We start from the raw sequence: 72,089 nt of genomic DNA, 5'->3' as shown, positions 1-72,089 counted from the left end.
AGCCTAGACAGGACCAGGTCCAACATCAAGTTCAGCAACATATTCCACAGAATGTACAGCCACAACCTGCTACCCAACAGACAGGACAGACAGTAGCGGTACCACATGTACAGCCCATTGCCGCGACACAGCAAGTTTCACAGCATATGTATCAGTATGCACAATCCGATTACCCCGATTATCAGCGTTACTCATGAAACAGCCTAGAGAGGGAGGTTGGCTTGCCTCTCATTGAAGTCCCGGTAGATCAAGAGGGTCCATATGTACATAGTCAAGTATTAGGAAAAGATAGAACGTTTTTAATTAACACGGGGGCAAGTCGCACAACGATAAGTCATGACGAGGTTCCAGGGGCACCCCTCTCGGGCTCACAGAATGTTTCCCTTGGATTTTCAGGACAGCCTATTGTTAATGAAGTATCGAAACCTGTTCCCCTAGCAGTTGGTCCATTGCCACGTACTACAGACTTATTACTCACGAAGTCATGTCCAGAAAACTTGTTAGGTATCAAGACACTGAAAGCTCTAGGAGCAGTAATATGTTGTTCTCCGGAAGGAGTTAGATTGTTTTTGCGTGACTTTAAAGGTCACTATGTATTACGAGATTTTGATGTCAGGTTAAAAAATGTACCAGATCATTTGTGGGCGAAAGGCCCAACTGATGTAGGTTGTATGCACATTACACCATACCGAGTCACACTCAAGCCAGGAGTTGTACTGCCCCGAATCCGACAATACAAGCTACCACCCGATGCTGTAGTGGCTTTACTGAAAATCATTGAAGAGCTTATTGCACAAGGAGTGGTTGTAGAAACCGACTCCAATTTATGTAATTCTCCTATCATTCCGATTCTAAAACGTACTGACCCGAATGCACCACCTGTTTATCGGTTGGTGATCGATTTGCGAGAATTGAATAAATGTATTATACCACAGTATCCTGTGGTCCCCGACATCTCATCATTATTGACTGCTATTGATTCAGAGGCGACGTTCTTCACTGTAATTGACCTTAAGAACGCCTTCTTCAGTGTCCCCATTGATCCGGAAAGCCAATATCTCTTCGGATTCTGTTTAAATGGCCGTAGCTTCAAATTTGCACGTGCACCTCAAGGATTCACAGAAAGCCCCAGCATCTACAGCCAAGCACTGAAAAGACAACTTGACAGTATTCACATGCCAGTTAACACTGCCCTACTTCAGTATGTCGATGATCTATTGATCACCGCCCGAACCGAACCTGAATGTGAACATGCATCACTGACAGTTTTACATTTTTTGGCTGACAAGGGACACAAGGTGTCCCCTTCAAAGTTACAATTCTGTGTTCAGCAAGTGGTGTACCTTGGGCACTTGCTGTCCAAGAGGGGGATGTTAAGAAGAAGGGGTCCCAGTAAGGAGGACGTATGAATAGAGAGAATTTAGACAAAGAAAATAGAAATAAGTGCATCTATAATGTTTTATTCACATTATAGGGAAAAGTTATCAAAACCAAATGTACAATACACAATTGTATTAGTGCCCCTGGAGGTAAGGGGGACGTGCAGTCGTGAGGGTAGTGTGGGGGGGAATTAGTGACAATAAAAACACGTATTATTCAGACATTATCATAGGTTCAATGTCAAATGGACAGCATATAGATACTGAATCAGCTTGAAAATTCAAAGTACACATGCCCCAAAGTCCATACTGTGCAAAATTTGGGGTAGGAGGAGGCTGTGTAGGAGCTGAGAAAGTCGACGTTTCGACCCTAAGGGGGCAGGAAGCATTAAAATCCTTGCAGGTGGGTCTTCATCAGGACGGGAAGAGGGTAGCAGGGCAGGCAACCTGATGTAATCAGTGTTGCTGGGTTATATTAATTAGTTGAGGTCGATATAGGCATTCAATCTTGAGAAAGTAAAATACATATCCCACATGGGTAATGAGAAACGAAACGATCCGGGTGCTGGGCTGGGGGGGACCACTCCAAGTATCGATTTGCAGGAAGTCAATCTCGTGTCCCCGTTGAAGGAAAGGATTAGTCAGAATCCGTAACCGGTCTATGGCGGTTTAGTCGGAGCGCAGCGTCTCCCTCGGCTGTCTCGAGGGGGAGACAGCTAACACCTGACCGCATTGATTTAATTGCACACTTACCGCAACCCAAGACACAAAAGGAAGTGCGGGCTTTCATTGGTCTCACCTCCTACTGCAGACAATGGATTCCCCAGTACGCATTTCTAGCTAAACCACTGATACAGTTAACAACACAGGAGGCAGCGACTTCGACTGTCCTCCCTTGGACTCAGGAACACACACAGGCTTTTGATGAATTAAAGAAAGCATTATGTCAAGCACCAGTTTTAGCAACGCCATGTTACAGCAAACCTTTTACACTTTTTGTGACAGAACGTGATGGCACAGCATTGTCTGTCCTCACGCAAGACCAAGCAGGTTCACATAAGCCATGTGCTTATTTTTCGAGTACATTAGACCCAGTAGCCCAGGCCCTGCCTGCGTGCTTGAAATCAGTTGCAGCGACAGCCTTAGCAATCCGACAAAGCGATTCTATAGTGTTAGGACATCCCCTGACAGTACAAGTTCCACATTATGTGGAAGTTCTTTTAAACCGAACACAGACTCAACACTTGACTATAGCACGATTGACAGGTTATGAATTGACATTGTTCCAGCCACACATAGAAATCAGACGCTGTAGTATACTCAATCCTGCCACATTGTTACCTTCGAACATTTCAGACTCAGCTCCACATGACTGTATAGAGATTATTAATGCAGTAACAAAGCCCCGACGAGACTTGACAGATGTCGCACTGACTAACCCAGACCTGACACTTTACGTAGATGGTTCATGTATGAGAACAAGCACAGGAGAATTAGGAGCCTGTATAACCATGAACCGGGCACCCACGTAGAGTCATCAGTAATCCCAAGTATAGGAGCCTGTATAACCATGAACCGGGCACCCACGTAGAGTCATCAGTAATCCCAAGTCAGGCTCCCCCGGTAGTATTTACCCTTAAGGAGATCACAGCAGGGATGGAGAGTTTAACTAAGAATAAAGCCCCGGGCCCAGATGGAATTCCCCCTGACCTTTTTCTTAGTAACATAGATCTGTGGGCCCCACTGATGACGAGGGTGCTAAATACTGCTGTTATCTGCGGTCTCCCTCCATCATGGTCTGAAGCGATCATTGTGCCAATCTTTAAAAAGGGCAATAAGGACGACCCCAAGTGTTATCGGCCTATTTCCCTGATTGACGTCTCGGCTAAACTTTTGGGAAGGGCACTCCTGAACAGACTGACTGAGTGGACCGAAGAGAATAACATCTTCTCGGACACTCAATATGGGTTCAGGTCAGGGAGGTCCACCAGTGATAAATGCCTGAACCTATATATGCTGACTGCCAAATACACTTTAGCCAGTAAGGAAACCATCTATATGGGATTCATGGACCTGGCAGCAGCATTCGACCACGTTAATAGAGGGAAGTTGTGGGACATGATGGCAGGGATGGGAGTTGAGAAAGGTCTAATCACCATACTAAGAGAGCTGCATAGTGACACCACGGCTAGAGTCAGATTTAGCAGGGAGGGAGGACTGACGGACTCCTTTCCATGTAAAAGTGGAGTCAGACAAGGCTGTATTCTTGCCCCTTTTTTGTTTTCCCTTTACATTAATAATTTGGAACAGTTTCTTTTGGGCTTAAAGGCAGATTCCCCAAGGGTTGGGACGCGGCATATCCCTGTCCTGCTTTACGCAGACGACGCGGTATTGCTGGCGCGTACACCCCGAAGCCTACAGATTCTGATAGATGGGTTCGTCAAGTTTATGAGCGATCTAGACTTATCTGTCAACCTAAGTAAATCTTATGTGCTCGTGGCAGGCAAAAAACCTCCCACAAAATTTACTTATACAATAGGCACACATTGCTTAGAGGAGGTTAAAACGTTCTCCTATCTCGGAGTAACCTTTGATGGCGCTCTTCAATTTAACTCCTTGGTGGAAGAGCGTTGTAATAAAATGATTGCCTCTAACGGGGCAATAGCCGGGTATGGCAGAAGGTTGGGCAGATGGAGTCCGGAACAGGTGATGAACCTGTACGGATCTATAACATGCGCCAAAGTAAGCTATGGGGCAGAAGTTTGGGGCTTCGTGAATACCTCTAGAATTGACCAGGAAGAGAACAAACATCTGAAATCTGTCCTGAGGGCACCACCCAGCACTGCTGGACTTATAGTTCATAGGGAGCTAGGGAGGCCATATCTGGTCGATTGGTTAAAACTTAGGCCAATTGTGGCGTGGATAAAAATCTGGGTAAATCCAGATGCTCATCTAAGCAGAAAAATCTTACTGGACTGCCTAGGTAGGACCCACTGCATGCGCATCCCATGGCTCAAATATGTGAGAAATACTCTTGATGAACTAGGGTTGGGAAACCTCTTCAAGAACCCGACCACCATTTCAGCACAGCACAAAAAACAAGTAGGGGAAATTTTTCTAGAGCGGAAAACCCAATGCCGTGCTGTGGCTGAAGGGGGAAAAAAGTCAGTAAGGGCTTATAATTTGGTGAAGAGCGTAGAGGGTATGGAGCCCTATTTGTATCTGGTACATAACACACAGGACAGATTTCTTATGTGCCGTTTCAGACTGAACCTACTTCCTTTTATGTTGGCTTCGCCAGCAGGTTTCACTATGTCAATCGAGCAGAAGGGACCCTGCGGCTGCGACAACCGGTCTCCGCAGGACTCCCTACATTTCACCTTGCTCTGCCCCTATTATTCAATGCCTAGACGTAGATTCCTAGTGGACATCTTAAAAAAAGCCCACATGGAACATGCCAGAGATGCCTTAATTTATTTGCAAAAAGCCTCTGACCCGCTAACCTTGTGTTGTGTTATGAATTTTATTAGGGTGGCGGTCAGACTAAGGAAGACGAGGGGCGAGGATTGATAGACCTGGGATTACCGGTTTTAAATTTAAATTTATGGCGTGTATGTTAATATTTCACTGTTATTTATGTACAAGGATCTTGTCCAATATTTAATGCTGTTTTATTTATGTATATGTATATGTGCTTTTATGGTGTTTTTTAATCACCGAATAAAGATTCTTGAATGAATGATACACTGTCTGCTCAAGCTGCAGAGCTCATTGCTCTGACCCGAGCCTGTATAGTAGCCAAGAACAGGAATGTTAACATATACACAGATTCACGTTACGCATTTGGAGTCGTACACGACTTCGGTGTACTCTGGCAGGAAAGAGGTTTCTTGACCTCTCACGGAGCCAAAATCCAGCATGGTCCCCTCATTCAAGAATTATTGGAAGCAATACATTTGCCATCAGCTATAGCTATCATGAAGTGCAAAGCACATACTAAAGTTACAGATACTATTTCCCAGGGTAACGACCTGGCCGATCGAACAGCGAAACACACAGCTCTGACTCATACACATGCAGCTGATATGACAAAGACAATAGTTCAGACACCGACACATTGCATGACAGTTAAGGATCCCGCACTAGATGTAATTGACATACAGACACATGCTACTCCAGACGAAATAAAGAAATGGACTGAACTAGGAGGGATCCAGACAGATCAGGGATGTATGACGAAGGGAAAAGCCACATGGTTTCTCCCCGACTCTATGGTTCAAGTTATGATTAACACTGCACACAGTCCAGCACACTTAGGAGAAAAAGCCATGTTAGACAGTTTACAGAATCTCTGGTACAATAAACATTTACGAGCAGCAGCAAAACAGAAAGTGCGTACTTGCATGATCTGTTGTCAGTTCAACCCAGGTAAAAGCATTCCTGTAGAGCAAGGTGGATTCAATCCTCCCGATCACCCTTTTGAAGTCCTCCAGATGGATTATATCCAGATGGAACGTTGTCGAGGATTCAAATACGTCCTCGTAGTTGTATGTGCACTTTCCCGTTGGACAGAAGCATATCCAGTCCCAGATTACACTGCTCCGACCACTGCCAAACAGTTGGTTCGTGAATTCTTCCCACGGTACGGTTTGCCTCGTGTCGTGTATTCAGATAACGGCCAGCCATTCTCGTTCGAGCTAATGAAGCAGGTATCACTCCTGCTAGGGTATCAGTGGAAGTTCCACTGCGTCCGACATCCCGAGGCAGCAGGTCTCGTGGAACGCCACAATCAGACACTGAAAACACGTCTTGCTAAGATTTGTGCAGAGAAAGGGGTAGACTGGATAGTCGCCCTGCCAGTCAGCGGCGTCACTAGGGGGGTGCGGGGGGTGCGGTCCGCACTGGGTGTCACCATCATACGGGGGTGACACCAATCTGGTTATGCACACAGTTAGTTCTAGAGCCTCGCCTCTGCTCTGCTTTAATTATATTCAGGATCAGGAGAAACAAATACTGCAGTGCACGCCAGCTCCACGCACGCACCACCTACCACCATAGTGGTGATGGTGCGATGCGCGGCGGCGGCGTCCCCAGTTTGTGGGTCCCAGGGCCGTCAATCTACTTGCAATACCAATGACTGCCCCAGGCCCGCCCCCGCGCTGTTCTCTGCTCTGACGTGCGCCACCACCACGAGCTTAAACAGAGATGGTCTCGGCAGGGAGGAGTGCTGCTGGGCGATTTGCAGAAGCAGAACTCCTACGGTAGGGGCCCAGCCACCTCCACAGTGGAGTCTGAAAAGGTAAGATATTTATTGAAATCCAATCAGGCTGCTCGTAGTACCCGGAAGACCACACACACTGCAGTTACCGTTCATGTAACATTACAGTGATTCACCTGGAGTCAGCTTGGATGCCCCTGGGAAGAGATGCAAGCACGAGGGCTGCTGTCGGAAAAAGGCACCCACTCACGAGTACCTCTGCATCACATGTGCTGATAGGTACTGAGAAAGGTCAGGGCAGTTGCACCACTGTGTCATGCACCTCGTTATTAAACTACCCACTGTAAAAACGGCATGAAACATATGCCTTTTAAATGTAAACACCGCATACCTAAGGGGTTTATGGCGTGAGTAACCACATGCATATATGGGTTTTCCAGCAAATTTCATTTTCAAGTCAGTTCCTTTACTTTTGCTTGACCTATTAAAACGAGCGTTGACAAAGTCAGCAAGTCTGATTAGAACTAGCTAACGTATGTAAACAGAGGCATGCATAAACAAACACAGACAATGTATGCGGTCTCCCAGTGGAGCATGCTTCTTTTTAGGTCACCTCACTGGACATTTTTTATGCTGTTTTTTTATAGCGCCAAACCGTCCCAAGGACATTAGTGCACTTAACAACAAAACCATACTACTTACACATTTTCTCATTTTTAAGCAGCGAAAGATTAAGTGATTTGCCCACAAAAACAGGCTGCTAAGCCTAGACAAGGATTCAACCCCTGCCCCATAGGTCAGCAGCTCAGTTCCACTAGGTATTCACCCCAACGCCATCATGTGGCAAGGCACTTGCAATGTAAACTGAGGAACAAAAAAAAGCAGCACTAGATGTTTAGGACAAAAAATCCAGGGCACAGACAAAAACACAATCAGAAAGTGACAGGTTACACAGAGGCACCGCACAAATAGTCTGTTGGCATTTGTGTTTACCTACCTGTGGTTGCATGCCTTAGCAGCAAAGCATTTCCCAAACTGTGGCTCAGGACCCACTAGAGGGTCTAGCTTACTTTTGCTGGGTCTTGAAAGTAAGTCCGAGCAATAAACAAAGATGCTTGTACATTCGGTATTTATCTAGTCACATTTCATATGCTTCAAAGATAGAGGACATGACCTGACATTTGACTTCTGACAAATTGCTGCTATTGTTTTTTTCAACGTGGAGGATTGGTATTTACAAACTTCTCTCACTTTGTGGTCACAGAAAGTAAAGTGAATTATATGACAATCTTGCCAGGCACAGGGAGTGCGAAAGGAAAGGCTGTCAGTTTTTGTAACCCACAACAAAATGTAGATACCTGTAAATTAAATGTACACATTCGCCAGTGAGAAAACCAAGCACAAAGCCCATTTAGTTCTGAAGAGTTATGGAAACACAGATTTGAATAGGGTTAAAACAAATCAGAACACTCAACTTATTGATGCACAAATGATTGATGGTCACAGAAACCGAAGCTCCACACATCATCATCTGTCACCAATACAGTTTTATCAGTAAAACTTAATGTTTGTGCAAATTTAGTGGCCATTTCAATGGACAAACTAAAATGACACCCAAAGAAAACAAACAATAAGAATGGGGTTTTGTGACATCTCACTGAGTGCAGTGGGCAAGTGTGGTTTGGTGACATAAGGCCACAACAAGGAAGCATTTTCTGAGATAAGTCGGTGTGCATTGGGACGTTCAACTTTAGAACATGACGGATGCCAAGCATATAATGCTGCATGTCTGCACGTGCCTCCACAATAAAGCAACATGTTATTGAGCAGACATTGCCTCTGGGAGTTTTTTGGTGCCCCAAGGTAAGACCTTCCTCCTGATGACCTAAACAACATGAAGAAAAAAACCTTCAGCAGTAGGCACAAAGTTATTTATATGGCACAATACATACATGTGGGCCCTCTTCCCACCCCTCGGTACTCTGTGGATCATGGGGTTATCCTCAGGTGATGCCACCAGGTGCAGTTAGGCGGTCCAAAACCCTAAGATCAGCAAGCCTAGCACCACCTCAGCGTCTTCAGAGGCAGCAGCTGTGGGATGCGGCTCCACCATATCCTGGGGGCAGCATGGGGACGCACCTGCTGCCCCCGTCGCCGTGTAGGCCCAAATCTGTAGGGCCTGCCCTGCGCCCTGCTCCGGGCCCATGAAGCCTCCAAGGCCTCCACGAGCTGTGCTCCTGGCCCTGTGCATACAGCAATAATCCGGGATCCAGGTCCCACGCAAGCCCCACACTTCTCTTCCAGTCCACCACGCTGCCGGCGACACTCAGGTTCCGCAGATTTGGCCCCCTCTGCTCCTGACCATGCTGAGAATCCACACAATTCCCCACCGTACCCCTGGTCTCACACAGGTGCAATTTCCTCCGGCCACAGTGCTCAAAGACAGCTTTTCTGTGTGGGCCTGTGACTTTGTGGGCACCAAACCCTCCACCAGTGGCGCGCCTGGCCACGCGTGAACTTCAGACCCTGCAGCAGCCGCACGTCGGGCCCTTGATGCCCTACACTCTACCAGCCGTGCTCCTGGGTGCATGTGGGCTCCGCACTGTATGTCAGCAGTGCTAATCGCCCTGCGTGGGCTTGAAGCCTTCAACCAGCCACTGTGCTCCTGTGTCCCTACAGCCACTGTGCTCCTGTGTCCCTACAGCCACTGTGGACTGTGCTCCTGTGTCCCTACAGCCACTTTGCTCCTGTGTCCCTACAGCCATTGTGGACTGTGCTCCTGTGTCCGTACAGCCACTGTGCTCCTGTGTCGCTACAGCCACTGTGCTCCTGTGTTGCTACAGCCACTGTGCTCCTGTGTCCCTACAGCCACTGTTTCCTGTGTCGCTACAGCCACTGTGCTCCTGTGTCCCTACAGCCACTGTACTCCTGTGTCCCTACAGCCACCGTGCTCCTGTGTCCCTACAGCCACCGTGCTCCTGTGTCCCTCCAGCCACCGTGCTCCTGTGTCCCTACAGCCAGCCGTGCTCCAGTGTCCCTACAGCCAGCCGTGCTCCAGTGTCCCTCCAGCCGCTGTGCTCCTGTGTCTCTACAGCCAGCTGTGCCCACTATCGGACTCGTAGCGGAGGAGGTCCATGCGGTAAGTCGTGAGGGGGTGACACCATGAGTTACCCGCACCGGGTGACACCAACCCTAGTGACGCCACTGCTGCCAGTTGCATTATTCTATATGAGGATGGTTGCACACTCTAGAACAGGGCTATCCCCGTACGAGGTGGTCTTTGGTAGGCCACCGAATATGTGGGGGACGCCTCTGCCCCGTAAAATAACCGATGTTGATTGTAATATGCTGACAGATTACCTTGCCTCCTTGATGTCTGCACTACAATCTTGTCGTTCACAGGTGGCTGCAGCCTTTCCCGACAACACCGAGGTGAAGCCACACCAGATTGTACCTGGGGATTACATTCTTATCCGGAACTTCGACAGGAGGAGTCCGCTGAAGCCCCGCTGGCAGGAGCCGAAGCTCGTCTTACTGACTACGAGGACGGCAGTGAAGCTGGAGGGCCGCAAGGGATGGGTCCACATGAGTCATGTTAAAAAACTTTACGGATCGCCGCCAGAGACTGACTCTTCCTCCCCCTCTAAGGACTGCCCAGATTCTAGTGACTCTAAACTTCCCCTGGCAGAGAAAACTCCTTCGCAGGAATATCGTTTAAAGCTGAGGTCTAGCAAGTCAGACAGTTTAATTGTTTAAGTCCTCCCCTAGGTGAATCGGTTAGACAGATTCTGACATGTACCCGTTAGACCCCAATAGAGAGAGAGACAGACAGAAACAGCTCAAGAAACGAGAATATTGTAAATCTCTTCGTAGTCACTGTATTGTGACATTATTGATTATGTTTTTTCTGAGTCTTACGATTATTGCTGCAAGTTTACTGTTACATATGTTTTTCCCTATCTCCATACATGCACATCTTTTTCCGAATAGCACTGACGAGCATACTTTCAGTGAACTACCCCCGCACGAGTTATCCTACAGGCTTGCGCTGCGCAACAATACTTTTATCAGCATGTTACACCATTCCCATCAGTCCAGTAATGCTACCAATTGTTGGATATGTGGCCGACTTCCTCCCTATCAGAAATACAAGGGAGTCTTGCCCCTCTTCCCGTATCCGTTCACACATAATGGTTCCTGTGGTGCCTGGTTTAGTTTAATAAATTCCTTAGACTCTAATTCAGTAATATACAAAGGCAATTGGGTATGGGGAAATCTGAACACAGTTCTGCATAAAGTATGTCATCCTGACAAGGAGGGTCTTCCACAAAGGACAGGGACCGATCTAGAAAATGAAGTATATGGATTAGGTAATTATACACTCAACCTCATGATTCTGAATGTGCAATCCGATACAGGTCCAGACTTACCCTCTATGTCCGTGTTACCAGTCAAAGGCGAATTATGTGTCAGAAAGAATGGTTCAGTACCCCTAGGTCATAGTAAATGTACTACTGTGATCGATTTCAGTGATAAAGGTCAGTCTACATTCAAAGCTACCCGTCATTCCTATTTCGTCTGTGGTCATACAGCCTATATACGGTTGCCACTAGATTGGGATGGGACATGTTATATTGCATTCCTTCTGCCACCTGTTTTTCTAGCTCCATCCGACTATCATAAGAACTCCCGACTAGTACCTAATAGACCCAAGAGAGAACTCCCGATTGTCGACTATACTGAAACGGCATGGGAACGATATACAGATTTCAATAAAGGTTTCTTTCCCTATTTAGGAGCTGTCTTCAACAGTAAATCAATACGCCACTTGACCAGAACCCTTGAAGCAGTGGTAAATGAAACTACTTCCGCCCTAGGCAACTTAACAGAGGAACAGTCTGCTATGAGACTTGTTGTCCTTCAAAATCGTCTTGTTCTTGACGTCATCCTGGCCGATAGGGGCGGAGCCTGTAGAGTCATCGGATCGAGTTGCTGTGTTTTCATTCCAGAAAACGCACTGTCAGTATATAAAGCAATAACGCGTCTCCATAAGATTGCAAGTCAGATACACCAGAATCCAGGAACCTGGACGTGGTCCGGTTGGTTCTGGAGCATGTTATCAGCCTGGGGTTGGAAAGTCCTATCCTTCCTCGGAATAGCCCTTCTCATAGTATTCAGTTGTTGCCTATGTATGCAATGTGGGCCAGCGATTTGCGGCTTGTGCGCCACATCATGTATTCCTCATCCAAGTCCACGTTCTAAATCCCGCCTGAAAAAGGAAGAGCAAATGATGTTATATGAACAAATAGATGGATTAATGAAAATTGATATATCATGAAGGGTCCGTAGGGGACAAGGAGGGAATGAGGTAATATACATTTTTGGTCAATTGTGTCCCCTAACGTGAACCCCACCGTCTCCATGTACGAGCTTAAAGTGCATGTAACTTCCCTCCTCGACCTGCTATGAAGACGCATATACATTTGCGTCAAACGTTAACATGTCCTCTTTCAGATCCACCATAAATGGATCGATAATTCAGTTACTTAGTATGCCGTGCCAACGTCTTTTCATGGTGCACTTCCACGTTTTCCTAGCCCTGCAGAGCTAGGCCCTGATTTCTGCCATCGAGCCCTTTCTGTTCTCTACCTGAAAGCTGCAACGTGGGATACATCCCTGACCTCTGTTCTACTCCCTGCGTGGCGAGCGGTGCCCGGCTCGGCCTGCTTGCCTGCCAAAGACAGTATTTTGCCTTCAAGTTATCAGTATAGCCGAGTTCAGCTCCTCGAAAACACATTCCAGTCTAGCAGAATAGATAAACATTTCCTGGCTGCAGAGCAAAGGGCTCGGCCTCTCTGTCTCCATGCAAGTAATTCATTGCTCCTGTTACCATGGTAGGCCCATGGCCCCTCGCATTACACGTAGACACGTAGTCACATATGCACGCATTAATAGTCAGTATAGAGTAGCCTCTGCCCAAGAGACCTTTCCTTCTAGATAGTATAGTTCCCCAAACACGAGATATCAGATATGATTTAGGAACGAGTCGATCTGACATGCCAGACTTCTGTCTCTTTCCTCTAGTGTTAAATGTCAAGTTCCCTGACCCCTCCAGCCTCACGTCAGTCACACGTCATGCTGCTGCGCGCGCATCCTTGCTACAGATTTCTGCTGACACTGCAAGATTCCGCTATGTTACCACCCACTTGTGACACTTTCATGTGACGTTTCTAGCACACACCTCTGTGTACGCCCTCGTGCACGCCTTTCTGTTACGCACATGTGTTCTTATCACGTTTCTCTCAGCTGTTACGCCTTCTGTATTCTTCACCATCATATGGATTTACTATAAATGATGTACGCTGTCAATAAAATATGTGCTATCCCTTCCTGATCCTTGATGGTGAAAGGAACATGATATCCCTGGTTCGAACCATTCCATTTTATGGAATAAAACCCCTTTTAAAACTCAGATATCACGGATTTTGCCTCTTTATTTCCGATTGAGTTATTTAATTGTACTTTACTGCATAGAAATTCCGACAGTAAATATCTATTTACCACAGGGGGTCTATCAGGGCAATCCAGTTTGATTCTCACGAGGAGATGTGCGTTTTCCAATGAGTGTGTATTGGAGAAGAGGTGGGGCAGCTATCCATCCATGGCCCCCACCGCCAAACACCCTTTTAAGCATAACAAGGCGACGGCTTAGCACTGCAGATGTGACTCATTGCAAGGGACGCAGTTCATGGGCTAAAAAGAGATGCTGTAAACACTTTTTGGGGGTTGGTGATCATATGTAACCAACATGGGAGGCTAAAGAGAAGGAGAGATTACCTGGGGGAGTCATACTTAAAAGTGGGGTGAGGGGGCTGTAGAAGACCTGTGAATATACAAAGGTACTGTTGTCTCGTCAGTGCGAGGCGGTGGGCCAGTTCTGGCATGTAGTACAGCTTCAGGGTTCAAAGGCTCCTCAAGAGACCTTCACAGGAGCTACATTTAAAAAAATGTCTGGACGCCAACGGAAAGGGCAAATAAATCAAATATAAAACTGCAGGAAAGGGAATATGGGCGCAGCTCGCTGAGGGGGTGGGGGTGCTGAGGAGAAAAAGAAAACGGCTGTAACTCTCCGATGATGGCAGGGAGGCAAGGACGTTCTGAATGGGACCCAGATCTCTCACCAAAAAATCAAATACCTAGTTGAAACATTCCATTTCCTGCCTAATGGACTTTGTGAGGGTAGTCCCAGTTAAGAACTACCGTTTATGCCAAGGAGTCCAGAGTGACATGTTGTACATTACGAGCATACACAGCTTTTGCTACCACGGTTAGGTCTCGCAGTGCTTTCACTCTGAGAGCCCTTTTCAGGCGTAGAATTCTAGGAAAACATGAGACAACAAAAACAAACAGAACATTTTGTCCACACATATGTGGCAAAGCACGCACACAATGGAAGGGGGGAGGAAGGGAAATTGAAAGCATGCCGCCATCCGCGCACGCACATTTTGTACACCCATACGCGGCAAGCGGCATTTTCCTTGATATGACAACGAAAGCTCCACAAGATGGCGTCGGACTGCCCACAGTCCGTACGGACACGCGTTTGCTGTCTGCTTTGAACAGATGGCGAGAGCAGCCATCTTTGTCCATGCAGACGCGTGCACGTAAGCCCACAGGGAGAATTGATTCCAAAAGGTCCTCCTCATGGCGAGAGATGTGCTGCTTTCGCAAGGCGAGAGCTAAAAATTGCATTACATAGGGTCTGAATATTATTAAAATCTATGGGCCTCATTTACAATGAAATGGTGTAGGGGCACAGCGATTTTAGCATAATTATAGATTTGCCACATAATCCATCATCTGCCGCTTAATCTGCTAATTTTACCCAAAAATGATTTACTCAAAATGGTCAAAAGTTACTAAAAAGCAGCAACAGGTGTTGGCGCTCTGTTAGAAGGCCCTTTGTAAAACTGTACCGGTTACCTTTTTGTTGCTTATTGCTATCTTTGGGTGTTAAACTGGTACTAATGAGGTGCATCCACAGATTGACTGTTTCTCTGGAGAACATTTATGGTTGTCAATGATAAGGAATACTAGGTTCTAGAAATGTTTGTCATGAGGGGTCCTTATGCCTAAAATATTTTGATGGGGGGTCCCGGCATAAAAAAGTTTGAAGACCAATGCTCTAAGCATTAATTTATACTTCAGACATTCCTATTATGCAAAACGAATCTCTCTTGTTTACGCACAATTTTTTTTAAATTCCAATGATAACCCAATTATCCAAGTTTTCCACTACAGATCCAAGCCCAAAACTTATTTTCCAACAATTTCCTAGATTCATTTCTTAAATTAGTACTGTCACCAATGCGTTTCGTGCAAAAGCCTTCTTCAGCGAAAAAAATATATGTACATTTGCAAACTGAAACACAGAAAGCACTACATTAACCAAACATTGTAGAACCTGAAAACAGTTCTAAACATGAGCATGCGCTATCTCCTGCCCTTCTGGGTATAGATTATTCTGCCCTTAATTCTGTACTTAGCTTTCTAAACATAGTGATACGAAATCTTCCCTTACCATAAGTATCTGATTATTGACACCCACCCCCTCACTAACAAAAACAATTCTAACCATGAAAAATACAGAGGGAGGTTTTGCTGCGCAGTGACAGTCTCAACCACAACAGCAACAATCAGCAAAATAATGTAGGTCAAAAACACATTCTGAAACAGCATACCCTATCCATTATGTTAATTTCCAAAGATCGTCAGAACAAGGAAAACCACAGTTTAAATATTTTCCTTTACATTACTTGCGAATGTAACTTAGTTCTGATTAAGGCATGTCACAGATCGCAGCAATGATGAACTGTCTTTTAAAAAACAAACATGAGCAAGCAAAGAATCTCTTGCCAAGAGTTATCTGACCTCTAACAACACATTGCTACAGTTTTGAATAGCTGTTCTCTTACATTGTTCAAAATGCTAAAAAGAAAATGTTTTCCAAGTTAAATAAAAAACAAACAAATTCTGCACTGTGACCTTTGCATATTCTCAATGATAAGTAAACATACAGCAATTGTACACAACTAAATATATAGCTCAGAGTAAAAAAAAAAGCATATAGAAATACTGTAAGAATATTTGGAAATAAACCCTTGATACTAACGGGTGTGGTTTAAAACTCAGAGGCTCATTATGGAGCCGGTCGGACGAGCGTCTGACCGCCATCGCAGTGGGAGTGAAACTGCGTATTCGGTGGTTTCACCCCTGTTATCCAATGCGGCCACCAGCACGGCAGTCGGAAATATACCTACTCCAAGTGCAGCTAGTGCTAAAGCCCAGAAAAGGGCCACAGCGCAAGCTGCAATTGAAAATGGCAGATGTTTAGAATTCATGGACCGGCATTGCAGAAAGTAATCCCTACCTGAGGGCCTGAGGAGACATCAGCTTTATTGTAGGGATTACGGTCCAACCGCTGCCCCAACAGGCTCCTTGAGCCTGTCTGAAAAGCAGCAGTTGGTCCCTCTACCCGATGCCTCTGACCACTGGATCATAATCCGCCGCTCATACCGCTTCATTGGTTCTCTATGGGACCACCACCGGTGGCCTGTCGGTGGCAGGCCTGCCGACATCAGAATGAGGGCCTTACTCACTTGGAAATTCTTTCAAGCTTGCAGCAGGTGATGCATCAAGTGTTCATGAAAAGTTACACAGATAAATGTATAACCATTCATGAATATAGGTAAAGGTACCAGTAGCCTAAAACAAGAGAAACATACAGCTCAAATAGCTCTTGGCTAGAGATTCTTTGTTTGATCACATTTGTTTTTAAAAATTCAGCCCATGATTGCTGCGAACCCCGATGTGACCTAATCAGAACCTAGTTTAATATTTAAGTAGCTTTGGCCTCTGTCTCTCATGTGGAGTATGCAAAAAGAACAATTGATGGAGAGAATGCAGAACAATGTCATACATTCACCCAAGTACAGAGATCTGGGCCTAAAACCATCGTTTTTTTGCTCACCATGCCATTCCAGTTTGGACCCAGCCATATGGAAATCAGTCTTGATCCTGCGCCCAATGGGAACAGTCCAGCCCGAACTGCCGGGCCAGGTCCTCCCTGGACTGGAAACAAGCATCCTAGGACCAGTTTCAGGCTTTCAGCCCTCATCAACCAGGACAGCTTGACTCCAGTGGCATGGAGAGCACGGGACACACGTCTGGGCATACCCGTCCCAGTCAGGGTGACAAATGTAAAAAGAACGATTTATTGACAGAATGCAGAACAATGTCATAACATCACCTCAGTACAGAGATCTGGACCTAAATCCATCGTTTTTCTGCTCCCCTTGCCATTCCAGTTTGGAACCAGCCACATGCAAATCAGTCTTTACCCTGCACCCAATGGGAACAGTCCAGCCCAAACTGCCAGGCCAGGTCCTTCCTGGACTGGAAACAAGCATCCTAGGACCGGTTTCAGGCTTTCGGCCCTCATCAGCCAAGATAGCTCGACTCCAAGTGCCCTGGAGAGCACGGGGGCCACATCTGGGCATACCAAAGAACGATTGATGGACATAATGCAGAACAATGTCATACATTCCCCCCAGTACAGAGAGCTGGGCCTAAATCCATCGTTTTTTTTGCTCACCATGCCATTCCAGTTTGGACTTAGCCATATGCAAATCAGTCTTGACCTTGCGCCCAATGGGATCAGTCCAGCCCGAACTGCCAGGCCAGGTCCTCCCTGGACTGGAAACAAGCATCCTAGGACCGGTTTCAGGCTTTCGGCCCTCATCAGCAAGGATAGCTTGATTCCAGTGGCATGGAGACCACGGGACCCACGTCTGGGCATACCCGTCCCTCTCGGGGTGACAAATGCAAAAAGAACGATTGATGGACCGAATGCAGAGCAATGTCATACATTCACCCCAGTACAGAGATCTGGGCCTAAAACCATTGTTTTTTTGTTCACCATGCCATTCCAGTTTGAACCCAGCCATATGCAAATCAGTCTTGACCCTGCACCCAATGGGGACAGTCCAGTCCGAACTGTCAGACTAGGTCCTCCCTGGACTGGAAACATGCATCCTAGGACTGGTTTCAGGCTATCAGCCCTCATCAGCCAGGATAGCTTGACTCCAGTGGCATGAAGAGCAAGGGACCCACGTCTGGGCATACCTGTCCCACTCGGGGTGACAAATGCAAAAAGAACAATTGATGGACAGGATGCAGAACAATGTCATTCATTCACCCCAGTACAGAGATCTGGGCCTAAATACATCATTTTTTGCTCCCCATACCATTCCAGTTTGGACCCAGCCATGTGCAAATCAGTCTTGACCCTGCACCCAATGGCAACAGTCCAGCCCGAACTGCCAGGTGAATCCCCAAAACTGGTCCTCGAACGCTTGTTTCCTGTCCGGGGAGGACCTGGCTTGGCAGTTCGGGCTGGGCTGTTCCCACGAGGCACAGGGTCAAGACTGATTTGCTTATGGCCAGGTCTAAACTGGGGTGGCATGGTGAGCAAAAGAATGATGGGTTTAACCCAGATTTCTTGACTGGGGTGAATATTTTGATTTGTTCTGTATTCCGTCCATCAAGTGTGGGTCTTTTGCTTTCCCGCCCTAAGTGCGCCAGGTATGCCCAGACATGGGTCCTGGGCTCACTGTGCCACTGGAATCAAGCTATCCTGGCTGAAAAGGGGTGAAACCCAGAAACCGGTCCTAGGATGCTTGTTTCGGTCCAGGGTGGACCTGGCTTCGCAGTTCAGGCTGGATTGTTCCCATGAGGCACAGGATCAAGACTGATTTGCACTAAGAAAGGGTATGTAAAAACTCCCTAATTTCATAACAGGTCTCTGTCTCCTTTCTGTCTAACAACTCAGTCTGACACACTACAAGAGATCCCTGGAATGTTCAGGGCAGCTCTGCAATTCACTTCTGCTGTCTAGTTTCTCACTCAAACCCTCCTCCAGATATCCCATTTGCATGCAATAAATACAAAATTAATTAGAATGTATCTACTTTGTCACACATGTGTCATATCTGCATCCTCTACAGTACACACCAAATGATACACATATAAGACATGCATGTTCCACATAGATGGGAAAATTATGCTTTGTCACTATGTGGCGGGGTTGATCACAGGGCCTAAGCCCAACTCCACCACAAGCACCCATTCCTACGTTACGCATGGTTTTTGGCCATGCCCGTCTGGGGTATTTTGTGTGAGTGGGTGAAGTATTTTTTTCCCAATGGGGTTTGAATCCTCAGGTAACAGCGGCTACCAATGAATCCCTTGTGGGTAGATCTGCGAAGGATCCAAATCCCTAGATATCGATAATTTTCTTTCTTTGATACCTTCCAAACTACTGAGCAGATTTACACCAAATCACAAAACAGATCGTTCTGGACCAAGATCTAGCTTTCTTTCAAATTTGGTGTATTTTCATTCTGCAGTTCGGGCTGTAGCCGTGTTTACAACTGCAAAATCACCAGGATTCATCTGTTAACAAAGTTTCAGTCATAAATTATATATCTGGGGATTCTGCATTGAGTATCTCGAGTTGGTGCTTACCCAGCGAACGTGTCTTAATGTAAAATATTTTGAGGTGATTAGTGTTTCGTTTAATGGGGACGGAAGAAACATTGCTGAAATGGGTTTTGGCAGTACTGTAACAAATGAGTTCTGGTTTAGAATGCCTAATTTACTTCGTTTTGGCAGAAGAGATGGGTCTGGTTGGTGACTTCATGAAAAAATGTATCTAAGGTTACTAGAGGAATAGACCAGTTTTAGGGGCATAGTGGCTGGCCCCTGGCCCCAAACTATATTGCTGGTCATTCTCTCATAAGAGCACCTAATGATTTTTAGAAGATTATTTGGCACACCGTAGGGGTGGAGAGGTTTCCAAAGAGTCTCTCTGTCCATGCTGCGAATGCCTTCTGATAATCGATGAAGTTGACATAGAGGAGGGAGTTCCATTCCATCAACTGCTCAAAGTTGTTGAACAGTGTTGCAATTTGGTCTGTGCGGGATCTATCTTCATGGGAGCCAGCTTGCTCATTTTGCAACTGAAAGTTGAATTGTTCCTTCCATTCTTTTCAGGATGACTCTGTTGAATATTTTGCTTAGGGTTATCCCTCTGTAGTTTGCACAGTTACTCAGGTCTTGATGAGATATCCCTCCTTCCAATCTGATGCCACGTTTACTTCTTCCGAGATCCTTCTAAACATGGGGTAGAGCATGTGTACTGAGGTTTCAATATCTGCCTTCAGTACCTCTGAAGGAATGTTGTCAGGTCCTGCTGCCTTTCCATTTCTAAGATGTTTGATGGATTTCTGTATTTCTTCCCTGGCTGGCCAGCTGCAGTTGACTGGCAAGTCCTTTTCAGCTGGCTGTATGTCTGGTGGAGACTGTGGCACTGGCTGGTTCAGCAGTTTTTCAAAGTGTTCCACCAATCTTCATTGTTGGCCTTTGGGTAAGACTTACTATTTCCACTCCAGTCTGTACAACATTAGGGAAAGCATTGGACGTCAGAAGGGTTAAATTTAGTCTTCTCACTCCAGTCTAGGCAACAGCAGGGAAAATACTTCACTTCAAACAAATTACATATTTGAATAACCATATTAATTTAGAACAAATATATAATTCTTGATATGAACATTATCAATTAACCCCAACAACACTATAAAAAACATAAAACAAGTAAACAATTTACATAATTATCAAACAATTTAATAATTATGTATTACATTTTTTAACTGTATTTGTTACTTAATTATCTTCTCACAAATGCCTCTTAAACCTAGCCGCCCACACTTAAAATATAACTAAAAGAAATAAGTATGGCAAGATTTGACTACTTGATAATCAATTAAATAATTCATATTAAATAAATAATTATTAATTCATTATTACTTAACTTGCCCCTCTATATCCCTACAAACCCAACAGCCCCACACCTAAAATATAAACTAAAATGCAAATATCTTATGCAACTTACACAATTAATAATCAATTACATAATTATTAAAAGGTTCATAATTAATTGTTAATTAATTATTACTCAATTACCTTCTCACCCTATACCCTAAAAAACCCAGCAGCCCGCTTCTAAAATATAACTAAAAAATATAATTATTACACAATTTACATAGGTAGTAAATTATTAATGATAAATTAATTGTACAAATTGTGAGGCTTCAGACAGTGGGATGATATAGGTATTTCAACAGTGGGAGACGTGATCGCGAGGGGGGAACTAAAAACCTTTCAGGCGCTTAGGGAAGAATTTGGTTTGCACAACACCCAGTACTACAAGTATGCACAGCTGAGACATGCATGGAGGGCACAAAACATCACACTCACGGACAATCCAGAGTACGCACCACTGGAGGGTAGGTTGCTCCAGGAACAGATACTGGGTGGGGCGGTATCCCTCACATATAAAACATTGACCAACAATTTGTTAGGTGATTTACAGGATCTACGGAGCAAATGGGAGGCAGACGTGGGAGGCATGGAAGATTTGGATTGGGAGATTGTCCTCATGCACCCACGCGAGGTGGCGATTAAGTCGAGGCTCCGCCTCATACAATTGAATGTGCTCCACAGAACCTATTTTGACAGGGTGCGACTTTTTAAAATGGGGAGGATAACGGACACAGCGTGCCTTAGGTGCCGCCGACAGAGTGGCAACTTTTTCCACACGCTTTGGGGGTGCAAAGCCATACAAGTATACTGGGAAAGCATATTCACAGAATTAGATGGCTTTGTTAGGCATGACAACAGAAGTGGACCTGGCTCGCCATTTGATTATCTTTTTGGTACTTGCTTTGGTGGTGGCGAAAAGGGATATTGCAAGACACTGGGGGTGCCCAAAACACCAGATATAGAGGAATGGAGGAGGGGGTTGACTTGTATATGGCCGCCGAGAGAGTGACTTATAAAGCCAAAGGGTACCCCAAAAAGTTTCAGAGAGTGTGGGCAAAGTGGAGAAAATACCATGGACTGGTGTGAGGCCGCAGAGAAGAAGAGTGGGAGGTTAGGAGGGCCCCCAACGCGACGGATCGGACGGCAGTGAATTTAGGGGCCGTGTACATACTTGGCTGATCAGACTGATCAGATCAGACTACGTGTGAGAGATGGAGGAGGTCTTAATAGGGGGAGGTGGGGTGGGTCCGGGGGGGTGGAGGAGGGGTGGGCGTGTAGGCTGCTGTTCTGGGGATTGTTTTATTTTATTTTTTCTCTCTATGTTTCTGTTGAAGATTTAAGTGTTCTATCGATACTTGTGGAATCCAAAAAAGAAAAGTTGCGCAACTGACGGACAGAGGCGGAATGTTGACGCCCTGCCGAGTGCTGATTTTTTCCATTTGTGATGCTGTCTGATGCAACAATAAAAAGAATTTAAAAAAAATAATAATAATTTATTGGTAATTAAGTGTTCCTTATTTAACTTCCATCACTGTACCTATCAACCCACCACAACACTATAAAAAATTATTAGCAGTTAAATTAAACATTTTAAAATGCATAAAATTACAAACTATATAAAAAACTATAATCATTTCTATAAACAATAACACATAAAATGAATACATGAACTAAAACATATTAGGATAAATAGGGTTTTAAGATAAATAAAAAACTATTTTTTTACAACTATATTATTGAAAACAATATTAACAACAACAATATTCCTAACAATGATATTCCTAAAAAACAAAACGATATTTGTGACAGCAATATTTCGGCATCACAATATTTTAATTTCAAAATTGTTTTCTGATATTTCTGTCTCCCCATATTTACAACTCAATATTTTGTCCAAAAACTCCATTCCTTTCCTGTTTGGCCCCACCAGCACTAGGTTAAGCAACAGAGCCTTCCTCCTAAGAAGATAATATTATGGGTGATTCATCCAAACCATATAGATAGTTGTCCCGCAGATTATAGAACGTCACAACATTTTATTAATTCATATTTTATTGGTATCAAAAAAGTACTAAGATAATCTCATATAAACACAGTTAAAAGTTCTGTCAATAAGCAGGCAGAGGCCCATGTTGAAAAACAAACAACATTTAGGGGCCCATTAGGATGGCGGGCAGACAACGTAAAATGGGACCGCCCGTCATAAGGGCGGCGGTCCCGTGGGGGCCATTAGGATGCACCCGCCACACTGGCGGGTGCATCCCGCATTTTTAACATTGCGGCGGGCGGCGCTGAAAGCATAGCCGTCCGCAATGCTAAAAATGCACATTGTGCACTTCAATGCACAACGTGACAAGCACCGTGTGGTGCCTGTCACGTTGTACAGTGAAGTGCAGGGGTGTACCCCCAATGTGCACCCCCCGGAGTCCCTGGGGGACCGCAATGGGCCCCCACAAGCCATTCCCGTATGCCTTTCTGTGGCGGCGTTGCCGCCACGGAAAAGCATGTCTCGGCCTTCACCCTAATATGGATGGCGGTGTCTAACAGACAACCCCACCATATGATACCCTTTTCCGCCCGGTCAACTCCTTGACCAGGCAGAAAAGCGGCAGACGGTCTTTCCGTCTGCCGCGGTCCCCCGGCATAGTTTTATGGCGGGGGGAAAGGGTGGCGGGTGGGGAAGGATGTCGGGCTGATTGCCACCGCCCGCATGTCAGTGGCGATCCGCCCGACATCCTAATGGGCCCCTAAGTTCGGAACACTATATATATATCGACAACATATTGTAAATAACAATAATTCAATCACAAGAAAACCAATGTTAAATTTGGTGGTCTCTGGTTGCCACAGGTAGGTACTTGAGACAAATAAGGACCCTCTCCTCTAGTGAGGGAAAGGGGATTACATACCTAAAATAACCCCTGCTCACCCTCTAGGTTGCGTGGCGCGAGCAGTCAAGGCTTATTTCAGGGACGTTGTAAGTTAAGCAGTTGGGACCACATACAGTAACCCAGTGACAACACTACAAATGGACACCACACAGGTTTTATATAAAAAATAAGTAGACTTTATATAGAGTTACCACAAGACGATAAACGACATAAATACACACTATGATTGCTTGATAAAATAGTAGATTTAAGCTTAGTTCAGTTCAGTTCTTAGATGCGACACTCTGCGTCAATGTACCTTAAGTTGCGTTGCGCTTCCACAACAAGCAATGTCGCAGCGATGGGAAATGAGGCAAAGTTCAGATACAAAGAAATAAAGACATGAAGATCTTCCAGATGCAGCACACTTCTCGGGGATGGGAGAAGCTCTCGGTTCGATGCGTGGACTACAGAGGCGATATCCAAGATGCGACGGCAGCAGCTCTGACGGCGGCGCACTTCTCGGGGATGCGAGGTGCTCTTGGTCGATGCGGTGCAATGCGACAGTTCCAACAGCGACACCCTCCTTCGGAGTTGCGACGGCAGGCACAGCGACACGCTCCGACCTCGTTGCGAGATTCTTCTCCTGATGCGGTGCAGTGCAACAGCTCCAGCGGCTACACCCTCCTTCTTCGGAGTTGCGGCGGCAGAAGCGGCTACGGCAACACGCTTCCTCTTCGTTGCAGCACGCTTCTCTCTGAAGCGGTGCAGTGTGACAGTTCCAGAGGAGACACCCTTCTTTCTCCGGAGTTGTGGCTGCAGGCACAGCGAGGGCGCCTTTGAGTCGTACTTCCAGCTCCTTGCGACACACAGTTCCTCATAAGGCCCAAAACAGCAGCAGGCACTTCCAAAAGAACTCTGGGGAGCTGGGGGTGAAGTCTGTTGTCCCTGAGACATCTGCAGGAGGCAAGCTCTTTTCCAAGCCCTTGGAGATCCTTCACAAGTTGAAAGCAAAGTGCACAAAGTTCTTTTCTCCTTCCTTTGGCAGTATGGCAACCACTGCAGGCCAATCTCACCAGCAGCACTTCAGCTTGGGAATAGTCTCTCCTCAGTTTCTTCAGGGTCCTCTCCTCAGTAAAGGTTTCTTCTTGTAGTCCAAAAGTGATCTAATTTCATGGGACCAGGGTCCCAATATTTATACCCAGAAATCTTTTGTTCTCTGAGGGGAGAGGGGCCTTTGCCCAGTCCAAACCAGTTCTGAAGCACTCTGTTTACCAGACTTCTCCTTTCCTTTCACAGTGCAGGGCATGCACATCAGACGCCCCACAGGAGGTGGCGCCAGCATTGTGGAAGGCAAGTATAGTCCTGGAGCACTTTGTTGACAGGACTCCTTCTCTTCTTTCAGTGTGCAGGGCAGAGACATCAGCCACTCCCAGGGGGTGGAACCAGCATTGTGGAGGGCAGGCACAGACCTATTCAAGGTTCAGGTGAACTCCTCCCTCCCACCTGGATGCAGATCTCTCTATTCACAACTGGGTGACTCAGCCTGTCTCCTGAAATACCCCAGCCCTGTCACTCACAGAAACCAGACATAGGAATTCACAAACTAGCAGAGGCAGGTTTGAATGGTTAGACAAGCAAATACCTACTTTCTAAAAGTGGTATTTGAAAACACAGAATATTAAAATAAACTTTACTAAAAGATTTATTTTTTTATTCTGAGTTCAGGCATACTAAACTCGAATTTCCACCATGTTCTCCGAGCCTGTTAGGATTATAAAATGTAACAATTCTAACAGCTCATTCTGGCCTATGGAGAACAGGTAGCCTTGCAATAGTGAAAAACGAAAATGGCTGTAATTCACTATTAGGACATGCCACACACATCAGGGCTTGTCCTACCTTATACTTACAATGCACCCTACCCCTGGGCCTATCATAGGGGTGACTAATATGAAGAAAAGGGAAGGTGTAGGGACTGGCAAGTGGGTGCACTTGCCCAGTCAGCATGACAGTACCAGACTGCACGCAGGCTTTGCAATGGCGGACCTTAGACACATTTTACAAGGTTGCTTCTGTGGGTGGCACAACCGGTGCTGCAGGCCCACTAGCAGCATTTGGATTACACGCCCTGGCACACTTAGTGCACTAGGCTAGGGTCTGACAGGTAAACCAAATTGCCAAACATGGAATCACTAATCCATACATCAATTTATCATAGAGACCACTCATACTATGGCACTGAATAGCAGTGGCACAGTGCCCAAAGCATCTAACACAGCAAAAACACATGAGGCAACAGCAATAAATGGAAGGGAGACCCACGCAAATGGTGCCAGGTCTAACAACCACGTAATACAATAATACAAAAAAATAACAATACAAAGAAGACTAGACAAAAAAACGCCTACGCGCGTTTCAGAACTCACAAGCATGTACAAAGTTCCTTCTTCAGGGCAAACATTTTTGGAGGTGTTTAGAGGGCAATCTGAATTCAATGAGGTGACCACCTGATACGCAGCAGCTCACAGAACGTTAATTTGAAATGCAAGATGAAAAAGAATATCTTCCTGTAGTAAGAGACAGCTAAATGACACAAGTGGAGGCTCCACAGGTATATTACCAAGATAAACAGCGATCTCAAGATGGAATAAATGATCCAAAAGATCCAGAGGTTCTACTACGGGCCAAGGGCTGAAGGTTTTCTTCCCCGGTCTGTGCTTCAAAAGGGAAAATGCCAAATTTGTAGGTGGTGCACATTAACGGTACAATGTGAGGCACCCACCGTGCAAGTTAGCCAGAATCCGTGAATAGAAGGGAAGGAGGAATAATCACAGCATGAATAGGGTGAAAAGGACATCCAGCCTCAAAGTCCGAGCTGGACGGCGCGCGGCACCAACAGGGCAGGATAGACAGATTCCTGATGCCAAGATACAAAGAGGCTCCTCACTACATGTTTCAGGTTCACGATGGGAACGGTCAAAACGGCGTCATCACGGGATGAACCTTCTTCTCCGTCCTCCGTTCATTTAGTCCTATGTGTGAGCCTACTTCTCTATCTGTCAGTTTGCCCATCCAGTATCTCTATCCTGCAGCTGCTATCTGCCATAGGATGAAGCTGGTTCTCTGTCTGGGCAGAAATGTGTTCTCTAAGAGATCTTATTGCTGCAGCTTTCTGTGTGAATGTGGTTCAGAAATCCTGCATAAAGTATCTATCATGTTTTCTAGCTTATGTCTCTGTGTTGGTGGACCCAGGTTCATAGGGAAGTGTTGTCTTGTAGAACCAACAGATGAATCTTAAAGATCAGCGGATGAATGCAAAAAGGGGAGTGCCACAACATCGCAAAGGCTATTTACAAAGGAAATACACATGCATCACTCAAATTTGGCAGGAACTGTGATTGCTGTGTGTACTTTTAAATGTGAGTCAAATTCTCAATTAAAAACATCACAAAGAAAGCTTGGCAGGCTACTATTGTAACGGGAGAAAATAGTTTCTTATTTTTCCTGTCAAAAGCTTTTGAGAATTGGTGGGATTGATACAGTTGGTATGCTCAACAATTCCAAGGCATAGGCTATAAGTTGTTTCTTTTCTTTGACAAAACCTCTCCTAGATGGTGACTCTATCTCTTGCAGTGCTGGACTGGCTACCGGGCTTTTTGGTGTGCTGCCAAGCTGGGGGCTGATTTCGTTGACGGGGACCTGCGTGTGCTTAAAACTATTCGTTTTGCTTTGTTTCTTCAGGAGCACACGCAGAACCCCATCAACGAAAACATCCCCACCACAGTGAAATCAGCTCCCAGCTCGGCAGCACACCAAAACGCCCGGTAGCCAGTCCAGCACTGATCTCTTGTCACTACTTCTTAAAGCTTTATACTTGGTTAAGAGTCCTGTGAATGGCTGCATTGGTGTTATTTTTTGCCTGATTGTTTTAGAAAGGAGATAGACATAACCTAGCAAATGCTTAGGTAATGGCCATGGTGGATCTAGTGTCAGAGATTTGTCCGATAATATAATGAATTCATCTGCAAAACATTGTTGACGAGAATGTCTCATCCCTTTTGTCAGACATGATTTAAGAATGAAGCAACAACTTTGCCTCACGCTTTCATATGACTACCTCATGCATGTGAGTAAGGGCCATATGTATCAACAACCTGATTTGCGATTCTCAAATAGCGAATTTTTAGAAATCGCTATTTGAGAATCGCAAATAGGGATGTATGTACAAAATTGCGATTTTTTTGCGATTTCTTAGTATTCCTTAAGTGTGATTAGCAAATTGCGAATCGCAATTAAGGAATACTTTCCCATTCATTTCTATGGGCCAGGAGGCCCATAGGAATGAATGGGAAGTTATTCTCAATTTGCGATTCGCAATTTGAGAATCGCAAATTTAGAATAATTTCAAGGGTGCAGGAGTGTCCAAAGGACACCCTGTTGCTCCCCTGAAACTAGCATGGGTGCACATGTGGCGCACATACATGTATGTGCTCCACATTGCAATTTTTCAAGGAATTCGCAAATTACCACCAACTTGAAGTTGGAGTTAATTTTGCGATTCCTTATTTTGCACACAGTTTTCTTTCATTCGTACCATTTAGCACTAATGCGTTCGCAAACGCCGAAATTCTGCGAATTTCGGCGTTTGCGAACGCTTTAGTGCTTGATACATATCTCCACAAGAGAGTAAAAGAGCTCAACCCCGCTCATGGAATTTGTATTGCCTTAGATATCATATGAACAGAAACATTCATTAGATAGATGTGCAAACTGGTATACTCTGGTTACTCTTACTAATATTAATCCTGCTTCTGTACTCTTGTACTTGCATTTGAGTTTGTAGTTTGTGTTGATAATCAAGGTGCATTGTTAAACCCTGTTGTCTTAAATAAGAGAATAAAGTAGAGTTGTGTACTTGCATAGTAGTGCTACTTCCTCTTCTACTTTGTGAGGAGTAGAATCCTCCTACATGAAGGAGGGCACATCTCTACTCTCTCTGGCTAGCTCTGATAATATTGCTCCAATAATACTAGTATTTGTAAAGCGCAAACAATTACCCAAGGGAGTCGAGGCACTGAGGGCCGTAGGAAAGATTAAGCGAGTTTTGCCCAGCACCACCTGCCACTGGTGCGGGGGATCGAACCATGAGCCCCCGTTTTCTGGAGTCAGACGCCCTGGCCGCTGCACCGCACCTCTTCCCAACTTAGGTCTCACTAAAATTGGCCTTTAATAAACCTTGGATGCATGTGCTCTAGCACATGCTGTCAAGGAATACATCAACAAGAAGACCAAAATGGCTTCTTACCAGATTCCACTACTCAATAAACTGAAACTGTGCCTCCCAGAAATGAACTTGAGAACTAGCATTTAAGCTATTGCATTCTCTCATCTCGATGGTAACTAACAACTCACTGCGTTCCAAACTCAACACTGGCAATAAAATACTACATGCCTCGTCACAAGTCTGAAAGTAATTTGACCACAGCCCCCTCACCTGCATGAAGCTCCCTTTGCCTGCCCGCACCACCTCAAGGCCAGGTAGGTCATCTACAAAGCTATCACAAATGGCACTCCTACCTATTTGCTGACAAGCTGACCATCTCTGACTGCTCTTCCAACACCCATAGCCTTGACAGCATCAGACTGAAGACAAAAAATGCACGAAATGAATGAATCTACTATATTAATGATTTTATTATTTGGTGATAGAACGTGTGGTCCGATTTCAACATTTGGCTCTTATGAAGTGGTGAAAGTAACTAAAATGACTTAGAAATATTGTTGAGAAGAGTCTATTTTGGCCTAGTCAACATAATTCTAAGACTAGATTGACACGTTCTATAATTAATTAATTTTGCTCATGGAGTAGTGTGTTTGGGGCTGTTCATTGAACCAATACAAATTGTTTGCATTGTGAAGGTGTTGGCAGTATTAATGCATAGCTCATCTCTCTAGTTCCCCTGCACAGGTTTTAAAATGGGCATATTGTGGACGCAGACATGGAGGTCAGCTTGTCTCCTGAGTATGTCCATCTCCACTCAGCTAACCCACTTGAAGCTTTGTCTCTTCATATTCGACCGATCCTAGGCATGGTGGTATGGCATCGTGAGCTAGTCTCTCAATTGAGCTATGCTACCCTTTGGGTCGCTGTCTGCACTCTGTGATTGTTTTAATGAATACATAAATGAAAAAATATATAAATAAATAAAAGGCAGAGGTATTTCTATGCTGATTGTGGGAGATCAGGGCATGAAAAGGTCAATGTTTGATAAGTCGGACAATTAAATGACACTTTGTTGCAAATGGTGGCGGAAAGTGGGGTTATTTGATATGGGGATCATCAGAAAAATATTGAAAAACATGTCCTAGTCTTCTAATGAACACAAAACAGTATACTGATCCTTCAAGGAGGACCTTGGAACTGAGTCTGGAAAAAAGACTGACACATGTCCCTGGTCCAGCTCAAAATGAATTGATTAGGAAGTTGCCTGGAGCTCCATTATTTAAATACACATGTATATGTTTCAAATAGGACAACAGCCGTGGCCCATGCAGGTAAGAGCAGTGGGGCCGGGTGGGGGATGGGGAGATTTCAAAATACGCCTACGAGAGAAAATTAAATAAATAATTCATTTTCCATTGCCGTTGACTGTCGAAATTCGGCCCACAACCCCACTAGGCCCCACCGCTCTTACCTGCACTGCAGGACAAACACAGTAATGGACAGTGGGGGTTTGAGGCTTTAAAGAGAATGCAAACGGATAAGATAATGTGTAGTTTGTGCCATTGAAAGGTCAAGTGCATCAATCAACTGCAGTTTTACCTCTTCCATCCCTTGCAAGTCTTCATTTTCTCACAGGATGTGATTAAATAACTGCTGTAGATGTTTTTGTGTGGGAGATGATATAATGTAGGATATTTATTTTAGTTATTGATTTATTGCAGTAACAAAAAGTATTCTGGCAAGAAATACCCTACATAGCACTAGTTACATGGTACACAAGCCATTATAAGCAATGGTGGGAACATACAGACGCCAAGATGCCACAGCATTCGAGCGCTATACAAGCAAATAAACATAAACATAAACACATGGATGGGTAGTGAATGTTCAACATAGACATGGCAGTACAAACAAATATTTTACATGCACATGTTTACAGGGCAGGCTTTAATGAGAAGTGGGTGATGAACAGCTGACACTGAGGAATATTTTGGCATGAGATTATCCTCTGGAGTTCTTTGCCTGTAGATGTTCTCAGTTTTATCAGCAAAAAAATACAGAGATTTCCTTTTATTTAATTGCAAACTACCAATCTTTGTCCTACAACCTCCCACATTACTCAGTTCTCCCACTAACTTCCATGTTTATTTCCGGGGCTGTTACCATATTATTCTGATTAGCAGAATAGTTTTTTTTCTCTCTTCTTATGATCTCCTTATAATATCGTTCACATTTGTTGTATGGCGTTTTCTTCATTTTCATCGCCACCCATTCATCACCAAACCATCACCGTATACTGGAGATGCATACATCAATTCCCCCCCGCCCCCAGTCTGCTCGACTTCTTCTCAATTGACAGCCCCACTGACCGCTCTAGTTAGTCCACATCATCGAAGGCCTCCAGGTTGTCCTTTTTCAGCCCTTTTCATAGCTCCACTGTAGCTGTGGGGCATGTGATCTATCCGTCACAGCTCTCAAATCAAATGCCAGAGCAATACAGTGTAACAATATAAGCTACCTGGGACTCCAGGGTCTCTTGCCCTGACCAGTCCTAATCTATGCCCTTCTCTGTGCATAGTACCTACTCACATCTCATTAAATGAAGGATAACAATGTTTCTCATGTCGTTTTTGCGTCAGATCCATTTCCTCTTGGTTAGTTACTTTACCTCATGTGGAGATTCAAAGAAAGAAAATCCATAAAATGAAATACAAATTTTCCTTAAATAAGAAAACAATTTAGACAGGTGAACAATAAATGCGACCCACTGGTGGCAAAGAGCCCCTTGGGATCTTGCTGCATGCTTACTTTTCCTTTTATGTTATATTTATACCTACTCTCTTTCTGTGACTCTGCCCAATCCCCTCTAGTTAAACGAGTGCTCAGCGTCTGATGCAGCCTAGAGCTGGACTGATGGCTCTATCTGTTGCCTTTCTGAGGAAAGAGGAACCATGCTTGGAAGACCAGTTTTCTGCCCTGGATATGACTGATTGCAGAGAGAATTTACGTCTGGACAGTAGCATTGAACAGCACAAAGAGGGCAAAACTAAAATAAACAAGCAAACCCCAAAGGTACTAAATCCCATACCGATCAGTGCCAAATACAGGAGTGCTCTCACAAGATTGAATTTTTTTGAACTAGCTAAGATCAGAACTGGAGCTTGTAGGAATGGAGCAGACTTTATACATAACTGGAATTTAACTGGAGCTATCGGGATTGAAGTCGAACCGCTGCTACAAAAACTGGAACAGAACCAGAGATGTTGTCACTGCAGCAGAGTTGGAGCAAGCAGGACTTGAGCAAAGTTCTAGATTGCAGGGATGCAGCATAACTGGTGCTTGATGTACTGAAGCAGATTAGAGTAGAACTGGAGCCTGCTGGACTAGTACAGGACTTAAAAACATACCCACAAGAACAAGCCAAAGGAATTTTGACAAATAGTGAAAGTGTTCATTGATCAGAGACCCTTTGTACAGCGTTAGCACAGGAACTGACGGAAAGACTCAGCTCCAAAGTGGGAAATAGCAGTGGCCTGTCCATTTGGACTGAGGGGCCACACACCCACCTTTTTCCAGGCAAGGAGAGTGTCTGTCTGGCTGAACAAAGGTCAGACTAGCAGGCACTCTTCTGGTTCAGGTCAAGGAGCCAGGAGCTACACCTGCTAAAGCTCAGACCCCTGCTTCCTGAGGTGAACTTTGCCAGGCTGAGGATTTCACAGCCCTGTGGGCATGACCTTCTTAGCCTGGCAAAAGTGCCTCGAAGCCCTCCCCTCATGAAGGGAGCGTCACTGATTGCTTCAGACCTGGGTGCTTCAGTTTTTAGCTCTGAAGTGCCCAGGGAAGAGTGTCTATCAGTGAATTCTTGTCATAGAGAGGGGTAGGATCAGCAATCTCACTAACCCTATACCACTCTGGGACGAGATTGGAACATGCTGCCTTCCCTCATTGGATGACAAAATGTCAGCCAATGAGGGAAGGCTGTAGGGAAGCTGCTGTTGAGTTAATTTTTTATTGTTTTTTAATGTTTGGTGCAAACGTGCATAAATGGTTGTGTATTTGTTAGCGAGTGTTGTGAATAGGTGTGCTTGTGTCAATGAGTGTGAGTGAGGTGTATGTGTGATGAGTCGCTCCCGCAGCCCCCCATCCATGGTAAAATACAGCCTGCCACTGTTGGGAACCACATGACAGGACAGGCCCAGTTTAATCAAAAACTTAACAGAATGGTGTCCATATTTGGTGGTGCTTGTGCTCCATGGCTTTCTTGGAATGTATGTTTGACTTTGATCGCTAGCTAGGAAAGGTGCATCATTTATTGAAGTTAGCACTGACACGTCTGCCTTGCCACTAAGCTTGATTGTGGCCTGCAACCATGATATGTGGCAAGCAATAAACTACACATCAGGCAGGGTAGCAAGTGCTTTCGTCCACTTGTATAAGATCTGGTGGCTCTATACACAAGATTGGATTCATTTCAGCTATAAAGCCTTCTGACTGTAGTCAGTTCCGACAAAATACATTTAAACTCTTTTTTCATTCATTTATTTATTTCATTATAGATTACATAATGAGCATGACAGTTTACATCTGTGCCTGGACTGCTGATTTAAACCCAAAGTATGTCTTTCTAGCAGATTAGAAAATTATTTAATCTATGAAGGTGCACCCCAAGTAAAAGGCAATTGAACTTTAAGACAAAAGATTGGTCCTAGCAAGTAAGCACATTTATTAGTTAGCTGAACATTTTCCTGATTAACTTGCACGACTAGAATTCTTCAATAAAGTCCCAAAATAACTGTAATTGCCAGTGACAAACTTACATATATCGTCACTGTTTAGCACAGATTGAACATAAATCCACACCGTTAAAACCATGCATTTGAAAATCTTTTCTAACATAAAATATAGAAATATCACTGCAAATTCACCCTCCTGGTAGTCTTCCCAAAACATATGTGATAAGTAAACAAAAAACAATAAATGAGAATCCTGAACAGACACATATGATCTTCAATATTTTTCTTCCACAGAGCCATTCTGTCTATCCTTTCAATAGTCTACATTATTCCACTAGCCTTTATTTAGAGATTGAGAAACAGTTTGATTATGGCCAGTCTCGAAAGTCCACATCAGCTAATAGGCAAAGATTGATGCCTTGCTGCAAGATGTATTGCGCACTGCAAGATAGACGCAGCACTGCAAGATATACGCCGCACTGCTAGATGGATGCTGCACTGCAATCTAGACGCAGCACAGCAAGTTAGACGCAGCACTGCAAGTTAGACACCGCACTGTAAGACAGACGACGCACAGCAAGATAGACGACGCACTGTTTTGCCTCTTCGTGCTCTCAATTGATCAGGATGTGATATGTGTTGATTTTCCTCTCTTGTGCTGCGTCTCCTGATGCCTTGATCTCAGAAAGATTCGAAATCCACCCGTTTTTGATCTGTACCTGTGCACATATGGAAAGAGAGATTTGATCAATGAAGTGGAGTGCATCTGATGTTCTATTATAGGCCTGTGAAGATCATAACTACCAAAATTGCCAAAGTGGTGTTGAGTGAAACATTATCACAGAATGTGTTGTGTTAGTTGTATCACTTGTTGAAAGACTACAGGGAATATTCACCCATTAACATAATAATCACTCCTGCCTTATAGGCTAAGCATAAAGGAAAGGAGTTTGTATGTCTGACAAAAAGGCCCCTCCCCTTCAATCTGATCACTTACATGCAAACAGCCTGCAAGCAGCAACATCACCAACAGGTGAACGTCTTTGCAGCAAAAATTCATCTTCCAGGCACAAAAAGACAAACCATGCAACGGTCACTTCTATATGGCTCTTCCTCGTAAGCAGAAAAGCCCTCACAAATAGAACAATTCCTAACAAGGGAAACACATCAATACAACACGTCATACTAGTTACAAACAGACATCTCCACTGCAAACATTCTGCTCTCCTGCCCAAAGACCTGAAAACAGACCAACCCTCATATACATAGAACTCCATAGCATAAAGTTTTGCAGGAGCATCTGCAAAAACATTACGATGTTATGAAGCACTAAGGTGGGGGGTGATGCTGCAGATGAACTTTAAACCCTAGCTGAGTCACCTCCAGCTGGAACAATTTTGAAGCATTATGCTGAATTGGTCCATCCATGGTCCACCAGAATTGTTGAGTAACAACAAAACACTCCTGAGGATCCTTTGGCACATGTGCCGGAAAACGAGAGATATGAACAATAGACCCAACATATAAAGTTAGCACAGGCAGACATGCTGGTGCAGTTCTACGTGGTTTGCATGTGGTTTAGGGTTGATGGAGGCAGATTCTGAGTTGGGTCTGCTGAATGTATCTAAGATTAACTGCGTAATCGCTAGAATGGGAAGTTAAGTGAGGAGGAGACACAGCTTTCTGTCTGCATTTTCAGGCTGCAAGTGGAAGGAAGACAATATACACTTTTCTTGGGATTATGCTATTAGGTCATGTGTGTTTTTGGTGGTTTTGGTTTTTAGGACAGCCTTTTTCCAGATTGCTTCTTAGGAAGATTCTTGGGATGGTTCTTGCAACCGTCCAACGTAACAATTTTATGTGTGTGTTTCCCTTATTCACATAAGTGAGTCTCTGCTAACGAAAATGTAATTCTTTCTTGAGTGCGTTATTGTAACAATAGAGCATTTCTATATTGGTATGATAATTTTTGTCCCTTACATTCATAAAATGAAGTAGGTTGAAGGCAACCTTGGATTCAATGTTTGCATTAAAGCAGCCCTTACCTACCTACTAAGCTGAAGTTCTTAATTTCACCTTCTAACTCACAGGAGGGCCACTGAAAAGCATATATTCACCAACCTCACTAGAGCGTTGAACCTGTGTACACTCATTGATGGTGGTGTGGAAAGGCAAAGCGAGCGCTGTAAAATTACGTGGAGACTGGAAAAAGTATGCCAAACTATAAAACATCTAAATTGATAATAAGTAGATTACCAACTTCTTGCCCTGAAATGCCTCCCTTTAAGGGAAGCCTCCTATGTGCTGGTAGTAATATACAACCTCAGTCTCTCTAGTCTTCAATGCTACCTCCAGTCCTCCCCCAATGTTCGAACAGACCAACCTGTCAAACTCAACACCCCCAACCACCTTTTATGGATATTCCATATCATACAGGCTTCTGAGGCAACTCCACTGGCTTCAGACGCCCGAATGTAATGGAATTTGTCTGCCATTTCCAACCACCTCAGCCATAAGCCATACCCTGCATGAAAGAAAATGTTGTTTCTAAGAAAATATGTGGTCTGTTCTTCGCTGCTTAATTTTAAGAGGTATTTGTCATCAAGTCATTAGATCTCGTTGGTGACAGAAAGGGAAGAGGATGTCGCCTTGCGGCTAGAGCGGTCGACCTCGAAGCTGGGGAACCAGGTTCCAGTCTCTGCAACGACGCTCAACATCCTGTGGTTCGGGGCGGATCACTTAATGATCCCCCTGCCCCACAAAAAAGGATGTGTCCATCTGTAACTAAACTGGTGCTCATGCAAAGCGCTCTGATATCTTATATCTTCGGGTCTAGATTGCATAATACAAAACTCTAAAAAACAAAAAAAAACTGGTAAAAATCTCCAGCAGTATTATGAAGCCACTGTACCTTCACCAGAGGAGATCTTCACACACCTCAACCAATTCTAGAGGGGCTGGGGTAGGGAAAAATAATCAGATATACACCATTTACTTTTGATAATAGTTATAAAGACTGGGTTATTTAGCATTAGGCCAATAACCTCATATATACAGTACATATGGCCAAAGTTTTACAAGTGTACTGTTATTGGCGGTTTAGAGCATGACCCCTTATCTATACCCTGCAAAAGTAAGAGCTTGTCTTCCAGATCCTTCCAATTCCACTTGAAGGCCAATACAAGTGCACACCTTATTGAAATTGGGGCTTTGGTGTGACGCTAATGAATTCTCGATACATTTATGTCTTTAACTCTAAGGGCAATATATTTAATTGTGCATAGATGGTGACCGATGAACTGCCTCCAAAGAACAGAGAAACTGCACAGGACCAAAGTGTGGCTTGCATTTACATATACCTTTGTCGCATTTTCCACTACCTGTATACTACATGGGTTGTGAAAGATAAATGTGCACTTTAAGGAATCCCTGGAAACATACATAATACATTATGGAATAGTGAATTTTTAATATACTATTTCTTACCTTATTGATAACAATAGCAGTTGTGGCGAGAGTACTGTAGATGAACAATGTTGCAATGATGCCCATTAGTATCCATTCAACCAAATGAGATTCGTGGCAAGGCTCTGGGTCTGAAAACAAAATGTCACTCTTATTTCAACAGACTTTTAAGCAGTGCCTTTCAGATCCTTTAATCTAGGTCTTAAACAATCCAGGTGGGCATACCTACCTAATGTTTCCTTCTCACCTGACTTGTACCCCAAATTCACACCAATGTATATCTTTTTTTTCTTCTTTTGTATCATGACCTTTCAATTATAAGATCTTATGGTGGCCCCCCTACCTCCATCCAATCACTAACCACTCTCTTTCTGTTGGCCAAAGTGATACCCACGCTCGCCTGCCACCCTGCTTTCACAGCGGAATTACTGGCATCCAAAGTCTCTAACGGAGCTGTGGGTGTGGGAGCTCTATCCTCCTTGGAACAGTAGTTCAACAAAGGTTTCCAAACAGCAATAAATGTTTTTTTCTGTACCATGTAGCATGTGTATGATCTTTTCAAAACCAAGTCTAAACTATTTTTGTGTGACAATTATGTAGCTGATGGCTAGCGCCCACCCACTACCTTCCCGAAGCAACGGTTTTGCACATAAAAACAGTAGGCTGACCAACAAACACAAGCCTAGTTTCTGCCCCCCCCCATTTTTTTCTGGCGCCATTCTAGGAGAATTCCACATGGGGCTGTCACGCATACGATGGGTGTAACTTTCGCTCCCCAGAAGCTACTAATTTTGAAGAAATGTGCCCACTTAGCCACACCCTTCCCAGCAGTTTTCAGAAATGGACCAGTCTATTGTGCAGTTGTTTCAGTTTAAAGTGCCGTTGGAGTAAGTTCTTAGTGGCTGTCATTTGCATTCCAAATGCTTTTATGAGTATTTTGGAGTGGTGTGTTCGACTGCAGCTCAGTGAAAATCTGATCCAGCTCATCTTCCAATTTGCACATATAAAATTCCTTCCCTTACGAGTTATTTTCCTGGATAATTTTATAAATCATAGTTCTGATATGTACTTCACTGTCTATCTGTCTATGAAGTATTCCGGCAACATATTTTTTCAAAAATATTGTAAGACACAAATATCATGTAAAAAATATTTTGATGTTACATTTTAGTTTTTTTTATCTTATGTCATCTTTTGAGTGGGTTAAAGGGTTTGTAGGGGAATAAAGTGGGATTTTGTTTTTTAATTTTTAGTTTTTAGTTGCTTATAGCTTTTTTGACTAACATTTGATTTGTTACTTAGATAATTAAGTAAACATTTTAGTTGTGTAATAGATCACTTGAACAATATGGTAATATTATTTTTACTTTTTAATTCGTTAATTGAATGAGTGTGTTCATTATTTGTTTTTCATAATTTGGATATCAATTATAATATGTTTATTTTTATTGATTGATAGTTATTTTATAGTTTTATATGTTTTGCTAAATAAAGAGTTTCTTATTTTTTCTAATAATAATTTTATATATTGTAGTGGTTGATGAAATTTTCGGAAACTAGATTTGGAAGTTTTTTAAATCTATCTTACTTTTTCTAATTGATTTAATTTTTCAATGTTATTTCTGCATAATTTCATATGTTCATTTTGTATTTTTAGATTTTTTTCATTCATACAAATTAAACAATGTGAAAAATATTTTTATTTGATTATGGAAAAATATTTTGCGTTTATAATATATATCATTTAATTTATATTATTTTAGGATAGAAAAAATTAAATCTTAGGTTTCTGAAGTTTAATATTTTCCCTACCACTGCATACGTTGAAGTGGGAACAGTAGTTCTCACATCTTCTAAATCCAACAATTTCCCTACTGTTGCTTAAATCACAACAGTAAGAGTAAATCTAACAATTCCAAATTCCAGCACTTTTCTGACTGTCGCTCAGGTTGAAGAGGAAATAGTAAATCTGACCCTTCCAAAGCCCAAGACATTTCCTACTGTTGCTCAGTTTAGAGCAGGAATAGTAAATTTGACTCCTTCAAAATCCAACACTTTCCCTATTTCTACTTACTTTGGGAATGGAAAGAGTAATTCTGACACTTTCAAAGTCCAACATTTTACCTGCTGTTGCTTACATTGAATATTAAATATAACCTCTCCACAGTCCAATGCTGCCGCTACTGTTGCCTATTCTGGAGCAGGAATAGTAACCCTAACCCCACCAAAGTCCAGCACTTTCCCTACTTTTTTCTTAGGTTGGAGAGAAAATAATGAATTTTACCCCTTCAAGTCTATTTTTTATCTGAAGTCTCGAAAATTGCTTTAATATATATTTTGGTTTTAATTGTACAACCTCAACGATTCAGTCATTCCACAAAAATGAAACATTCCTTAGAATGGTTGTCTACTAAGGTTCTGATTACGAGTCAGGCAGAGTGGGATTACCATCTGGAATTCCATTGTGCCTGATCACAATTGACCTTGTGTTCCTACACCCGAGTTTACCAGTCGCTAACTTCCGCTCTTTTAATCCTTTCCGTTTGGTAGCATTATAAAGAGCAGTTGTTAATAATACTCAGTGCATTGCTAGTCTGATTCTGCTAGGCTAGCATTCAAACCCATGCACGAAACGGCGATTTCTGCATTCAGATTTCGCTATATTTGATAAAGTATAACTATTTACCGTTTCTCAAAGCCTAACCTTGCCATCACAGGAAAACTTTGCTTTGTTTCTCTTCAAGCGTTTTGTACAGATCCTACAGATCTTCAGTCTGCTCTTCCAGCTCTATGCCCCATCCTAACGTGGTCTGATCCAGTGTCTCTATCCTAGACCCTGTCCTCTTCTTGTTATTTAACCAATGACTGAGTTTCTCAATATGTCACGCAGTTCTCCCAGTCATCAATAATTGAGTTTCACAACATCAACAGGTAGTTCTCCTATGCCCCCAAGATTGACTTTCACGATAACATCAGTGACTATCTAACAAATCTTTTTGTCCACATCCCAAATATTTTCCCCTTGCTTAAGTAACACCTCCACTAACACCATCTAACACTGATCACACATGCAACAGAAAGTATCCGTTTGGTATCATCTGGTGCAAGCAAACCATTTTCCTCTCCCACCTCTCCCTTCTCACTCATGTCATCATTCTCTCACTTGCCCTTAGCAACAACTGGGTTCACCTCATCAGTAAAATATGTCTTTCCATGTTCGTTTCAAATGCTGTCCCCGCAGGCCAATTCGTCCTTAACATCCACAAGGTATGACCTAACCCTACATACCACTTATCAATTCTCTAACTGTTAAAATAGCTACATAATAAGCCTCCATTTCTATTCCTTCATATCCCTTAAGAAAATGATGCACCTTGATTCATGTACCCTGTTCATACCCTCAATAACTGCCTTACCCTCTTTCTTTAGACACAAGAAAAGCTTGCACAGAGTACAAAACAAGGCACTCCATATAATCCTCTTTTTTGTCCTGAAGTGAATCAGTGGCCTAACTCTCCCCCACCTTGTTCAAACCAACCATCTGAGTACCCCAATAGCTCCTTAGACTCTCAAGCACTACATTTTCTTATTACCCTCATCTCTCTCCTCATGAACGCCCTGCATGTTCAGGTCTCTTCCCCGCAACTAGAATGCAGTTCTACCTGGTTTGGGGTCAACCACTGTACTGCCTTCATACCCTCAAAACAACTCTCCTCCTATGAGATCTGCAGTAACTTCACAACCCATCGCTTTCACCAACGCTGACACTGGCTGATTCTGACCACCCCAGTGAATTACGAACATTGAACGTATCAGTTTGTGCTGCCCCACTTTCACCACTGCAGTTCATAGCTCCATGATCTTATTAAGCGCTTATGATACTGCCTGGTTACCTGTGTTTTTAAACGAAATAAACAAATTAAGAACTGAATAAAGTCCATTGCATAAGATGCTATGAGGAAGGATGTAGTCTTACCAATTACATGGAGCATGGTTCCATTGCCCATACTGGTGCGGTAGGGGGGCGGGTACATGATTTCTATTGCACAGATGTATGTGCCAGAGTTGTTGGCATGCAGGCCACTGAGTGTGAAAGTTACATTATTTTTCCCAGGCTGTCCAAAGCATTTGATTGCTCCTTCCACAGTGAATGATTCACAATCTGTTGTGTAGGATGAGGAACAGATAACAGTGGAATTGCCAGATTCCCTCTTGAGCAGAGTCCCACGTATCTCAGTAGCTTTGCCGGTGAATGTATAGCTGCACACCAAATTAGCCTTCCTTTGGTTGTTGGCCACTGCTACAGGTTGCTGGAATACCTTGATGGCTGCCAAGACAAATATAAACATTAGATAGCACAAAAATTTGTATAATTATGTTGACATCATTATGCAATTGATAAATAGGGAAATGGGCTGCTTCTTTTTAGCACTGTGGGGGAAATCTCTCAAAGGAATAGAATGATCTTGATAGAAATAATCTTCCTGGCAAATGGGCCAGTGGTCAATGCTGGTACTCTGACCCATCACAGCCAGTGTTGAACTGCTCAGAATGTATCACAGTGTGTAATGTGCCAATTGCCATAACACCCACTTGGTGGGCTTTGTAAATCAACCGGTGTGTGACAGACCACACTGACTTTCCACACAGTGTGTTGACAGTGATCAGAATCTGGGTAGAGTACACCACCCATGATGTGGCAGGCTACATAGGCCTCACCACACACGAGAGTGGGTTATGTAAAATGCAGCTTCTGCAAGTATGGGTATCAGAAGAGACTGGCGAATATTACCTCCACAATAGCGATACCCCCATACTATTTCTGCTGTTATCTATAAACTACAGTATGTGGAGGGACATGTTGACTGGTGGTGCCATTAATTGTAAATGCTTTTTCATCTTAAGACTTTTTTTTATTGATTGATTGAGTGATTTATTTATTGCTTGATTGATTGGTTGGTTGAATGATTTGCAATGTGTGAAGTGCGCTGTTACCCAAGTTCCAGATGTGTTGCCACCAAAGAATAAGTGCAGCGGCGAACAGCTAGAAAAAAACAAGTAGGTTTTCCGGAGCTTATTGGCAGGTTGTAAGGAGTTGTCTGGGCGAATGTAGAGTGGAAGAGATTTCCAAGCTTTTGAAGAGAGAAATGCAAAAACCTGGCTTTGCGGATTTTAGGGTCAAGTAGTAGGTAGACATGTAAGGATTGAAGGCGCCTGGATGGCAGTAAGACTGAAAGCAGACCTGGCTTTAGGGAGGGACAGAAAAGTCTTGAAGAGTCAGTGTTGTTTCAGAACCTGAGGAGTGTTCTAAGGTATGAAGAGATTCAAACCCAGAATCGAAAGGGGCGGCTGAGTGTTGGATGACCTGGAGAGTGATTAACAGAAACTGCAGAAGTCCTAGGTAAAGGGAATCACAGTAGTCCAGTCTGGAGAGGCCAAGAGACTGCACCACTGTTTTACTAAGATCAGGAGGATGAGAAGGAAGGATCTCCATGCGTACTCTGAGAAGCATATACCAAGTGCATACCACTTTCTGAGTATCTGTCAAAGGAAAGCTTAGAATAAAAAAGACACTAACTCCTATTAATTATAGGCATAAACTGATCCACTTTAAGTGTTTTCATCAATATTATTATACAGTCCATATTTGGTAAGATTCTGGGGAATTGAACATAGGGCATGTAAAAGGTGTGGGTTTGGATCCTGCAGACTTCCTACAATTGCCCTGGAGCTCTGTGAACATGCGCCACTACTGGCAAGATGTTTTACAAGTATTACTTGAAATTGTCGGCACTACGCTAGATCCTTCTCCTGATGTTCATTGTTCGGGGATACGTCGTCTACACCTGAGGCATCTCCTATCCATCTTAGTCGTTCTGGCTAAGAGGGAGGTAGCAATGGTATGGTTGAGCTCCAGAAGTTCTGTGGTCAAAGCATGGTTACAATCGGTAGCCTATTGTGGTGTCATAGCGGAACAATATGTAGGTGAACAACCGCCTAAGGTGCAACCCAGGACCATATGAGGACCTTATCATGCCTACCTTTACCAAGCTAGCCCTGATCACCCTGAGACTCAGTCATTGTCTTCTGGACAGGCCAGTAAATCAACTATAACCATTGAAGCCCCTCTCAGTCCTTTATTAAATATAGATATATGCATGCTATTGCTCTATTTCTTTTTTTTTAGTTCAGTAAGATTTTATTGAATTTTTTGACAATGGAGAAGTACATAAATACATACAAAAAAGTGAAGAAATAATTCATTAAGTTACAAAGAAGCGAAAGAAAACAATCATAAGAATACATTCATCAATAAAATACATCGCAATATAATATTGTCAGTTAAAGGAGAACTTAAGAAGGGGAGAAGGGGAAGGAAGGGGAGGGAGAGAAGGGAAAAGGGAAATATACATTTCATAGCATAATGACTTAGATAACTAGAGTTACCAATAAGATATTATCAATAAGACAACAAAAATCATAACTGTACATACGAATCTATAGGAGACCAAAAAGATTGAAAATGTGAAGAATTATGACGAACACCTTGTAACGATAACTGAGCACCTCTTCTTGTAAAGATAATCCAAGACCACCAAGCATGGACTGAAAGAGAAGTAGCATCCTTCCAACAAAAAGTGATGGATTTTAACGCAGCCGAAACCAAAAAATTAAATAATTTAGCTTCATTATCATCAAGGGGCACACTCAAAGCAACAGATTTACATATTACTAAATTATAAGAGGGTAAATCAGAAATAGGTAAAATTTTCAATATTACATTCCATACTTCAGACCAAAATTTCCTAATAGCAGGACAATCAAATAACATGTGACGTAAAGAACCAGGATGCAAGTTACAATGCCAACATAAGTTAGATGGTAATAAGTTAGCTTTAAATAAACGCAATGGAGTCCATAAAGAATTAAATAAAATATAAGCATTAGTTTGATAAATTGACACAGGCAAACACCCAGAAATACAATGAGTCCAAATTAATGACCAAGAATCATTGGACAGAGATAAAGATAACTCATTATTCCAAAAAGTGGAAATTGTATCAACATTGGAACCTAAGGATTCTGTAAGTTTTTTATAAAATACAGACACGGCTTTAGAGGACAAAGAAACAGTATTAACATAGATCAAAAAATCAGCTGTCATTTTAGAAGGAATACCATTTGGGAAGGAATCTAAAATAGAATTACAAAGAAATTGATATTTTAACAAATCTGATAAAGGCAGATTGAATTCGATTGGAGTTGAGTAAATGGAATAAATGCATCATCCAAGAAAACATCTCTAAGATAAGAAATACCTTTATCAATCCAGGAAGACCAAAAAGAGATATTCCTATTTAATTTGATTAAGGCACTATGCCATAGGGACAAATGTAGCATAGAAAGTAAAGGGGATTCAAAATTGGAGTCTAAATCATTAAATATTAATCTCGATGATTTGATTATGGAAGAGGAATGTACAATCTTAGATGTAGGAGACATGGTTAACAAGGATAGTAAAGGAAAAGGTTTTACAAGGGATGTCTCAATATGAAGCCAGATAGGGGGATTAACCATAGGGGAAATATTAAACCATAACGAACTTTGTTTAAGGATAAATGCTTTATGATACAAAAAGAAATCAGGTAGGGCAAAACCAACTTGACATTTGGGAATTTTTAATTTTTTATAAGCAATACGGGGAGGTTTATTATTCCATAGAAATTTAGATAATAGTCTGTCAATATCTTTATAAAATTTAAGGGGAAATTGAGTTGGTATCATAGCTAGAGAATAAAATATTTTAGGGCCAATAGTCATTTTAATAGATTCCATTCTCCCCCACCATGAAAGATGAAGGGAAGACCATTTAGAAGTTTTTTGCTTAATATACTCAAGAATGAACTCACAATTTAATTTCAAGGTAGCATGGAGGGATGATGAGAATAATATTCCCAGTTATTCCAATTTACTCTTTTGCCAAACGATATCTGGTGAGGGTAACATATCAGGAGTACATAACATATTTAGCGGAAAAAAATCAGTTTTACTAACATTTAATTTATAACCTGACACAGTGGAATATTTAGAAATAATATCAAGCAAAAATGGAACAGATAAAACAGGATTACTAATAAACAATAACACATCATCAGCATACGCCAAAGTTTTAACAGTAATATCATTGATAGTAATTCCATGAATGTTGTCGCATTTTCGAATGTAATTAAGAAAGGGCTCTATACCCAATAAAAATAAAAGAGGGGAAAGGGGACAACCCTGACGAGTTCCTCTGAAAAGGGAAAATTGGTTAGAAATCTGGCCATTAATAAACAATCGAGCAGTGGGAGCATAGTATAAAGCAGAAATCATACGAATAAAGGAGGGGCCAAAATTAAAAGATAATAAAGTTTTAAATAAAAACTGCCAATGGATTTTATCAAAAGCTTTTTCAGCATCTAATGCCAAAACATCAGCAGGGACAAGGATAGTAGAGCTTTGCTTAATAATATGTAATAACGTTCTCGTATTATTAGCAGAGTATCTATTTTTCATAAAACCAGATTGATCGGGGTGAATGATTGAATGAAGGACAGGTGCTAACCTAGAAGCGATAATTTTAGCATATAATTTACAATCCTGGTTAATCAAAGAAATGGGACGATAATTAGCAACAAGGGTAGGGTCTTTATCAGGTTTAGGAAGTACGACAATTAATGCTTCAGAAAAAGAACATGAAATGGTACGTGATGATGAAAAATGAGAAAAAATTTGGCACAAATAAGGTAAAAGATGATGTTGGAACTCTTTATAAAATTCGGCAGGGATACCATCAGGACCAGGGGATTTTTTCTTTGGAAGCGATTTAATGGCTGAGAGAATTTCATCATTAGTAATAGGTAAGTCTAACTTAAGTTTATCAGAGGAAGAAATGTGAGGTAAATCAGAATGTTGTAAAAAGGCATCAATTATAGATTCATCACAAAAATCTGGTTTATTATATAATGTGGAATAAAAATTTAAAAACTCTTGAACAATTTCATTATGGGAAAGTGCAATTTTACCTTGAGGACATTGAACGGAGGTAATCTGTGTTTTATCTCGTTTAATACGTAAATAATTAGCCAGAAGTCTACCAGACCTATTGGTGTTAAAGCGGAATTTAGCATTGGATTTCGAAAGTTGAATCCCAGCTCTTGTACTAAGAATAGCATTAAATTCATACCTAAGCTTTTGTAACTTTCATTTATATTGAGGATCACTAGACGTAATAAATAAACGTTCAAAATGAGCTATTTGTTTGTCTAAGGATTTAACATGAGAATTAAATTTCTTATTTTCTTGAGCCATAATAGAAATAGTAGTACCCCTGACATAGGCTTTAAATGCATCCCATCTAGTGGTAACGGAAGTAGAGCCTTCGGGATTGAATTCAAAATAATCCTGAATTGCTTGGAACAATTTGGGTTTATGAGTGTCATTAAGGACAATATCAGTATTCATACGCCATCTCGACTGTTTGGTAAAAGAAGACGAAACATTTAAAACAAAAGAAATCATTGCGTGATCAGAAATGTCAATGGTGCCAATAGTAGGGTTATTTGCAAATTGAATGAGGGAAGGGGAAAGGAAAAAATAGTCTATTCTGGAATGGGAATTATGAGGAGTGGAGAAAAAGGAAAACTCTTTACCAGTTGGATAGTGCAATCTCCAAATATCCGCTAATTTGGTGGTTTGAACAAAAGTCTTAAAGGCATGAAAAGTCTTGGACGGTCTAAATCGAGATGTAGATAATCTATCCAACAAGGGATCCACAAAAACATTGAAATCTCCACCAAAAATCAGTGGAACATTTCCCAACTTTAGAACTTCAGTCGTAACAATAGCCCAGAAAACAGGATCATCAGCCGTAGGGCCACAAACATTAATCAAAAAGAAAATAGAGTCATGAATTTTAACTTTGGCTATAATATATCTACCTTCAGAGTCTGAAATCTTATGTAAGACTTGACAATGTAATCTTTTGGCAAAGAAAATAGCGACCCCGTTCTTTTTACCTTTAGCAGGTGAAGAGACAATAGTGTCAACCCACTTTTTGTTCATATAATTTAAAACTTTATCATCAACATGTGTCTCTTGGACAAAACATATATCAGCCTTAGAGTTACCTAAATAATCTAGAATTTTCAAACGCTTTACTGGGTGTCTTAAACCTTTTACGTTGAGAGAAACAAGTTTAATATTATGAATATTAGCCATTAGGATAGAAGAGAAAGTAAAGAAAGGAATGAGAACAAGAAGAAGGCAGAAAAAGACAGGTTAAAAGAGTAACTCTGAGCGAAAAATAGGAAAGGGAGAAACAAAAAAGAAAGAGTAAGGCACAAACAAGCAACATAAATAAAGACAAGGAAACGCACACCCGTTCCTCAAGTATGGCCAGTTACAGTTGGAGCCCATGAAGAAATGTATGCAGAAACATGCCACAAGAATTCAGCGAAATCAAGTCAAGAATTAGGATCTTGTGTATCCATTGATGGAGGAGCCTGTTGTTCAAGGAAAAGACGAAGATCTTCTGGACGCTGAAAAGATTTAGAGACATTGTCTTTCCAGACCCGCATTGTAGAAGGATCAAATAGGCCATATTTGAAACCAAGGCTCCTCAGCTGTGGACGAAGGGAAGAGAATTCCTTACGAATAGCCACTGTTTCTTTAGCAAAATCCTGATGGATGAAGATTTTGGTTCCATTCACCAACAATGATGGGATTTCCCTCACAGCCTTTCGAATAAGAATTAGATGATGATGACGCAGGACCTTAAATATCATCTGCCTTGGCTTAGAATGACGAGGATTGCGATGTGACGGAACTCTATGAGCTTTATCAATCTCCAATTTTTCTGTGAACTTAATATTCAGGAGACCAGGCAGAAGAGATTCAAGATAGAGCCGACAATTGGTCCCTTCAATTTCCTCAGGTAAGTTAAAGATGCGAAGATTATATTGCCTATTGCGATTTTCCAAGTCCAGCAGCTGATTATGCATTGGAATAATTCTTGTCATTAAAGGCGTAAAAGCATCCAACTTATTCTTGTTATCTTGAATTTTAATGGTATTATCCGACACCTTCATCGATATAGAAGCCATATCTTTACGAACATTTTTGACTTCTGAGGCAATGGTGTCAGTATTTAAACGTAAGGCTTTAATTTCCTCCAAAATTAGGGCCAAAGAAGGTTCTGAAGATTCCACCACCTAAGATTTGGTTGGAGGAGGGTACACCTGCTGCTTCCTTTTATTAGTGGAGGAATTCTTAGAATCCATTTTGAGGAGAAAAAATGTGCCTTAATATGTAGAAGAATTTAATAAGACAAAATAACCTCAAAATGTGAAGTAAAATGTAGTAAATAGGGGCAAAATGCGTCAGAAAACACTGAAAAAACCCAGGTGCAGCAGCTAAACAGTACAGTAGGCGGAGATAGGCCCAAGCCAGCCTCTTTCATAAATACCTCTCCGCCCCCAGGCTCACAATTCCGGCAGTACCTTGAGGAGCAGCAGGGAGCAGAAACCATGAAAGGTGAAGAAAATACTTCCGTTGAGCAAAATCGTCAAAAAAGAATTCCACAGGTAAGTAGAGGCATCAGGAGGCAAGCGCCGGTATTTTCGCTGGGATTGTGACAAGAATTCGTCGTTTAATCAGCTTAAAAGCTCCGAGGAATCACGGAGCTCCGGTGGCGGTGGCCATCTTGGTTGACGCGCTCGCGCGTCACGCTATTGCTCTATTTCTAATGTGCACTGCCTATGTACGATCTAAGAAGTGTGACAACTGTGTATGCTGCTTATATGTGGAATAGGTGTGGTGACAAATATTTTGTAAATGACACCTAAATTGCGCACAGAGTCAACTTGGAAAGCAGTTTGACCTAGCTCTGGAGGTCAACATCTGAAACTCCAGACAGAGGTGGTGACAAAAAGGAGAAATTTCAATTTTCAATGAATTTAAGAGAAGGGAGTTGTACCCATCCACAGCTACCCAAATTGCAGAAATAGGGTGGAAAAATCATGTTGTATTTTGGGCCCTTTCCTATTGGTGGCGTTAGGCCCATAATGTTCAGACCTGTCTGGGAATGGTCGTTTTTTTCAGTGGCAGATGAACTGGGGTCCAAAATCCGCCGCTACCCAAATTGTTAAAAAAAGGTTGCTTTTGCTGGGTAAAATGTGATGTCTCCAGGTTATGTTTTGGGGTGTTTTATGCAGTAGTGCCACAGGTGGTGGGGTGGGAGAGGGGAAGGGTAGGGGGTAGTAAACTCCGGCTTACGGGCGACTGGAGAAATGTAAATAAATAAATAAATAAAACAAATTTCATTGCGCGCACTGAAACGCATTTGGTGTTGATTTCATGGAGGAAAGACCTCCATAAAATCAGTGGCGGTAAGGAAAGTCTGAATATGCTGGGGTGGACTGCAGCGATCCTGCCAGGCATATTACTGCCTCAAGTCCGTCACGTCATCACCAGGGAATGACGGTTCCAGGGTTGCATGACCACCAGGGTCATAATGTGGCAGTTGGAAGACTGCCACCTTTCTCCCACCACAAGTCTGGTGGTCCTCAGACCGCCAGACTCGCAATTAGGCCCTCAGAGTCCTGACACAGTCCAAACTTGCAGAGGGTTTTGAGCGTGTAGAAGGTCCAATTTAAAAATTTGTAATGAATAATGCATAGCCAACTGCTGGCTGAAATCATACGCATTTTCCCCCACCAGAAGCACCACATCCTGTCTGCCTTATCAAGGTCCAGCTGTTCCTCCAAACCAAGTTTCATCGGAAGATGATCCCGGGGGGGTTACTCCAATGCTGTTGCATTCAATATTGAGTTTAGTAGAGTCATTCTTGGAGTTTTTCCAGGGTGTGATTAGGTGAGTGCTCTTGTGTAATGTCTGCAACAACTGCACGTACCACCCCACTGAGACATCAAGAGGAGTATATGACCGACTTCCCAAAAAGTCAGTGAGTCATTTGAACTCTTTATTGTTATATAAATCACTGCGGTGTCAAGGCCGCGTGCGTGGAGTTGAGAAATCACTTTTGATTCATGTGTGACAGGAAAGATGAGAGAATGATGATGGAGGGGGATCGAGGGGAAATGCAGCTGCTTCTTACCTATGCGTCTGGACAATCCAAACCAGGATCTAGAGGTACATGCCACTGTTTCCATTGTGAGGGAGTAGCAAGACGTTGGAGCATTGAGCATTGATGTCAATGGTGATGAATGGGCTATGTCCTTCTCCACCGCTGGTAGGTGTAGGAGATATTGAACTGGAAGAAACCAGAAGTGCACAAAGTGCATCTTTCCACATAAATAATACAGCTCTGGATCCTCAAACCTGCCTGGGTGGAACAGGACCACAAGAGTGTTCCATCGTATCCTAGGTCTCTTTGCCTCCGAAGTGACTCCTAAAAACTGCATAGAAATCAGGCCGAACAGGACTTGTGTCAGAGGCAAAGGTGTATTGGTAAACAGATGCAATAGACAGGGAAGTAGCACCATCTTTATAAGACCTATTCATCCTCAAGTGACAGGAGGAGGGATAGTCAGCTTATGAACTGTTTGGTCATCTTGGTCAAGGGACAGCCATAGTTGTCCCTAATCACTGTGTCCATTTCCCTATGTACCCAAACTCCCAAATTTTTGACAGAGTAACTGCACCATTCCAGTGGAAATTCCAAGACGTTTTTCAGGGTGTTGGGGGTGAGCGAGAGCAGGACATATTTGGAAACATTGATATGGATCCCTGACTGTGCCCTGTATTGCATATATTCTCTCAATATGTTATTGAGGCACGTGGCTGGGTATCTCAAGTATAGAGTCATGTCATTTGCGTAATGGAAAATAAGGGGCTGCTGACTTGTGTAATGGATTGCATGGTCAGGGCAGTGCTGCCTGACTCTGGCCGGTAATGGCTCCAGTGCCAACGCAAATGATATCAGGGAAAGGGCACACCCCTGTCTCCTGCCTCGAGCAATAGTGACCAGATCGGAAATCTGTACTTTAATGTGGATATTTGGCATGGGGGGACATGCACAGAAGACTAATCCAATCAAGAAAGATCTAGGGGAGCCCCATTCTAGCCAGAATATTAAACAGATAGTGCCACTCAAGGGAGTCGAAGGCACAAGAGGTATCCTGGACCACCGCCACTGGATTAGGATCGGGGTCTGAGTTCTGAAGGCTGGAGAAGAGGGTGCACAAATTTTGCGCAGTTGAGCAACTGCCACAATACCCGATTGGTCCAGCTTGACCAGATTGAGTAACCATAGATTGAGGCAGTTGGTGATTCATTTGGCCAAAATTTTGCATCACAGTAAATAAGAGAAATTCAGTGATAACATTTTCAGGACTGAAAATACTTTCCTAGTTTTAAAAGTGTAACTATGATGGCCTCTCACAAATATGGGGATGTGATGCTATTGTCGAGCCTCCTCTAACACTTCTAGCCGGTGAGGTAACAATGGTAGAGAATAGCCTAATTGGTAATAACAAATCTTCTACTATTTTGTGCTCCCACAAGTCTGCTGATAAAAATAGTACCCAACTTCCGTGGCTGGGCTTGGTGCCAGTGACATAAAACCAGTAGAGAATAGCCTTATAAAACTCTCCAGACAGTCCGTCTGACCCCAGGGTCTTGCAGGTAGGGAGCTCACCAACGGCTCTTTTAGGTCATCCAGTTTGAAGGGCTCCACCAAGAACAAACGCTGAGCATTGCTCATCCAGCCCAGAGCAGTGGTATCTACATAATATGCAATTGCCCAGTCCTGAGTGGTCCTCCTGGAAGTGTAAAGTTGTGTATAATGGGAATGGAAGGTTCTTAGAATGGCATCTGAGATCTGGTGAGTCACACCAGACCCATCCACCACCAGCATGACGTTGTTAGCCACTGAGGGGCGTTTAACCATGCTAACCAACATTTTGCCAGGCTGTTCTCCCTCACCATGTGCTCTGGCCCTGTCATACTCCCCTGGACGCAGCACTCACACTCGCCATATCTGAGTCCTCAGTCATCTTGTCTCTGATAACTGTCAGGGTAGCATGAGATGGGACTCTGGCAGTCAACTCCTCCAACTCCAAAATGTCCTGCTCCAGTTTATCGAATTGTGTGCAAAGTGACCGCAAAATACCCTTGTCCTTTGACATGTAGAGTCCACACACCATGACCTTTAAAGCCTTCCATATTATCCCCACACTCTCCATGGACCCCAAATTTGTCACAAATATTTTTTCAATGTGAGTGTGCAGTTCCTCCATGAACAACGTGCTTAAGAGGTGCTCCATGTTCAGGTGCCAGTGTCTGCCCAAGGGCTGCAAAGTAGGTGGCTTTATAACTAACAAAGATAGGAGTGTGATTAGAAAGCAACCTAGGCTGATGAATCATGTCAACCACCCAAGTGCCCACATCCGGCGCCATCAGCCAATACTCAATCCTAGTCCATGTATTATGAGTGGCAGAGTGGAAGGTACCCTCTTTAAGCTGTGGGTGCCAATGCCTCCAGTCATCCAGTAGTCTGTGGTCCTTCATTATCTCAGTGAGGTGTCTTGAGGCTGAGGAGGATGTGCTAGCGTATGCCCTGATCTATCCAGCCTATCCTGGAGAGTGCAATTTAAGTTGATGCCCCACAGGAGGCCAGGGTGTGTGGCCAGGGCACCTCTCCAAAATGTTACAAAAAGGGTCGGATCATCTACATTTGGTACATAGCAGTTAATAATTGTCACACAGTGGCCACCCAGGTGGTCCCAGAGGATAGCATAGCATCCCTGAATATCTCTGCGCCGTCCACTTTGCATGAAGGAACCCCCTCTTTTCACTATGTTGGTGACCTCACAGGCATAGGTAGAATAGGATGAAACTACATACTGTGTTGCCCACCTTTTTGCAAAGAAATTGTCCCTGTGTGGGTCGAAGTGTATTTCCTATGGCCTAGGGCTATGCTTACATGTTTTACATGCGCATTTTTTGCGAGAAATGCTCATGCGCATGCGCTCGCACATGCACAGTTTTCGCACTGCTCACTCAAGTTTTGAGAGAGAGACAGAGAGGAAGAGGAGGAGGGCAGTCACAGCAGGATCTCGGCACTCATAGAGGAATCTCCGCACTCAAAGAGGGATCTCCACAGTCATGGTTGGATCTCCGTACTCAAAGAGGGATCTCAGCAGTCATGGTGGAATCTCCGCAATCAAAGAGGGATCTTTGCAGTCATGGTGGGATCTCTGCACTCAAAGAGGGATCTCCGCAGTCATGGTGGGTTCTCCGCACTGGTAGCGGGATTCTGCAGTCATGGAGTAGGCAAATCTTCGCACACTCCGCTGGCAGAGCGTAGTTCTCCGCCAGCACTTAGTTAATATCGACTGAGGCCCTAATTCACAAAGAGAGTATGCACTTGGGGTGGAGGGTCTGCAGTCACAGCAGGATCTCTGCACTCATAGAGGGATCTCCAAACTCAAAGAGGGATCTCTGCAGTCATGGTGGTCAGCACAATGGCAACTGCAGTGTGGAGATCCCGCCACGAGTGCGGATATCCCGATACGACTGCGGAGCCTCCACCCCCAGTGCGAGCCTTTTTGTGAATCAGGGCCTTTATGCATGGCTAAATATCTTGCAACAGTTTTTGGAATGTGTTTACATTAATCAAATTTTGTAGCAAAATGCTAAATATTTTTGTTTTGAAAACAATAATCTGACTGGTCTTTGCTTGCTGAACAGTTGCACATTTGAGTGAGAATGGTGCTGAGGCAGTTTTGAAGAAAATACACTTTTTCATGAAGGCTGCATACACAAAGCAACCAATCACAGTAAGACAAAGTCATCCTGCATTGAAGAACATTCTTATACCATGTTTGCACATTAAGAGTAATGCTGTGTTGTGTACTCTTTGAATGTACAGACAAAATGTAAAGCATCCTTCCCTGACAATACATTTTGCCATAGTGACACTAAGGTGCAACTATGATAGAAACTAAAAAATATAGATCAGGACAAGCTAAGAGTATCAATGACAAAGATCATGTGACTTTATTTTGTGAAGTAGGGGAAAGCAGGAATTCTGCAGTAAGGATTAAAATAATCACAAACTTAACTTATCTTTCTAGGAAAGTCAATGAGTTGCTCTAGAGACCGGAAGTGCTGTAAACAGATAGTTGTTCAAAAGTGGTGAGTGAAACTAACCCACGCGGGAAAAAGTAGCGAGTAAGGGCGGTTATTTTGTGGTGGTGACTGAGGGGCTGCTGAGCAAATACTGCAGAATCAAAAGGAGACACATCGACTGAAAGGAGAAGGGAGTACTGAATCTGGTGATTTCTAGACGGTTTTAATTGACAATATGCTTTATATTAGTGAGGGTGTGTACACCGTTAGCTAAACAAACGCTTAAAGTTCAAGAGATGTTATGAGCAGAGTTTGCGAGACAATGATTTAACTTCATAATGCACGGGTGATTCCACGTTTACAATGACACTGGAACATAGTTTGGGAGAAAGATACCAATACGGGTGGATTGCTGAATGAAAAGCGATAACAATAAAAAAAAGGAGGAAATACTAGGGACTTCCCCATAAGAGCAGCAAACTATTAGACGAACCTTTAGGGTCTTGTGCCTGGAAGTACACCGCTAAGTCATTTGCTGCAAGCCTGGCCTCACTAAAGACGCGGGCTTTGGGGTCCAAGTGACGGTAGTAGGATGGCGTTGAGTTCACTCTCGCCAGTGAGTCGGGGGCCTCCTCTGCTCTAGCTTTGACCAGGTCCACCTCAGTATCATCACGGCTTAGAGGCACATGAATGGCTGGAGAGAGAGTCACCAGCTCAGAGCTTATGGACAGAGGGTGAGCTTCCAGCACTGCCAGGCAGTTTGCGGTGCTTGACACACACAGTGGGAAGAGACTGGAGGGCACGAACAGTCTGCTTAACAATGAATGGTATTGCACAAGATCAGACAGTGTGACAAGGGCATGGGAACACTGACAGACATGATGCGTGTCCTGAAGCATATGCAGAGTGGCAAAAACTGGGGAAATAAGTAAAGACTGTGCGAGAAGCTTCTTCCGGTTGAAGCAGGGTACAAGTCGTAAAAAAAGAAGTGGGGGGACGCCGAAAAGTGCCGAGCTCCTTGTCCCAGAGAGGCAAAGAGTGAAGTCCAGCTGTGTGGCAGGGGGAACGGGGTCCCCCGGTAAAATAAGTGGGGGGACGCCGTCCACCCGCATGGTACCCCAACACGAGCCCTGGGTTAAAGTGACTGTGTGAGGAGTGGAGTCACGTTGACTAACAGAGGAAGAGGCCTAGTCCATGGAGGCAGAGGCAGGAAGCAGGGTAGTATGAGAAAAGAGTGTAAGGAACCGAAGAGCAAAGATGGTGGGAGGGCCGTGAGCCGCACTCACAGACAGTGCGAGTGACCGCAGCCCATGGAAAGACAGTTGTGGGAGCCGAGAGCATATTAACAGTGAGGGGAGCACGGGTACATGGACAGTGGGAAGAATATGGAGTATATGACCGGCTGTGAGAAGAAGTTGGGACAGATAGTGTCAATGGACTGGACAGACAGTTTGAGGAGGTTGGGGTTCATGGAGAGTGTGAAGAGTGTGGGTTGTATGGAAGAAGAGAAGACAGGACGAAAGGAATGCGGCAAAGCGGCACGCAGCCCAGTTGTCCTTCAGCCAATAGGAAGTCTCATTACCTTGGAAAAAATGGTAAGAAAAGTGTGAGGAACTTGGTGCAGGTGGAAGGAGTATGAGGGGTGGGGCACAGCCATGCTTCCCCACAACTTTGGAAGTATGGGTGGAAGTGTGAGGATCATGGGAGCCATGGATAATAGGAGGAGCATAAGTGACATGCACAGGCAGTGTAAGGTTCGCTGGCATCTAGGAAGACAGCATCGGGATCTTGGCGCACCTGAACAATGGGAAGTGTCTGGAACTCCGAGGAGTGCCTTACCCTCTAGTGTCCTTCGTACCAGCACTATCATGAGGTCTACTGTACTTGAGGGGTAAACAGCCCTCACAACGAAGCCGTCACCCTGCCTGCAATTACAACGCATACCATTACCCCGCAAGTCGAAACAACGCCTTGCAGAGGGGGAAAATGTGTTGGATTCAAAATCCAACACCTTCCCTACTGTCCACACAGACTGGAGTTGGAATAGTAAATTATACTATTCCAACATCCAGCGCCCCCCTCCGCAAGTCGTTGTTTCGACTTGCGGGGTAATGGTATGCGTTGATACAACGTGGTCATTATAACGACCTTGTTGTAATAGTATGCAGAGTGAAGGCATGAGTGAAAAGGAGGCATATTCTTCTTGAGGTGAGGCAGGTCACGGTGTGTCCTATACATATTATGCATTCTGTTACTTGTTGAATAGGTACCCTATTATGCTCTTTAGTGCTGTGAAACCACTGGCTGGTAATAGTGAGAAGTACCTCGTGCATTCATTGGTCACGCACTGCAGCAGAGGCCCGGATAGCATGGTCCCTGATGCCTTTGCTGAGTCTGTTACCCTTTACTACCATTCAAATCCACTTCATCATTTTCCATATTCCAGTTAATTTACCTTCACTGTCCTGAAGACGAGGGCTCACTTCCACTGGATCCTAACGGATCCAGGGTTGAGAAACTAGTTCTGTATTAGTCACTCCTAACATTAGAGGAGATCCACTGGCTTGCATTTAAAAGACAATCAGACACAGCCTGCAAAATCGCAGCCTCTTCCCCTTTGCCCGTAGCTACTCACACGAGGATGCAGCAGACGCCAAGATCAGAAATCCTGCGATGACGAGAGAGGTCAGCATCCCGGCGCGGAGCGATGTGCTGCTCTTCATGCTGCTGTCCGTGCTGTAACAATACCTATAAAAGTCGTGATGATCTTGGAAGTACCCTTCGGAATAGATACCATCAATGTGTGCTTGAAGCTCTACCAATGCAGCTACAGTATTTAAGTCACTGTCTACATCACGGGCCAGGTCACTTACGAAAAGTTACGCATAACCTTTGTTTGCATCACGTGAGAAAGGAAGCTGAGAACTGGGATGCCTGTTCGAACAGTTAACCTCAAAATCGGTCCTGTGACAGATCTGAAACCTGACACCTTAGCCAGCTCGCGGCATGGAAATCATTTTGAAGATTCAGAATTAGTATAAGTCACGTGTATTACGAAAAGTTCGGCCAAGTGGCACAAAGCGAGCATGCAATTTCCTATTGTACATCTTTATTCTCTCACTACATTGTTTCTCAGCTAAACACGCGATGGATAGCCCCAACACCTGCCTGCCCTCCGATCTAAATGTGATCTAGAGATTAAAAATAAATACAGGGCCTCAGCAACTTTGTTATGTGAAGGAAATATGATGAACTTTAGGAGGGTCAGATCAGAGAAATCTGGCTGAAAATATCTTATTTTAAAGACTCATCTATGTTTCCATTTTCCACACTTGTTAAGAAAATCCTGATCAAACAGCATCAAACATGTCTCAGCAAACAACAGCACCAGAAGCCACCATGGGAAGTTTTGATGGTCATTGGTCATGGTGTCTGAAGGTATTGGAGATTCAACCATGTGCATTTTCTATGCAAAGAGTAACCGTAACACTAACCAAAGTGTGTCTTGTGTGTCTGATTCAGAAGTTGGAACTTCAAAGGTGTTAGGTCATGAGGATGGAGAAGTCAGAAACATACCATCTCCAAATACACCCCCAGAAAATTGTATCCTCTCACTCTGCTTTTCTCCTCAAACAACCCCTCTTCAAAGAATCCACTTTCAGTGGTCAATCCTTTTCTGTCACCACACCTCTGGATCTCCATGTCAATAGAGTGAAAAAAAACACCTCGTCCCATACCTTTTCAGAAAATAAATAAAACCTTCTTTTTCGTGATGTGCTCCTCTTCCAAAGATGGTTAGTCTCAACCATCAAAAGTCCTTTTGGTGTACTTTGTGCCTAATAAATATCCTTTTCCATTACTTAACATAACAGAAATTGTTGAACTTGGATGCATTACAAATCTGATTACTCTACTGTACATTGTAACAACAAAAAGCATCTGCTAAACATATGTTATCGCTATAAGATGCAACAAGTATGTTGACCACCAACATAGTGTATTAATACTCAAGTGTTATTTTTAAAACCTGAGTATTAAAAAATTAGATAATTTGTTATTATTTTTTTAATTATATATATAGATATATTAATATATCTACAATATAATATATTTAGTTAAAAAAAATTAAATGTGCTTTGTTATTCCCTGGAACGGGATGTATGGGAAACAGGTATTTTGGGTGAAGGAGTGTATTAATACTCAGGAATTAATTTTAATACTTGAGAATTATTTGATACACAGTTATAGTGATAATAATTGAAAAATATGTATTTTTTAAATTATTTAAAAATGGTTAGGCACTTTTCCTCTGGGAAGGGAAGCATGGTAAACATGGGTTTTGGGTGGGGGTGTGTATTAATACTCGGGTAGTAATTGTAATACTTTCAAATTCATTGATATTTAGTTATAGTGATAGAATATTTTAAAAATATATATTTTTTAATTTTTAAAAAATGGTTAGGCACCTATCCAACCATGTAGCCTGAAAGGGGTAGAAGTGTTCACAATACAGCATATGGAATCTCTTACAAATATCAGGAAATAGGACTTTAAATGTTCCCGACAGTTATTGATTCACACAAATCTTCATGGAGGAGAAAGACATGCTTTCATTTACATTGTATTAGGGCCTGAGGATCTCTTGAGACATCCTACTTATTTATTCATTCGTTTTTTTTTTACCAGCATAACATTTTGAACAGGAATGTTTTACATCAGAATGGTTATGGTACATGGAATCTTAGATTGATGAGTGGTTACAAAGAAATAGATTCAGAATAAGTGATGAGAGTGATTGACCCTTCTTGTGAATGTCGGCAGTGAATTCAGGCAGCTATGCACATGAATTTGCAACTACTGTATTTTTACAAAATCATACACAGCAAATCCAAACAGACACAGAAAGGAATGTAAAACTACTTAAATCAACTTATTTACAAGGTACGAAAACTGTGAGCGGTTGGAGTGAATGTTGGACTCAATGGCAGGAGATGATTCTTTAGGCCAAATTCCTGGATGGAGAAGCTGACCTCATTGAGTGGAGGAAGTCAATTTCAATGTAAGGGAACAAGTAGGGAGAAGGGCCTGCTTCTAGAATAATATGATGGAAGGAGATCTTGATTGGCAGACTATAGGTTAGGTATGATTAGAGTTGGCCAGAGCAGTAGAAATGTAGTCTGCTATGAAGCCACAGACAGCTTTCAAAACAATCATTTGCAATTTACATTGGACCCTGTTTTTGCGGAGGGCTAGCCAACCTGGTGGAGCTAGGAAGAGCTGGAGATTGTAAAGGGCTCTGGTAGCGAAGTTTGACCTTTGACGAATATAATTATCGAGGGTGGCACGGCATCAGACTGTTACAATCTCCCAATTTACTGAGAACTTTGGTAGGTGGCAATGATTTTGCTGTATGGGATGCATGAGCAGATGTTTCATAAGTTTACCATTTGTTGCAGAGATGCTGTAGCAGTGGTAGTGATGAAGGGATTCAATCTCTCGGTAGGATTATAGAGAACACCAGAATGTCTGGCATGGGGCCACATTTTAGGTATGTTCAGCACTGGTGATTGTCTTAACATCCATTAATGCGAAACAGTCAAATAGGCATGACTGGAGGAGTGGGTGGAAAGTTAGAAAAGAAAAGAAATTGTAACCTGCACAGAGATTTACAGAGAAATCAAAAGAGTAGATGATTTGAGCAGAGAGAAATCACAAGCTGAAGTAGAATGAGCCTTGAGGGATGCCAGCTAGTAGAGGAGTGGGCTAGTATGACTCTGAGTCAGATGCTACTGAAAAAGATTAGTCAGAGAAATAGGTGGAGAATCACCTATGGGCTAACCCTGGGCATACAACTACTCTACGCTCGCGTATTTTGCAAAGTTTGTGCTACTTCCCACTATGCGAATTGCACGTAGCACAGTGCGAACACGAGTAGTGTAGTGCAGCGGTCATTTTTTGCTTGCTAGCGGTCCTCAATGTCAAGTTGGCAACCGCAAGCGAGCAAAATGACACCCCGGTGAGACTTTTTCCTCGTTTGCGATCAGCAACATCAAGTTGTCGATCGCAAGCGTGGAAAATAAACCTCCCGGCGAGATTCTCAACGCGGGGAGGTCAGGTTTCTCATTGCGAGTGGTCACATATGCTCGCGACCGCTCGCGATGAGAAACTACTAGTCCGCGTTTAGAAAGCTGGCGATCGAGTAAAAATTTACTAGAGCGGCAGAAAACGACAGCTCGCACTGTGCAAGATGCCGTTTTCAATGATTGCACAGTGCGGACAAGCAGCCGGCACTTTACAATTATCATGAACAGCGCACTACGCACTACGCAGTTCGCGTAGCGCTACGCATAGCTCATGTAGTGCGAAGTGTACTTTGCGTAGCTATGCGTAGCGCTACTTTGCGAATTACGCCCAGGGTTACTATAGCCAGTGTTATCAGGAGAGCTGAGCGAGTGAAGTAGAATAGGACGATCAACAATCCAAGCTATATCAAGGCATAGGTTTCAATATAGTGGATTGCACAGAAACCTGATTAAAGGTGAAAGAACATGTTATTAGAAGAGAGATATAAAGGAAGGTGTTAAAAAAAAGACATAGTACTTGCCCTAGATGATTTGCGGGTGGTAGTAGGCAGTGGTCAAATGGTGGCTCTGGTTTTACTTGATCTATCCGCCTCCTTTGACATGATTAATCACAAAATCCTGATTTTCAGACTACTGGAGATCGGGGTGATCAGTTAAGCGCTTGACTGTATTCAATCCTATCTGGCAGATAAGACACAAACTATATTGCGCTCCCCTTTCTGCCCTGTGTTTACAACAGTGGAACATGGGATACCTCAGGGTTCAGCTCTAAGCCAAACCCTTTCTAATATATAATTGTGCCCTCTTGCTGAAATCATTAGATCATACGCCGGATGATACACAGCTTATTCTCGTGCTGGACATTTCTCTGCCAGAGTTGTTGAACATGTTTCACAAATGTCTAAGAGATGTCTCGAACTAGCTGAACCACAACTCCTTAAAGTTTAATAATGGAGATAAAAATAGAAATTCTTTGTGGCTCGCTTGTAAACCATTGGCCAGGCTTCCCCTTAAAATCTGGTCTTGGACGAATATAAGTAGCCCTGAAATGTCATCCGCGGTCCGCAATCTAAGGGTTTGTTGTGATAACAACCTATCTATGGAGGTACATGTTAACAAGACCATGGCAACTTATTTTGCCCTGCCCCACGCTCTTTTAAAGATTGTTCCTCTTCTACCACTGTCTGCAAGGGCACTGGTGGTGCAGTGCTCGATCTTGAGCAGACTTGACTATTACAATGCTCTTCTGCTTAGTTCTCCAATCTCTGGGGCAGATTTACAAGCCCCGTATGCCACATTTGCGCCGCCGTTGCGTCAATTTTGTGATGCAGCAGTGGCGCAGAGCCCGCGCCATGCTGCGGGGTATTTACAACATGATGCATCTAGCGAGATGCATCACGTTGTAAAGCCCTGCGCCACATGTGGGCTTTCCGGCACGGGGTGGGGGGTCACTTTTACGGCCATGCTGCGTCAAAACCCTGCACCTGCTTGAAGCAGGAGTAAGGATTGACGCAGCATGTTAGGCATAGGGGTACCCCGAGCCTTGCTGGAGCTGCGTTGTGCTTGCGACACAACTCCAGCAATGTGCTGCCTTTCCGCTGGGGGATGCGACCCACATCTGCCCATCCGTGCGCCACGGTGCGCCCCATTGTAAATGCGGTGCATCACTGGTTGCGCACAGGTGGTTTGGCGTGTCGCAACTGTTCTGGCGCATCCCTGCTGATTAGCAGAGATGCACCAGAAGTAGTAAATCTGCCCCTCTTTACTTAAAATATTGTACCGGATTCAAGTAGTGGCCGCTAAGATTGCTCTGAATGATTCTAAACACCCTTCTTCCACTCAAGCCTTGGATGCTCTTCACTGGCTTCCAAGATCACCTTTAATCAATATTCATCTTATTTTTAGAGCGATACATAGAAAAGATCCTACTTTTCTTCAAAGGAAATTCAAACTTTATAACCCTCTGAAAGATCTGCGCTCTTTAAACTAATCTTCTGTGTATCCACAAATTTCAGAAAGTCAGATTGGGCATATTCAGTCAGGGCTGCTCAACTCTGGAACAATCTCCTGTAATCTTTAAGAGCTAGCCAGGATCTGCTCCAGTTTAGGAAAGCACTAAAACATGTATTTTCCCTGTATAATGGTCCAGATATTTCCCTAAGTCCTTGTTCTAGTAGGCTAGTGCCAGGATAACTTTGAGGTCACAGTTGTGCTTTATACATATTTGTTCATTCATTCATCAATTTTAGTATTGAGAGAAAAAGGGAGCAACAATACTTGGTTTGCTTAGAAGGGTAGGAAGGGACAGTTCAGATGTTTCTTAGAAGTGATATTTCCACTGTAGATATGAAGCACTGTAGTTTGGTGCTGGATATAAGGCAGTAGTTGAAAAGATAAATAAGAGAAAGGGAAGAGTAAGAGTTAGATAGGAGAGAGAGAGGTTTGATGGTACATGATCTATATCAACAGAATTCTTACAGTTATCCTGCTCAGAGTGTAACAAAATCTGCACCTACCTCCTGGAAACAGCATCAATACGAGGAGGGGTGGACCCAACCTACAAATAAATGAAAACTAAAAAGGGACATCAGGTCTGGCAAGAGTTTGAAGGAAATGTGCGATAGAAAGGAGGAGCAGAAGAGGAGACAAGATGACAAATCAATGAGTCAACCACACCAAGTGCCAAGACGCGGGAGCAGAAGAAAGCAAACACAAAGTGGAAGAGTCATGGAGACTTCCGGAGGAATAGCCAGCGGGCAATGAGAAGGACACAGTCAGTGGATGTAAAGGAGCTGGATGTCATATTTTTTAATCCTCTGTTTCATTGGTTGTGTTCATAACCCTTCATTACTATTCTTCACAAACATGTAGTATTTGTATAATCAGTAAACATCGGTACCCTCAGGAGGATGTATGACGTTACAACGCATACTTTTACCACGCATGCCTTTACAACGCGGTTTTTACATCGCATACCATTACAACGCATAGCGCTTTGGGGTGCTGGATAGTGAAAAGTTTAATTTTCTATTCCAACTCCAGTCCCCGTGGACACTAGGGAAGGTGTTGGATAGAAAATTAAACGTATTCCCTATCCTAGAGCGCCCCCCCAGCGCAATGCGTTGTAATGGTTTGCGTTGTAATGCCTGCGTAGTAATGGTAGTGCGTTGAAAAAGTTTTGGTTGTAAAGGTTGTTCACCCCTCAGGAATGAGGTTTATAGTTTTGTTAAACAAAATTACAAACTTAAACCAATGGCATCACAGCTGAAATCCTATAATCTAGACATTAGGAAGTTGTGATGTAAGTAATAAAATTAAAACTAAGCACATTATTGGAGTGCACACCACTCGATATGGACCTCAAATGTAATGTGGAATAGCATAATTTACATGTACGGAATCTCATGTCAGCGGAGCCTGTTTCCACTTTCAAATGAGAGCGTATATTCAGGAACACTCTCTGTGACTTTACTCCTCATTTCGGGCAAGGGGCGTTTGTGTATGCCAGATGTTTCCTCTTGTTTCACAGCTTCTTCCCACGCCCCGTCGATTGTTCGGAATCTTTTTGCCGCCTAACATATGTAGGGCCTTCCCTTGCCTTCCAAGTCATGGCTGTCTGCTTTTCGGCCACCACCAAATTTGATGCCTGCTTTTTAGGTCGAGCCTAGAGCAGCGCATGCGCTGTTGCTCTGCTTTTAGTAAGTGGGTTTTCAAAGTGCTACCCACTGGCTTTTGCTGGCCTAAAGCTTGCGTTCACGCAAGCGTGAACATACACATCTGCCAGCTTTCAGCATCCGAGGAACCATCTGGAGCGTGATTGCTTTCACTTTTGGTGCTGCAGCGCGCGCACCACTCACATGTTTGCCAGAGCGGGCCTGCACTCCCCCACCCTCCCACTTGTTTACTTCTTGCCGCACAGTCTAAATACAATTAATGCCCGTTTGGAGCCCTGTGCTACGGTGACTCATTGGGTGAAATTCCTGTGTCCTTTGTGCTGCAGTGAGCAGTATTAGTTGAGTGAGCAGATATTGACTGAGGTGTTTGGGTTCAGTGAACCAGAATCAAGCCGACTCTATGGAGGCAGCTCTCAAACCTGTTGCACAGGCCTGAGAGGTAGTGCCCCGTGACCGCCATTTCCGCACACACATCCCCCTCTCAAGTCAGGTGTCACAGTAACGAGGAGGCCTAGGCCTTCCTGTGCACGGGTTCATTTGAAGAAAAATATCTTTCCTGGGAGATGGTGCGGTGTTTGGCTCGCGGATGCATTAAAAAAAAACCTTGTTCCACTTTCAATCCTGACCCACCCCTCCCCCACACGAATGCGTAACCCACTTTCGGAAAACCGTCAAGCTATTCTTTTTTAGTGAAGTAGTTTGTGTACTCAGATTTTGAGAAAATGGTAAATAAGTAGATTTGGGGTTATCTAGAGACTAATAAATTGTTACAACCCAGCCAATCTGGATTGCGTCAAAAGTACAGCATTGAGACAGTACTGCTTGAAGTGTCTAAATTCATTAAATTGACTTAGAACCAAGGATGGAAAGTGGCATTGAATTTACAGCATATCACATGGGATTCGCTAACAACACCTTGAACTTCTTTGGGTGTTCTAGCCCTTGACTGGAGACAATTTGTCTTGAAGAAGAGGGGGAAATCAGTTTGGCTGGACCCCTTCTCTTCCGCGTCGAAGCCACTTTTGGTTGGGGTATCTCAGGGCTCTCATCTCGTTCCAACCCTCTTTAATGTCTATCTGGCTCATTTGGCTTTATTGTGCTGGCATACGCTGATGGCACTCAGCTACTAGGTTTGTCAGTCCCGTCAAGTGCCAAGCATCGCTGGTTAAATTGACTCATCTGAGTGCAGATCCCTGCATTACCGCACTGAAATGCAACGTCACGCCAATTGAGTAGTGGCTGTCCGCCGCCACATTTCCTCTGCTTTCAGCACATCATTGCATCTGTCAGCAAGAGGTCTGCTGTCTATGGTTGAGGAGAGATGCAGGCAGCTTCTCGCTGTTTGATATCTCCCTGCTACCACTCCTACATTTAAGTCCTGAGGTAGTTGTGTGTTCCTTTCTGTGTTTTTTTCTTGTCCATTGCACACAAAACGCACATATTGCTTTAATGGGTAATTTCTTCAATCTGCTAAAATTTCGTATTTGGTATATTATTATTATTTCTTATGTTGAAACATTCTGTTTTGCAGTTATTTTAGATAGAGATCATTTTGCACTGCTGGAAGTATCTTTTCAATATGTATATGGCACCTAGGGCCAGATGTAGGTAAATATCATTTACCAATTCTAAAATACCGAATTTTACCGATTCGGTATTTTAGAATCGGTAAATGATATGTAGCAAATGATTTGGTCAATTTTACCGAATTAGTCAAATTTGGTAAATACCGATTCGGTATTTACCGAGTCGGTATTCCCCATTCATTCCTATGGGCCTGGAGGCCATTGGAATGAATGAGAATTACCGATTTGGTAAATACCGAATCGGTAAAAGAAGGTAGACTAACAATGTTGGCAGGGCATCACTTTGACACCCTGTTTCACCCCTGTATAGTGCATGGGTGCACATGTGGCAGACATACATGCCACATGGCACAGTTCAAAAAAAGCACAAAAAACTTTTTTTAGGGTTTTCGATATTTACCACCAACTTGTAGTTGGTGGTAAATAACGAACCCTTACAAGTGAAAAGCACTCACTTGAGTGCTTCCTACATTCAGGATTTGGTAATTTACCGAATCGGTATTTAAGAATTTGGTAATTTACCGATTCCTTATATTACAGATTTGGTAAATTACCGAATCCTTAAATTAGGCCCCTACATCTGAAAATCCTAATACCGGTCGGTAACGGCCAACATTTGGTAATTTCGGACATTACCGACCGGTATTAGGCTTCCTACATCTGGCCCTCAGTGAACAGCCATCTGAGTGGAAATTACATTCAGTTTATTTTTCAGTTAATAACAACTCATTTGTAAATGCCAGCACTGTAAGCAGCAGTAGTAACCTAGCAGAGTGCTGGATTAAAAATATGGGAGTGTTGTTATTTTTGCCTTGGTAAATGTGCCCATATAATGCCTACAGGTGTTTACTAATTCAACAAGTGCCCAGCAGGTGTCACTTAATTGACTTTTTACAGCAGGAGAAAAGATACTGTAGTTCCCCACACCCTGTCTAGCCTTAAAGTGCAGAATTATGTAGCCAGACTGCTTCCATATGTGCCACTTTCAACATGTTCTGCTTCTTTAACCTCCTACAAGCTTTTACAACAAAACTATAAGTCCCAGAAAGCAACTTTGCTGTTGTCTTGAAAAACAAGCATTGCCGTAGCCAATAGGTCTCGCTTTTGGGACCTTATAAGTATTTAGTTATGCAGCACACTATCCTTGGTGCTACAATATCAACTGTTGCATGTATAAACACTTATAAGGTCACAAAAGCGAGACCTATTGGTTATGCAAAAGCTTGTTGTGGTTTAGGACGGAGGAATTCTCCCAAAAGGCAGACCTCTGGCTTGCATGTTATTTCCCTGTTCAGGGCTCCTATATGAACTCCATTTGGGGGGAAACATCTGCTGTTAATGACATGCATCAGGGGCAGTGCCTTGGTCCCCACCACACATTTCTCCCATTTTCCGAGAGGAGAGGTATGTTTGATGAAGAAAGATGAATTGTGTGAACTTCAACCCAGTGTTCTGTGACACTTTCTGTGTGTATGTCAATATTCTCTCTCATTCCTTATTGAGTCATTCCTTATTGAGTCTGTGTATGCATGTGGTCTTCTGCATTAATAATGCAATCAAGCCTCTTTGATTCAGTACCTATCTCTGTACCCCTACCTCCTCACAAGATTCGAAAGCAGCTGTAGCAATGGCACTAAAAACAGTACCCCATTTTGAACATAGAAAAATAAATTGTCGGCGTATAGGAATGTGGTATCCCTGTTTCCCCCTCTCCACTCGGGCCACAGCATCAGAGGCTCAGTCGAAAGGGTTAAAAAGGAAATTCTAAAGTGGGCAGCTCTGTCTGCTGCCATGGAAGGTTCTGTAGGGTTGAAAAATGTATCTACCTTTCTTTACTTGAGCTACCTGATTGGAATATAACAGCCCTGCCTGGTGCCCTAACAATCTTGTGCTTCCTCGGTCCAGCCATATAGAACACTATGGTACTTCAAAAAGTTGTCATTCATTTAGATTTTAGAGGGCACCATTTGGCTATTGGTAGTCTGGAAATGTGTAATTGGGACCCTTTGCTTTCATGACAAAACAGCCAAGCCAGCCTTTTTCCGGGCTTACCTTCCCCCTCATGCACTTTAGTAGAATATGCTCTTTAATTAAAATAGCACAGCTTCTCATTACTTTGTATGTATTGTTCCCTACTATCTGCTAGTTTCGCTTCTCAAGCAACACTCCCGGTCATCTTTAGCTCAAGGTCATGGACTGATTTATCCAACATAACCAATTCAGCATTCTGTACTTTCTTAACCTGAATCATTATACCCACACAGTGTCCCTGCACCGCCACCTTGAATGGTTCTCATTCCCCGGTTACTCACTCTCAAAATATAAAAATATTCTATAATCATTTCTTCCAGTGACACCCTGAAGGAGGCATCAGTCACGGTGTCTGTTTGAACTCTCCAAGTGATTCCTGGTTGTGTGTCTTCTTATCCTTTAAGCTTGAACAAACCTACAGCCAATACATAGGACATATATACCTACTCAGCTGTGGCGGGGGTTCCCTTCCCACTCCAGACGTCTCTGTAAGTAAATGTGAGTAGGGGTCTCTGAGAAAGCATGACTGAACTACTAAGATTTGACAGTTACATAAGAACCAAACCAACGTTGACGGCGCCATGTTGTATAGTTCCTACAAATCTATATAGGATCTTCGTTTTTAGACAACATAAACTAAGTTCAAGTTCAAGTTCAGAAATTTGTATAGCGCACTACTCACCCAGAGGGTCTCAAGGCGCTTGGGTGAAGGTGGGTGCATTACTTGTCGAATAGCCAGGTTTTTAGCTGCTTTCTAAAGGAGAGGTGGTTCTGTGTAAGGCGGAGGTGAGTGGGGAGAGAATTCCAGGTTCTGGCCGCTAAGTAGGAGCAAGATCTTCCTCCCATGGTGGATCTATTGATGCGCGGAATTGTCGCAAGGGCTTGATTGGATGAACGTAGTTGGCGGGATGGATGTGTAGAAGGGCAGTCGTTTGTTGAGGCATTCAGGTCCTATGTCGTAGAGGGCCTTGTGTGCGTGGGTGAGGAGACGGAACGTTACTCTCTTGTCGACGGGAAGCCAGTGGAGATCTTTCAGGTGACCGGAAATGTGGGTATGACGAGGGATGTCGAGTATGAATCTGGCTGAGGCGTTTTGGATGCGTTGTAGTTTTTTCTGTAGTTTGGCTGTGGTTCCGACATGAAGGCGGTTTCGGTGCTGTGTTTGGCTCGAAAGCCGGACTGTGAGGGGTCGAGTGAATTGTTGGATTCAAGGAAGGTGGCGAGTTGGCTATTGACGGCTTTCTCTATGACTTTGGCCGGGAAGGGGAGGAGTGAGATGGGGCGGTAGTTCTTGAGTTCAGAGGGGTCCGCTGTGGGTTTCTTCAGAAGGGCGCATGTTTCCAGCTTTCTGGGAAGGTAGCGGAGTTAAGGGAGCAGTTGATGACATCGCGAAGATGGGGTGCGATGATGGAGTCTGCTTTGTTGAAAATGTGGTGTGGGCATGGGTCAGTTGGTGAACCTGAATGGATAGAGTTCATCCGACGGATGGTGTCTTCAGTAGTGATTGTTGAGGCATTCAGGTCCTATGTCGTAGAGGGCCTTGTGTGCGTGGGTGAGGAGACGGAACGTTACTCTCTTGTCGACGGGAAGCCAGTGGAGATCTTTCAGGTGACCGGAAATGTGGGTATGACGAGGGATGTCGAGTATGAGTCTGGCTGAGGCGTTTTGGATGCGTTGTAGTTTTTTCTGTAGTTTGGCTGTGGTTCCGGCATGAAGGCGGTTTCGGTGCTGTGTTTGGCTCGAAAGCCGGACTGTGAGGGGTCGAGTGAATTGTTGGATTCAAGGAAGGTGGCGAGTTGGCTATTGACGGCTTTCTCTATGACTTTGGCCGGGAAGGGGAGGAGTGAGATGGGGCGGTAGTTCTTGAGTTCAGAGGGGTCCGCTGTGGGTTTCTTCAGAAGGGCGCATGTTTCCAGCTTTCTGGGAAGGTAGCGGAGTTAAGGGAGCAGTTGATGACATCGCGAAGATGGGGTGCGATGATGGAGTCTGCTTTGTTGAAAATGTGGTGTGGGCATGGGTCAGTTGGTGAACCTGAATGGATAGAGTTCCTCCGACGGATGGTGTCTTCAGTAGTGATTGGGTTCCAGCCTCCAGGCGCAGAGGTTTTGAGAGTACTGTTTTGGATCGGAGGTGGGGGGAGCGGGTTGTTCTTCAGATAGGTTTCCAAAGCTGTTATGAATGTCGATGATTTTGTTGTGGAAGAAAGAGGATAGGGAGTCGTAGAGGTCTTGGGAGGGAGTGATGTCGTTGGAGCCGGCGGTGGGGTTGGTAAATTCTTTGACGATGTTGAATAATTCCTTGCTGTTTTGGGCGTTGTTGTCGAGTCGATCCTTGAATGCTGAATTTTTGGTGAATCTGATCAATTGGTGGTGTTTGCGGATGGCGTCTTTGAAGGTGGTCAGGTTGTTAGTGGTTGTTTTTTTTTCCAGGTTTTCTCGAGGGTACGACATATTTTCTTGGATTTCTTAAGGTCATCGTTGAACCAGGGGGCCTTTTTGTTACCTTGTTTGATGTGATGGTTTTTCAAGGGTGCTAATTCGTCAGCGCTGTGGGTAATCCATTGTGTGAGTTTGGTGGCAGCTTGGTTTGGGTCCGATGATATGTTGAGGGGGTTTTGGTTGAGCGATGTGAAGAGTTGGTCGGTGGTGATTTTGTTCCAGTTTCTTTTAGGAATAGGTTGTGGTGGGATGTGGGTCGTGGTCTTTTTGTAGCTGAAGTGAACGCATCTGTGGTCCGTCCAATGGAGAGCTGTGGTGTGATTGAAGGAGATGTGTTTGCTGGAAGTGAAGATAGGGTCGAGCGTGTGTCCGGGGAGGTGTGTGGGGTTGTCAACAAGTTGTTTGAGTCCGAGATTGGCCAGGTTGTCTAGAAGGGTGTTGGTGTTGCTGTCGTTTTTCTTTTCCAGTTGGAAGTTGAGGTCTCCCAGTAGGATGTAGTTCTCGGATGTGAGGGCATGTGGGCTGATGAAGTCAGTGATGTCTTCGCAGAATTGTGTGCAGGTTCCTGGTGGTCTGTAGATGAGGGTGCCTCTAAGTGTGGTCCTGGGGTCGGTGTGGATGTGAAAGTGAAGGTGTTCGGCGGCCGCGAGGTTGTCGTCGGAGCTGGTCGTGATTCGGATGGTGTTCTTATGGACGATGGAGATGCCTCCTCCTGTTTGGATGGTGCGGTCTTTTCAGATGATCTTGTAATTGTCCGCGATGGCTATGGCGATGTCGGGTGCTGATGAGGCGTTCATCCATATTTCAGTAAGGAAGGCGACGTCCGGCGATGTAGTGTCGAGTAGATCCCAGAGTTCAGTGGCGTGTCTGTGGACCGAGCGGGTGTTCAGCAGGATGCACTTCAGGTGGTTAGAGTCGGAGCTGTGTTTGGGGGAGGTGGATTTGGTGTGGGTCCTGATACAGGTGAACTTGCAGGAGTGGCAGGCGAATGGTCCATGGGTGTGTTCTGGGGTAGCTGTGCAGCATTGTGGTGAGCGTCCGGGGTTGAGGGCAAAGAGGGAAGCGGCGTCGTACGTTATGAGGGTGGGGTGGGTTTTGCGTGGACCAGGGGGTCTGGCGCTGGGCGCGGTCCAAGCGCGGACGGGCGTAGACGGGCTTACCTTTGGCGCACCTTCGGGGTGCGACCGCTGCGCGTGAACGCTGCGCGCAAATGCATCTGTCATAAGTGGAGAAGTGGAGGGGGGAGGGGCAAGGGAGGAGAAGCTGGGAGGCGGGCTCGTGATGGAGGGGACGGGCTCCTATGAACAACAACAACAAGATGGCTGTAAAGGCGAAACCGGGACAGATGTTGGCAGGCTACACACTGATGCACTATGGCAGGCAAAGTAAAATTAATACTGCTACAGCCCTAGTACGTAGATATGGAAGCAATTTAAATACAATAAGCAAATTAGAGCCAGGCAAAGCGATCGGCGAAACAACAACAAAGGCAGAAGATCGAGCGTGATACTCGCTGGGAGGTAATGCGAGCAGCGCAGGCAGCACAATTACAATCAGCAGTGTAACGATACCCAGGTGGGACCAGGGGATGTGTGGAGCGTCCGCTTCCGACGGGGTCAGGGCGGACGTAGTGCAGCGCGGGGACGGAGCAAGGCTAGGTGCTCAGTGGGAGGGAGGAGCAGCTGGGAGGCGAGCTCGTGGTGGAGGGGACGGGCTTCTATGAACAACAACAACAAGAGGGCTGTAAAGGCGAAACCGGGACAGATAACCGGGTAACGCTGTCGGCAGGCTACACACTGATGCACTATGGCAGGCAAAGTAAAATTAATACTGCTACAGCCCTAGTACGTAGATATGGAGGCAATTTAAATACAATAAGCAAATTAGAGCCAGGCAAAGCGATCGGCGAAACAACAACAAAGGCAGAAGATCGAGCGTGATACTCACTGGGGGGTAATGCGAGCAGCGCAGGCAGCACAATTACAATCAGCAGTGTAACGATACCCAGGTGGAACCAGGGGATGTGTGGAGCATCCGCTTCCGAAGGAGTGAGGGCTTGGTGTCCAGACTGATTCCAGCCATCCCCAAAGGATATGTTAGTCTGTAGACCAGCTCGATCACAGTGCCACAAAAAGCCCCACAACCTTACCAAGGAGCAAATAGTTTAGGCAACTATCGAACATGACAACCCTGACTCCTCAGGGATCATGGAAACAGCACAGTACTTTTTGCTCAGTCATTCATGCTCACTTTTTCTCAGAGAGATATACAGAAAAAACAATGAGGATGTTTTCAATAAGCATGTATTGAA

General features: G+C 43.7%; 1 protein-coding gene across 1 annotated transcript; it reads right to left on the bottom strand.

Moving 5' to 3' along the window:
* Positions 1-33,166: 33,166 nt before the first annotated feature.
* On the bottom strand, positions 33,167-56,820 carry CTLA4 (cytotoxic T-lymphocyte associated protein 4). The gene is made up of 4 exons (XM_086958563.1): positions 56,602-56,820; positions 40,810-41,160; positions 36,855-36,964; positions 33,167-34,087 (listed from the first exon to the last, which is right to left on the bottom strand). Exons 1-4 carry the CDS (start codon positions 56,687-56,689, stop codon positions 33,983-33,985), a joined length of 654 nt encoding a protein of 217 aa, XP_086814689.1. The 5' UTR covers positions 56,690-56,820; the 3' UTR covers positions 33,167-33,982.
* Between the last annotated feature and the right edge of the window lie 15,269 nt (positions 56,821-72,089).

Source organism: Lissotriton vulgaris, chromosome 2_1 (assembly GCF_964263255.1).
Source record: "Lissotriton vulgaris chromosome 2_1, aLisVul1.2, whole genome shotgun sequence".
In the NCBI taxonomy this organism is placed as follows: domain Eukaryota; kingdom Metazoa; phylum Chordata; class Amphibia; order Caudata; family Salamandridae; genus Lissotriton; species Lissotriton vulgaris.
This window is presented reverse-complemented; position numbering and strand designations above follow the sequence as displayed.

What these genes read in the sequence shown, in the direction of transcription:
- CTLA4 (XM_086958563.1), bottom strand. Translation starts at nt 56,689, where the DNA reads ATGAAGAGCAGCACATCGCTCCGCGCCGGGATGCTGACCTCTCTCGTC. An exon ending in GGCGTCTGCTGCATCCTCGT is followed by an intron (nt 41,161 to 56,601) that starts GTGAGTAGCTAC and finishes TTGTCTTGGCAG; the next exon opens with CCATCAAGGTATTCCAGCAA. An exon ending in AACCATGCTCCATGTAATTG is followed by an intron (nt 36,965 to 40,809) that starts GTAAGACTACAT and finishes TTTTGTTTTCAG; the next exon opens with ACCCAGAGCCTTGCCACGAA.